Source organism: Haliotis asinina, chromosome 2 (genome assembly GCF_037392515.1).
Source record: "Haliotis asinina isolate JCU_RB_2024 chromosome 2, JCU_Hal_asi_v2, whole genome shotgun sequence".
Lineage (NCBI taxonomy): Eukaryota > Metazoa > Mollusca > Gastropoda > Lepetellida > Haliotidae > Haliotis > Haliotis asinina.
The window spans coordinates 46,872,468-46,944,556 of NC_090281.1; the positions used below are offsets into that span (position 1 = coordinate 46,872,468).

Below are 72,089 nucleotides of genomic sequence, written 5' to 3' on the forward strand. Positions count from 1 at the left end.
TAAATATATTTTGAATGTGAGACAATCAACTCCAGATTTTATTATATACATTGAATTAGGCAGATACCCCATCAGTATATCCGTTAAAGTTAGAATGATATCATCTGGGCCAAAATGTTATGTCGTAATGACAAATTAAAAAACATTTTTTATAATGTCATGTAAAATCTTTATTCTTCAAATGCTGATTTTAATTTTCCATTGTTATCAATTGTCAAGGGTATCATCCACAATACTGGATTGTATTATATTTGGCTCAGCCAATCTGTACCTAGCATTGTTTGACTTAAGAATAATGTACAGTTCACTCTAATTGATCAGTTTAAGCAGTTATGGTAGGGCTCTGTTGTCTACTCATCGAAGGGTAATTACAATGTAATGTATAGGCATTCTTTATTTATAGAACCTTATTTGTTACAATTACCTCATTACTACAGACGTTGGTTAACCAAAATTAGAACTTCAAACCGCAGGTTGCCCTATGAAACAGGACGTTGGTACGGCATTGAACCATGTAATAGAACCAGCCAGCTTTGAACATCACCTGTCTGTGATGAACTTCACTTTCTATTACACTGCCCGGCACTCAGTGTCCTCAGACATCATTTTCCCCCCAATATTTCAGTAAGTATCCTACTCTTGATAAATTTGTGTATCTAATGAAATGTTACCATTCACCACTTAACTCTAAAATTACCAAATTCATAAAAAAACTGGACTCCGCTCAATGTTTTAATATGCGTGTTGTGTCAAATTGCTGTATGTTCTCTTTGTAAAGACATGTGATATTTGAGAATAAAATTTCTGTTCTGCTCTGTTCTTTGGTGCTTCTACTAGCTATATGTCTGTTCACGAAAACTGAATTATCGGAAAGGCTTGAAGTTTACAACAAACGGAAAAACATCTCCCAGTAACCTTTGCGTGGCAAAGGTCATACAGTGGAAACAAATTTCCCCCGATCCTGAGCTGAACAACCCAGTGACATTGCCATGGACGGGTTTTCATACTTTCGCATGTTCAATGTAGGGAAAACATCCTATTTTTTGAAGCACTACCCGATCGCCCGAACCGGTCTGACTTTTCTTGGCCCGACTTTTAGGCCATCCCAGTTCATCGTAACCAACACTAACATCGTAACTAGATTTCTGCAGCAATACTATTTCAAAATAAGACATTAACAATTATCAATTTTACATCCGCGCATTGGATTACTTTCGTTGATGCTACGGAGATCCGGACATTTCAGCGCGGGAACCAGAGTCGTCTCCCCTAGGCGTGTAAATCCAGCGCTCGTGGGTTCGATTCTCAGAGTACTCTATTAATACATATCCGTTGATTTCTCGGGATGGTAAATATCACACCCTTATGTCTAAAAAGAACAAACAGCGCTAAACACATAGGTCAAGTTTTTTCTTGGGCGGTAACTCTTAAAGATCAGCAAAACACGTTTTATAACATTGTCACTGACTTAAAACTGCCGTAACAATCTTTACATTGCAATTCGATCTTAAAGGGGCACTGATGCGGAGCAATTTCCGTGGACTGGTGTAAACTTTTGTTATTGTTTTTCTCCCGTGAGTACCCGGATGATATCCCAGAATTCGTGACTGGTTCGTGACCTCTGCTGCGCAGTCCGTAAGCGCAATTGATAGTTTAATTATAGACAGATCAACTGAGGTGAAGTCATTTTTACTTCTTTCCAAATGTATTATGAAAACAAATGAAACACTTTGAAGGTTAATCATCTGCCCGTGGCAGAAATGGTAAAAAACTATTAGGACGGAAAACGTCTCTATATTTTGTCTCATAACCTTAGTTAGTTTATTGTCATACTTGTATGATTCTGAAAATTAATAAAAGAACGCACGATCTGCTTATACTCATAGTAAATTTCTAACATAACAGCAACATTTATACATTGTATAGAATGCCAATGTGGATCCTATTTCACACACATACGCGATCTAGTGTGTTTTTTCTGTCATACAGATTCTGCTGAATGCTACAACAAATAAATTAAAACAAAATGCAAAAAATGAATGTAAAACAGACAGATTTTATAGCAACGATGTCAGGCTACTACCTTGTTCAGGAATGTATCCATCAATATCCACGTAAAAGAAATCGTATTCCATTCATCTGCAGCTGGTAAATAATCCTGCTCTGTGTCGCGTGTCTTACAACTGTCTCATTTGCGAAAAAGTAACACATCGTTTCACGGTTTTCTTTAGTTGGTGAAAACCAGATAAACCTCTGATTGGTCCCCCAAGATAGCACACCTGGCAACTAATTGTATGATGTCCACTATTCTAAGTAATTTCGTTAACCAATAATGAGCAATCAATCAATCAACGCAAGGGTGGTTAATTCTTTGAAGGGAGGATGTTGTTTTTGCACTTACACTTTACGACAAGGTGTAGTCATCTTCACACACTGCCTTTTGACAAATCCGCTAGATGATAAAAGTAATTAATCAATCAGTGAGTTATCGGTTAATCCTTTGATCGATGTTTGTTTTTGTAACTTAGTTGATAAACCCTCTTGCATCACTTACATGCACATATTACATAACATACAATACATTTGCCATTACAGACCTTAATTTATAATGTTGAGTATTTACTCCAGACATGAGAAATGCCAAATGGGAACCTTTGTTGAGTAACCGAAGTTGTGTTACTACTAATTATACCTGTTATAAATTCATTAATTGACCATCCAGAGAATGATGACAAATAACATGTGTAGGTTTACACCATCAAACGCGAGTTACAGCAAGGAAGATGTAATCTCTGTGTCGCATGCAGCCTGAAAACACTATTGGGCCGAAACTGTTTTGAGGATACCAACGGAATTTCGTTACATAAGGAATACACACGGGCATTTGCTGTGTACTTGGGTAAATAGGTGAAATAAGGGTTTTTTACGTAAGAAAATTTTCAGATTTCTCTACCAAAGGCATATCAACTGTGTGTTTTTATTATCATAAATAATAAACCATTGTAGCTACCATAGCTACCAAAATTTTCGTAAGATATTTGCTATCACAGCTGAACCAACACTCAGAATTACCTAAATATAAAGCTTTGCAATCTTCCGTACTGAAACAAATGGCTACGAGCCTGTAGACATCATATTTTCATGTAACATGATTAAATATCAGGTTAAAAACACTGAAATAGGATCAAATTGGATCAGTAACTATACCATCCAAGCATCCGAAAAGAACTACACTGCTGGGATATTTGGTTACGATCAGACAAGGAATACCATGGATATTTTTAAACAAATGGCATATGATGGGCATCCGGCCTCCCGACTGTTTAGGTGAAGAAATTCTGCTAATATGGACAGGAGCCCAGTTCCTTTGTCCGTCACGGTCGAAGGAGCGGGCGCTGACCAATTTGCGGTTTGATTTCGTAATTAGACCGTCGGCGAGAAACATTATTCGCTCCGCATCAGTGCCCCTTTAACTGTCCCGAAAACAGATCATGAAGTGGTGAACGGGTTTGCCCGTGGAAAGTCCTAGTTTGCTTCCCAAGGGTACAGTATGTTACCGCATTTGGGTTGCGATTACGTGAAAACTTCATTCAGCTTGACAACCCGATCCCTCCGTCTCCTCTCAAAAGAAACGATTGACGAGGCCCTGCCCTAATTTGGTAAATGTGGTATTAACAGGATCATGAACAGTCTTCAACCCGAACCACCCAGATGAGCTACACCTGACTAGAAGTAGCTATAGGAAACCGAACCTCCTTATATCATCGTGTCCAGAACTTTCTCCAAATTAGCATATTTTTCATTCGTGTGTATGAACGTCTTTAAGACAACTATGACTAGGCCATTCTCTTTGTAACAGCTTGTATGGTATTCGTAAGGGGACTACTTGCATTAAATAACTATGGGTAATTTATGGCTTTGTGGGGGTCTTTATGAATGTTGAATATTCATGAATATCACAATTGTAACATGTTACAATAGTTACAGTAATACACATGCATATTTGATTCAGAAAGAAATTACAAAAATTGTACATGATTTGAGATGAGATTAAATTAAAGAACTATAAAGTTTTCAGAAGGAATAATGAGCGAGTGAGTTTGGTTTTATGCTATCTTCTTTCAAGAAAACAAACTCGGACAAAAAGGTAATGGTTTGACCACATTTTATTAAAATATAAACTTTCTCCTTGTACATCTGGTACACAGTCATCAACTATACACACACCTTAAGACCCATAAACTCATGTAGCAACAAGCTTAATGGCAATGGAAAAATGTTGAATAGTTAGTACTTACAGTAGTACTTATAATAATTTGAGGTAATGGGCATTTCTCCACTACTTCTACACAGAGATCATTAAACATATTTGACCTGGCCACTGAAAATGAATAAGTCAGTATGGTAAGATTCATTCATTTACAAGAACGAAACAAATATCTACCTGAATGCAATTTGTTAACAAATGATTACATACATCTGTGAAGCACCCTGGTCCCTTTCTCCTGCAGTCTACCTTGCAGACAGATACATGTGGATGCAGCAGATCCCCTGTCATGTAAGGGAAACAATTACACCTAAAGTCATGTGGGTCACTGTTGCTTGCAACTTCAGATAAACCTAAGCAGTGTATGCAAAGCAGGATATGAACTCACAATCATGATATCCTAGCAGTACAGTGATAACATCTCAGGAATACTCAGCCTGAGATTTTTTAAGCCAAGACACATAAAATGTTGATATTTACCAGTTCTTTTGACACTATACACTACAAAATGTAATCAAACTTACTGACCATGTAATCAAAAACTTAAACTCACCAATTTTATGACTATTTTGACTACTCACTGAGTGTAAAAAAATGTCTGGTAGGCATGACACATACCCTTCATTCTACGTGTTGCTTTACTTGTCGGTTTGTCATGGAAACATAAGCTGTAAATATGTTGCACAGGATGGACGTGCTACAAACATACTCATAAACAAAGACACCCAAAACACCTAAATATTCAAACATACACAAGACGAAAGACTTTAGGAGATCTCAGTGAGTGAGTTTAGTTTTACAAGGCTATTATCAGTATTCCTGCAATATCATGATGACGCGTGGGAAAATTTTCAACTGATGCAGGCCTTATCACACCAGTTCTAATCACTTTTTTCATTAAGAGACCTTGCATACAAAGTCAAAGGAAATATGGCCTGAAAGAAATAAACAAAACATAGAAAAATAGAAGAATTCACAAATTAGAAAGAACATCACTGACAATCCTGAAACATCATGGTTGTTACTATAAAACATAAACAGGAAAAAAACATGTTTTCCCGAGTGCCATCTACTTTCTCTCATAAAATACATAGCACAATCCTGGTAGAACAACGGATGCAACTCTATGCAAAGAACTGCAGCATAACTGTGCAGATCATGTAGGGGAAATCTAAAACTTTCCGCAAAGGCTTCAAACATATAACAAACATTCACCAAAGTAAAGGTCAAATTAACAAAACCTGTACCAGAGCAAGATATCTGAATTAAAGTTGGGAGCTGTCAAAACAACAACCTCCCTCCATGTCTGAAACAGACCACCATAACACTCGATGTTAACAAGAATGATGAAATAATATACAAGACATAAGAATGCAATCATGAATTCGTGAAAACATATAAGATAAATGGCAAATTAAAAAACAAGATATACACCAGAAATATGAGTCCTGAAAATATATATAGGGTAGACATTGTTTCAAAGATGTAACAAAAAAATTTCCTATTCCATATGAATAAGATAAAATCCTGCCATGTACAAAATCTAAAATTGATGATCTAAATGTTACACACTAAATACCATATCTGCCATATTTTCTTGAGTATACCTTACAGTACCATAGAAAGGCTACATAATTGCCATCAATTATTTACAAAACTTAAATGTTCTGCAGGGGAGAATCCAGGATTTTTGAGAAGAGGGTTAGGGGGGGTAATGCTCCTCAGGGAAATGTTTTCAGGGAGATGGGGTGCACACACACCCTCTGGTTCTGCCCTTGCTGCTGGATAGTCAGATCTTGGAATAAGCATTAACCCCGCAGATGCCACAACATCACTGATATTATACTGTCATGTAGTTTGTGAAACATATTAGGCAGTGACATTGTTCTTTATGTTTTTATGTGTTCAAAGAAACTGGTCAGAATGTCTGTGGACTTTAACATAAAGCATGACTGTTTTATTTGGATTTTGTATTTGGTGTATTAAAGCAGAATGAGAAAGACATTATAAGACAATTCTTTCACAAGTTGATACCCGTAAATACACGTGCATAGCAAGCCATTTTTTTCGGGTAAGTCTGATAGGCTGCAAAGCTTAAATATTTAAATACACGTAGTACTGAAAGCTTGACCAACATTTTGAGTAGTGTCTAAGCCCATGCTTTTCATAATGGTAGCTACACCCCTGAGTATATGTGGGGACTAGAAAGTGGGGAGAAGTAGAAAATTCTTGCAATCAGTTTATCACGGCTTAAGCTACTGAAGTTGATATTTCACCCTGTAAATCCAGGTTTTGTCAAGTATCAGCTGTTCCCTGCCATTATGTGGTTGCATAACCACAAGTAATTGCCATATAATCATAGATCCACACGGCTATCAAACCCTGCCGCTTCACCTTGAGACGACTTAGTCTGGTACACCTGTCTCAATCATCACAGACACCTTGGTCTGTCACCGAACAATTGTATAAAAAAGTGTCTTCTGAAACATAATTAAAATTTGTGATTATTTTTCTATAAAAGTAGCCATTGAACACTTTGTACTGCAAACACATTGTTTAGTTTGTGATGCTGCAAACTGCTGTACCTTCCGACACCTGCATCATAAAAGACCCACCCCTTGATTTTGAAATCCCAAGTTTGAAGGGTTGTCTTGTAGTCTTTGGTACAGACTCTGGCAGCTTCATCAAGTGAGTACCTGCATCTGTACTGAAATTATGTTTTGGAAGGGGAAAAAACTGAAATCAATACAGACTTGTTAGCGACTATTGAAGTAGTAGATCCTATGTGACACCTGTCACCAAGTCTATTGATGGTCATAAGTCTATTGACGTCATCAGTCTATTGATGTCAATCTCTCCATTGATGTTATCAGTCTTAGTACTACTTGTAAACGCTACCAGCCAGGCCTATCAAAGCTCTCAGTCTTCCTCTAAATGTGTAACCCTCTGTCCATGGAGTCTATTGATGTCCGCACACTTGGCAGGACTCAATGTCCTTGACAGCCAGGTTGAAGCTTGTCCACACTTTGGAGTTCTGGAAGCAGACTGTCCCACCTGCCCGCTTCTCCTGGCTGAGCTGAAAGCACAATTACAGGTTTCTAGTCAAGAGAGGCTTCTAGTCAAAGCTGACAGTTGACTGTACCCTGAATGGTATTGTGGTTCACAATATTAATCACTGGATTGTCTAAACCAGACTCGATGACTTACAGGCTAAGAGGCATATAGGCTCTTAAATTACAGTCATAGAGTTAGAATATTACTGACTGTGGTGATAAGCTTAAAACATACTGACCCACAAGAACACAACCAGGAAGGTCATATCATTAACCATCAATTTAATCTAGGAGGAAAATGCAATTCTTCTGGGTATTTAAGAGACGTTTACCACTTTTCTCAACTTGCGAACAAATGTGTGGGGCAGAAAAAAGTACAAAAGTAACAGTGAATATGCTAAGATTCAGTGCATAAAAAAATAGGATAGTATGACAGTGTCAAGGTTTCTGAAACACATTTAGAAGCAACATATATACATGTTGCCACGGTTACTCACATCTCTGTTGATGTCCCCAATGCAGATCCAGTTGGTGCCGTTGCGAGAAATGGCCCATTTTGAGTGGTCCTTTGTCCCCTTGAAAACTATACCCTCTGGCAAGACGATGGACTTCACGTTATACACCTGCAACAGAACATCAGGTGAAAGGACATAATATCACCATACTTGGATAGATGCACAGAGATTATTACAGTGTATGATATGACTAATGTGAAACCGGTGCAAAACTGTGTGTTGACCTTGCTCTCAAAATACACAAGTTTGCACAAGTTCCATATGAGTCGTGTGGCACACTTCTAAGTGTAATAATTTATTCATTACACATTTATTTTGTGTACATTTATGCAAAATATATTAAAGCAAGTGTGACTCCCCTGCTCTTCAATGCCATGTTCAATTGTTCATGATATCACGTTACAGACAATGAAATACAAAAACGATCGTTACCTGGCAAATGTGATACATGCACATATGATATATATGACACTGGTTATGTCTCACCATATGGATAATGAAGGACCCAGCCTTAAATCAATCAGGACCTATATTTTCGAAGTTGTCTTTGAGCCAAGACAGTTGTGTATGGCTCTGACGGTCATTTCAGTACTGGGTGAGCTTTCTAAAATCTAGGAAACCCTGGATTTTACATAATGAGTATGCTTCTTTTAACAATATTTCAGTATTAGTCCATCAATATCAGAATAGGGAAGGACACATATCTGGATAAGATTCACATGATGTTTTTCAAAGGATTCAAACCAGGGCCACTGATGTAATGAGGAAACCTTCTATCCACTGGGCTATCCCTGTATTATTGCAATATGTGTTCAGTAGTGAGTGAGCGAATTAGTTTTATGCTGCACTCAGCAATATTAAAGCTCTATGACAGAGATCTGTAAATAATTGAGTCTGGACCAGACTATCCAGTGATCAACAGAGTGAGTGGGCTTCACATGTGGGGAAACAGAGGCCAGATCTTTAGTGTAACATTTGATGTTTTAACCGTTAGGTGAGCTAAATCCCCCCCAAACAGAAATGATTCTGTGGACGTCCTAGGAAAGTATGTGGGTGGATTAAACACAGTGTTATATCATTACAAGATCTTATTAAAATCAGATCATTTACTTCAATGTGATGTGTCTGAGTTAGAAGATCTAACAGCATCCCTGTAACAGGGCCCCATTTCACAAAGCTATCATAGCGCTACGACTGCCGTACCCCTATACTGTAACTTAGACTACAGTCATAATGCTACGATAGCTATGAGAAATGGGGCCCACGTTGTTCCAGTAAACCCAAGTGAACTTCAACCTTAGAATCAATATGAAGGAAGTGCAAAATGTTTGAACCACCCAGATATCTGCTTTAAAATCGATTCTGCTTCATTTCTGGACCCCACACAGGTACAATGTGTGATGCCCGTTTCTGGTGTCCCCGCTGTGATATTGCTGGTGCAAAACTAAATTTACTCATTTACTCTGTACCACCTGAACTTCGCAAACATTTATTTACGCGAAAATCTGCCAATGAGTACATACATTTTTTTAAATGCCAAAGTGTTAATATTGGAGGACAATAAGCACATTTTCCATTTATCTGCATAACCTGTTTGTCTGATAACAGAGCTGAGTTTAAAGTGAGTTCAGTTTTATTCCACTTTAGCAATATTCCAGCAATATCATGGTGGAGGACACCAAAAAATGGACTTCACACCATGTGCAAACGTGGGGAATCAATTCCGGGCCTTGATGAGCGAACACTTTAACCACTAGACTACGTCATCGCTTGGAGTGGAGGCTGGGGACTGGCCACCTACCTTAAACTTGCCGGTACAGTTGGAAGGCATCCTACTGCCACTGTTCTGCCAAGTCTCCGTCATCAAGTCACTCTGCACACAAGGAGCCACAAAGTCCTTGTACAAGTCTGAGGTCAAGAATCATAAACAGTGAAATAGTATTTATACATGAGATTTTGACAAAGTCTCATGTTAGTTTTGATGTATTTTTTTGTGAAAAGGGTAACAGTGCAAGTGCTTGGTAACCTTCTGGTCTGCTTTTTCAAAAAGTCTCAGTTGATATTTGCCATCTGCAAAAGCACTAAGTATACAAACCTGTATTTATTCACATTGTTCAAGCAGACATGTCCAGACAAATAAGTATTAACCGATTATGATTTATGTATAGTTAAATATTAATAGAAAACGGACAACAAACAAAAGATTTCAGATCTTAGGACATCAACCCCTAGCGTGCAGTACACACCCCTGTGCACTTAAAAGAACCCATGAATCTGTTGGTAGATGACCAGATGGTTGTTGCACAAATATGTGCTTGAGCAGTTGAACTGGTGAACTGGATATCGGCGCTATCCTAGTATATATATGACAGACTGTCATCTACAAACACTACATAAATAGGATGGTTTCCAGAACACTGAAACTGAGAAAAAACACCATGGAAACAACCATTTCCACTTGGTAACCAGGCAGTTTCCAATAGTTTCATCTTGGTTTCCATGAAAACTGAAACTGAATTAAAGTCTTTGAAGATATAGTAATAAAGAATGTACAATCAAACGCTTACTAAGTCCTGAAAACAACTGATCAAGATCACAGCAAACTTTACACTGTTATGGGGTCTGACCTGCATGGAAGTTTGAGAACTTGGCGAAGCTGGTGAAATTTGTTCCTGACAGGGATGACAGGACGACCTTATTTGACCATGGAGCCTTCTCCAGCCGTGTGTTCTTGATGACTGACACCAGATCTGGATTATTCTGCAGGAAGGAGTCAGGGGTGAAGTGGTCGTACAGTCGGATGTAGTTGAAGAATAGCTGCTTGGCTGTGGTATTAAAGAACAATGTCAGTCAAACTACTAGACCCAATAAAAGGAAAACTCACCTCAACAGGACAGGGAGAATGTTTCTAGGCTTCCTTCAGTAATAACAAACATCATTACGATTGGTGACATAAACAATGAGCTTCATGTATTATCCATGTGTGTCAATCTGACTTGTACAAGGGCGACGAGGAAATGCTTTCAAAAACCACAAGCTAACCCTCCATGCAAAACACTTATGTGAGATTTAATAATACCACATTTACAGTCATGAAATGGTGACATAGTTTCAGTATATGTAATCAAATAAAAATATTGAAAAATACCGAAAAACCCCTAAAAACTAAACTGTACCTATTCATGCATGTACTCAACAATGCATTTTAATCATGAGTGAGTGAGAGTGAGCACTTAGTTACATGCTGCTTTTAGTAATACTCCAGCAATATTACAGCAGGAGATACCACAAATCGGCTTCACACATCATACCCATGAGAGGGACTGAACACAGACCTTCAGCGTGATAAGCGAACACTCTAACCACTAGGCTGCCCCATCACCCCACTTAATATGATGGTTCCTCTACAACAGTCCTCACCAATGGTGTTAAGCTGGGAGTAGCTGTAGGATACGCAGAGGAAGCTCTGTCCATAGATCAGGGCACTATGGGGCCATGTGTAGCTCTCGTTCTTGAAGCGTGGGAACTGAGGGGTGCTGTGGACCAACCAGTAGCCAGTCTTGTTGTCAAATGCTACTACACCTGGAAAGAAAACCACATCAATAGTCATATGTAAATGAGTGACTGAACAAAGTTAACTGTTGCTTGACAAGAACATAAGAATCAATACAGACACAACCCATTATATATAATAAAGAGGTTGTTACCTCAAAAGAATCTTGATTTCTTATCGCTCACTAACTTCCAAAATGCCAGTCAAACTGATGACCTAAGTTCATATGAGGAATCAAACCCAAACTAAAATTCACTCACTCACTCTGTAACACCAAAAATTCGTAAGGTTTTATTTACATGAGAAAAATGCCAATGAGGACGTAATGTTAATTGTCCTTTCTTCACAGACTCAGTGTTAGCAATGGTGGACAATAAGCACATTTTCCACTTGTCTACATAACTTGTTTGGCTGATTACAGAGTTGAAGTTAAAGTGAGTGAGTGAGTTTTATATCACCTTTAGCAATATTCCAGCAATATCAGGGTGGTGACACCAAAAATGGGCTTCTTACTGTACCCAATTCAACATGGATGAGCGAATGCTTTAACCACTGGGCTACCCCAGTCAAGATGACTCCCATATTTGGGACACTGGGCATATCCTTGCATCAGAGTACTACCTACCCTTCGTGTGTCCATGGTTGAGGGACTCCTGGTTGTGTGGGTCGTCATCATTATACATCAAGTACATAAAGTCATCCATCTACAATACAACAGTAAACCTATTTCAGTGACCTAATTCTATTTCTCCTGTTGGACTTTCTAGGATAATTTCTTAGAGGGACTCTCTAGAGAATATCCCCCTTGTCCCAAGGATATTCCATAAAAAGTCCCCTCATCTCAAGGATTTACTTCAGACTGTAAACCTTCACCCTATTGTTTTCAGAAGACACATTTTTTCATAACATCCCCCAAATCTGGTACAATCTTGCTTCCTTGGGCAGTTATCTAAATAATGTCCCTCTGACCCAGGCATTATCGTAATAACATCCCCGGGCATAATCTTAATAATGTCCCTCTGACCTGGGCATTATCTAAATAATGTCCCTCTGACCCAGGCAATATCTTAATAATGTCCCTCTGCACGGGTATGATCTTAATAATGTCCTCTGACCCAGGCAATATCTTAACAATGTCCCTCTGACCTAGGCTTCTCGTAACGTCCCCCTGCTCCGGAAATTTGAATTATTACTTGTTTTGAAGAGTGATATGACTTTGTCTTGCCATCACTGAATATGATCATAAAATGTGATATTCTTGACAGTTTGCAACATCTTGTGCCGACACCCAGTTTCGAACCCATAACCCTTTGCTTACTGGACAGGCGGTTTTATCCACAATGATACAAAGCATTGCTAAGAAGTATGAGATTATTTCTCAGCATGAACCATGTTTCTCGCAAGATGGGTAGTGCAGGCAGCGCACTTCAGGGCACAATTACCATGTGCTAAGCATGTGTAAGGCGAGAAGTCAGCTGGCCATCTCATACCAGTTGATTTCATCAGTGAATACCAACTACTGAAATAATATCTGAAGTACATATCTTCAGTTGGATTATTAGTTAGCTATAACATGACCCATGGGCATAACTGAAATGTCCTTCTTGTACCATGGACATGCCATAGAATGTCCTTCTTGTACCATTGACATGCCATAGAATGTCCTTCTTGTCACAGTGATATTCCATAGAATATCCCTCTCCTACTACAGATATTCCACAGAATGTCCTTTTTGTACCACGGATATTCCATAGAATGTCCTTCTGGTACCACAGATATTCCACAGAATGTCCTTCTTGTACAACAGATATTCCATAGAAGACTGTCTTGACCTCAATCCACTCTACATATACTACAATGGTAATTTCAGTACGTACAAATGTCTTCTTCATACTGCAGTGGATTTAACTTGCAGACTATGAACCTCTATACATTTTTTGGTTGTAATTTTCACAAGGCATATCTGTTCATCTTGTCTGTACCTATTGGAAAATGTGTATATTCTTGTCATTATGTGGAGACCCTATGCTGAAATGTAGATAAGCACATGGAAAGAAACCCTTCAAAATTTCCCACAAAAAAAGCCCAGGACCAGTGAGTGGAAAATGATGAGTGGTCCTGTCTGTAGTTCCAACATAACATGTACCCAACAGAGCTCCAGATAAGATTTAGCTCATGTGGGTCCTGTATGCACTGTACTTTTTGGGAGTGGGTATTATGAATGTTGGGTGGGTATTTCATTATCTGTTGCCCACTGCTTTGAAATATTTGGGTATTTCAGTGATTCTTTTTCTGAGCTAAGTAAATGAGTAAGATTTCTAAGCAGGAATGCACTGCCTTATGTCATACTTAATCACAACTCACTTAAATATAATGGAAATGATTACATAAAAAATCACTCATCCTATACTGACAGTACAACACTACACCTACACAGTACAATGCGACGGCAATCGATGTCTTTTTCAATATGCAAGTGATTATTATGAATTTATTCAGTACACATATGCTTCTAAACTTTTGTGTATGTAACATTTGCACTCAATGCTTAATTGGAAATTTTCTATGCATATTTTACTCAGACATGCAGTTTATCTGGATCTGGGCCTCTGCCAAACTTCCAGTCCAAAATTCACTGGTCACCAGAACTACTGCGAACTTACCATTTTGTGATCCTGATGAATTTTTATAAGCCAGGGACCTCAGGACCAGCCTAAATTTTGCACACTGGAGTATCATATCTTACATGGTGTGATTTCTCTATTTACAATTTGATATACCCCCAGTGTGTATACTACTCACTACATGTTAGAAATGACAGGTGCAGGTTACAAGTGACAGGTTGCACTTTGTGCAGACAACAATAAATCTTCAAATATCTTATAGCTGTCATTGTGTTTTAATTGGGAAGTGAGTGGCCGTTATAAGTGGTGAAAGTTATGTTTCTTTTACCATAATTTGATGCAGGCATCAACATTAGTTATGTAGAAGTAATCACAAAATTTTGATTTATCAATAAAAATAAGGCAAAACTTTAACAAAATCATTAATCATCATGGAGTCAGTTTATGTTAAATGTATAACTGATACTGAGGACTTGTTCTAAAAATTTCTAAACAAATGTTTTTGTTACTTTTTAGAACCAGTGACATTATTTTATGGTGCAACCAAACCTGTAAACCAGGTTGCACTTGGTGCAGGTAGTGAAAAAATAATGAAATTGCACTCTGTCTTAAATTGAGTCAATAGTCAGACAATGGGAAACACCACTTGTGATGGGAAGTAAAGTCTCACTGGCTTGGATTCATAGATGGCCTGCAGCGTGTTGTAGACAGCATGGTTGGTGTCATTCATCGAGACTTTGGACAGCTGCCATGATGGATTTAGCACATCCATGTAGAAATGGCCATACCCATCTCGCAGAATCGGGTTTGACTTGTTGGACCTCAGCTCTGGCAATTTGTAAACGATGAACCTGCAATACAATGTTCATATATATATATATCATGCATTATGGACAGAAACATTGAGAGATAATGACAAAAATATACCTGAACATATGCTGTCACAATCAACATAGGTTTTGCTTTCAGAGTAATATACCTGTCATGTACTGCGGAATAAATATCAGTGATGGGTTTGGTTTGTTGTTTAATGCTGCCTTCAGCAGTATTCTAGCTATATATGACAGCGGTCTGTATCATATAGTCCAGTGATCAACAGCTTGGGCACCAGTGATCAACACCTTGAGCACTGATCAACGCAATTAGGATACAATGACGTGTCAACCAAGTCAGCAAAGTCTGACCACCCAGTCCTGTTTGTTGCCTCTTATAAAGAGCATGAATGGCTGAAGATCAGTTCTAACACAGATCCTCATAGGAATGTCTTGGAAAGAAGATGAAATATCCTGCTTGTCTAGAAAAGTGTTCAATCACATGGACAGACTTGCAATGCATGGATTGTAAGACTAAGAAATCACATTTAAATGTGAATATTACAGAAACTGAACACACACATCAGCTAACACAAATTCTCATTAACTTAAACACCTTTTATTCAGTTTCCCAAAAGAAATACTGTATGTTCATTTGGTTTGGTCAAATGACAAATAACATCGTTAAGAACAAGCCTGTCAACCAATCTGCATGTGTTGGAATGTGTGGAGATGGTACCTAAAACTGTTTAATGCTGTCAACATGTCATCCATATCAGGGGAGACAATCCCAACTTAAGTTATCCTTGAAATGTGGGTTGCCTGTTGTGTTCTTTTAGTTTAGCAAATCAGTAATATGAGAGAAGGGGGTGCGGATGGTATACATGCACATATTAATAATATATGGTGACACATATTTCTGATGATGTGTCAAGCATACTTTGACGGCATATTCTAATTGACAAAGAACCTAGTCTGACACTGACACTACCTCCAGGTAGGAGTTACCACTGGTCGTGTACACGGGTTATAGCTAAAACGGCACCACAGCAGAACGGCACCAAAATCGTTTGGTGAAAAAGGCACCAAATTGGCGAAAACGGCTACTGATTAAAGGGCTAAAACGTCACCATATATCAAACTTTGTTATATTGACTTTATTATTATTTTGACTTTATTGTTTAATTGTTTGTAATGTTTAGATGTTTATTTATCAAGTTATCAAGCATTCTTTTGGGTTGTTTGGTGGTCCTGAAAAGGACCGTTGAGATAAGAGTTTTTTAAACCCAATGGATGGGCCCATGTATCGGGTACATGTCTGTGCTTTAAATACAGTTTGAAGGGTGCGATGTTTTTACTTTCCAATCATTGTCGGCAGAGTAGACGCATTTATTATCTAAACATACTACACGCAGCTTGGGTACGAGAAGCACTTTCCAATCATTGTCGACAGAGTAGACGCATTTATTATCTAAACATACTACACGCAGCTTGGGTACGAGAAGCACTTTCCAATCATTGTCGACAGAGTAGACGCATTTATTATCTAAACATGATGCAAGCAGCTTGGTGAGTGTTAGTGTTATATATTGATGGGCATACTTACCTGATATATTCCTGATATATTATTTATTTATATTTATATTTATATCAATCCAAAGTTCACAATCCAATAACATCTACTTACCTAATATATCTGTTTTTATTTCACAAAGTCTATTTAGGAAACACTAAATGTTTATCCAAAGTTCAGGGAAAAACCGTTGTTATAGAAATACATTTGACGTCTGATTAATTCGTATTTTTTACAGCAAAATAAGTAATGAAGGACATCTTCGTTATGGTAGCCGCAACTGCATTGGGCGTTATCAGAGATATGTCTATTTACTCTATCTGCGTTTAGGTCACTGATCCCGAGCTTGAGGCGACAATGTATTATTTGACAGAATCGATTTCCGTAGTATACATCATAGATGTGTGAGCTGGAGTGCTGGAGATTTCTTTTGAACTCTCCCAGCGAAGGAGAGTTTGCAAGTTTTACGCTCAGAGTGTTCCAAACTCTAACTGTATCTGGGAGAAAGGAGCGTGAATACAGTTGCGTCCTGCACATTAAAGTATTTAATCGCTTACTATTTCTAAGGTTGTAATTGCTATTTTCTGAGACATCGGGTGGGATAAGGTTACTTAAGTAGTCAGGAACCATGTTGTTATACATTTTGTAGAATAGTACCAATTTAGCGTTCTTTCTTCTTTCTTTAAGTGACTTTATATTAGTTTCATTGTATAATTTTTGGTGGCTCGTTCCTCGGACTGCGCCACATATTGTGCGTAGAGCGTCAAGGTGGAGATTTTCGAGACAAAGTGACTCTTCTAGAGTGCAGTTATCCCAGATATGACTACAATATTCGAAATTAGGTAAAATGAAAGATTTGTACATCAGCTCTAAAGTTTTCCGATTTAAACGATATTTGAAGCTTCTCAGGCAATTTATCATCGGACTTACTTTCTTAACAATTTCATTAATATAAGTACTCCACGAGCAATCGTCCTGAAATGTTAGTCCGAGATGCTAAAGGGTAATCTGCAGTCAACAGTCAGTGCCAATACAGAGTGTTGATGTTTGAATACTACACCATAATTTTAAATATACAGGCAGACAATGGTAAAATGACATACATCAGAAATTCGTCACTATCCCTGTAATGTTAACGCTGTTGTGGCACTATTCATTGGACGTGCTGGCACTTTCTATCAACGAATCCATCATGAAATTTACTCATCATGAAATTTACTCTGTATAAAGATTATAATACTACACATATCAATGTTCATCCTTTTTGAAATTGTATATGGTGACGTTTTCGCCATAACATTTGTAGCCGTTTTCGCCAAGGGAAGGTTCCGTTCTGTCCAAACGGTGACGTTTTCGTCAGGTGCCGTTTTGCTGTGGTGACGTTTTAGCCTGCACCCGTGTACACATTACGAGACGACGAGATCACTGTCATGAACTGACAATAACAATTGAAGGAAGAAATCATTAATTTGACATGACAAACTGTAAACATAAACTTTCTAGCAAGATCAAAGGAAACAAATAGCAATATTCATCACATAGGTAAATGTCCGGATGCTAAATCGCTCGAACATAAGTACTTAAAATAATTTAAAGTTACTTCCTGTAATCGGTGTTAACATCGGGTGCTCGCGGCTCGGCGATGATTATCCATGGCTCTTTTGTCATATTGACGGAATATAAACTCGATCTGGACTTACCAGTCCACTGGCTTTCCAGTTGAAGACATACATTGCACACCGAATGCACCTGAAACACAACACAAGAATACAAGAACAGCTAACATTTTAGTAAGAAACAGCAACTGTTCGTTTGCAATCACGAGTTCTCGTTTGTTGTGCTTGTTTTCTTATTCTTCATTCTGGATCCAGTTTCTATTTACTTGATCATGCGGATTTGAATCCGGTTTGACGGGCACCTGCAAGGGTGCTTCGTTAAATGTATGTTTGTAGAGGACATATTCTGACATGTACGAACATAAAGTTACAAAAGTAATCATGTATCCGAATATTAAGCATTATTTCTGATAGAAAACATGTTCTCATATGATTAATTTGTTTCGGCTAGTAATAGTTATCTTAGAGGAAGTTCCAGATAATGATTACCCATTGGGGAAAAAAAGATTTTTAAACTCTTTGCAGCGCCTTGGTTACTTTGAAAGGTTAAAATAAGCGTAGTATATCCCTGAGAGGAGCTTTCGGAGAACAAGCATGGCGGCCACGAGAAAGTTAGACTGTAAAGATTTACATGCATATTTGAAAACCTTACACACATCCATCCTCGACAGACTGTACAGCCACCCCGCAACTTGTCTGGCTGTCTTCAGGTACCAGCTAGGAATTTACTTTTCTTTCCACAGTAGATTTCAGTTATCAAATGGACATTGCTATAAAAATGCAACGTCTTGAAATTCAGGGTATATTTTCCAGTGTTTGTTAACAGTGTTTATCCTTGATATAAGTTGTAAATATATCTCCGATGCGTTCTGTTATACGTTGTAGTAGCTATTCTGTTAGTCTGTCACTCAGACCTGAAAACAAATCCAAGAAAGCCTACGCAAGTCTAGAATATTTTACAAGTCTAGATTTCCGCAACTTTTGAAAATGAAGAAATTCTCAGGGTTTAGATTGCATTATATTTTTTTTACTGTGAACGTTTTTCTGTAAAATATGTTTATTTCAGAGACTGGAAAGAGTTCCTTCTGATCCCCCATTTTCTTTCTTCCGTAGAGTAACAGAGGTAACACTAAATGGTTCAACTTTATTTATTGTACTTAACTATGATGCTTTTAGTTATTTTTGTGAGCCCTCTAGTAACTGTTGTGTTAGGTTTTGTTAATAATTCTGGTATATGTCAATATATAAGTATCATTTGGATAGGGGAACATGAGGAACTCTTACCCAGAGACTATGTAGTTGTTAGTTTATTATTCTGTCACAACTGCTTGGTAGACGTGAAAGTGTTTTAACCGACCTAACCTGTTTTACTCAGCTCTAATAAACCCTTAATATTGCTGAAAAGATATGACGTAAGAATGAAAGGATATTGATTATTTGAAGTATGGAGTGACCATAGTCGGTATATTAACAGTCATTTTTCACTACTTACAATTCTCAGTACACTGAAATAACAGTATCTGTTGCCCCCATGGTAAGGGTTAGCATGGTTAGTTATACTATAGGCGAATGTATTCCTGAGAGGTTCCTGGTAAGGATTATGGGCAATTTATTATATTTATGAGGAGGCCCCCAACACCATGAACACTATCCAAATGTCCGAAGGTTGCCTACTGTTTTTGTTTTATTCAGTAAGGATTAATCTCAAATTGTATTTTTTGTTATGATTATTTCCACAATGTGCACTATTTTAATGTTGAAAGCTCCAGTGGATATTGTACAAGTTGAACAAAATGCAACAACAATGTGAACATTTTGAAAATCTGACTGTGACATGTTTGCAGTGTTTTCAGTCTAAGTAAACTTATCCTCAGTACTTTTCGTTACACTCCACCACTGAGTCTAACAAAACCTTATGGGAGGTCGCGTCAGGTAACCTTTGAGATTGACCAATCAGAACACAGCTTACCAAATCGCGAAAGTGCACATTCGCACATCCCTTATGAACATTTTATCTGGAATAGGTTCGTACCCGAACTATTCTGAATGCTATTTAGCGTACGATCGCTTCCGGATGATGCACACAGCGTACGTACTGCCATGACAACGGTGAGTAAACAGTCGCTGAAAATAGTGTTTTTGACAATATTCAAGCATGTTAATTTGCAGAAATATTAGCTAATGGTAACCATGTCAACAGAAACCAAAAGCGTATTTACTACAGGTCAATTAACTGTGTTATATGCAGATTTTTGTTTGTTTGAGATCTGTGTCGGTGACCTGAATATTTTGGAAGTCCCTCCGATCCCTAAATAGTAGCCGTTGTCTGATTGGTTAAATCTATTTAACCGTCTGGCATTTGATTGGACCGTCATTGGTTGCTCAAAGGTTACCTGACGCGACCTTCTACTAGGTTTTGTTAAACTCAGTGGTGGAGTGTAATGAAATACACTGAGACGAAGTTTACTTAGACTGGCAGTGTTTAAGGTAGGAAGTATCTTTAGCAGTTAGTGTAGTGTATGATCCTATAATTAGTATCATTTTTAGAAATAAAAAATTTATATTTGTGAGTGAAAGTACAGCTTCACCAAGAATTATGAATAGTGTATCCACACCTGATTCTGGAAAATAAATACCTTTACAATATCACTATTCTCATGATATTAATCAGTGTATCAGCATTATTACTTGGGGTGGCATGGCCTGTTGGTTAAAAAATACTGATGCTAAAACTAAACTCACTCATTCATACTTTTGTGTTGTACAATATCACACTCTACATGACATTAATTAGTATGCCAACATTGTATCATTTGTGATATGAGAACATGCTTGAAATTAAGTAATTAATTATTGATTTTTTAATGCTTCTGATGAGAGTTGTCTCTGACATGGTTACAGACCAGGTCACAAAATCTGTCAGTGGTAACCATGGTAACTGCAAATAAATGCAAGATTAGAAAACTCATTTCAGCATGTTTTAACTTCATAGTGTTCACCTAAATAAGGGGCAATGTGGTAGCTTAGTGGTTAAAGCGATTGTTTGTCACACTGAAAATGCAGGTTTGATAACTCTCATGGGTCCGGTGTGTGAAGCCCATTTCTGGTGTCCCCCACCATGATATTGCTGGAATATTGCTGAGAGTGACATAAAACCATACCCACCCACCCGCCAAGATAAAAGAATGTTTTGCCCATTTAAATCTTGATTTTATTTCTAAGAATTTATGCTCCTTGTGAACACATTATTGCTAACTACAACATCTTCACTGACTGTTTTTTGTTTCCCTCAGAGAGTTGCCAGAGCTCGGACGCCACTATGTGATGAGAATTTTGTTTGTGGAACAGCCAGTTTCCCAGTCTGTTGTGGGTCAGTGGATCTCCAACAAGCACCAGGAGTAAGTTCTTCTCCAGCATTAGCATTAATTTCAGTTTGATAGGTTTTTCTATGTGAGTCTCGCCAGAGACTTGAGACAAAATGAGAAGATGAAGAGGATGATTTTGCGTTTCATTATCATATTGAAGGTGTTCACCTGTGGGACAAAAAAATATACTAATTGTGGCATAGTTCCATAAAAAGATCATAGTGGTTGTTACTTTCATGCTCAAACGTGGAATTACAAGGTAATTGTTACACTCAAACTCAAACATGGACTTTTGTAAAACAGTTAGAGGTCTATGATAATTGTTACTCTCATACTCAAACATGGACTTTTGTAAAACAGTTAGAGGCCTATGATAATTGTTACTCTCATACTCAAACATGGACTTACAACAAATGATGATTGTTAGTCTCTGGTGTTAAATGGATTTTCTTTGCAGTAACAATAATAATACCTTAAAAAGCCAAGATACTATACTGTACTACTAGATATTTGTATTAACTGCTTTTGTTATTTTCAGAGAGCATCGTAATGCAGTGAAGTCTTTGTCTGATCTGAGGGTGTGGCACGACCAGCCCCTCCCTGGGGGGATGCCAGGCTGGTTACTGAATCACACATTCCGAAAAAACATGAAGATTGCCTTGCTGGGAGGGTCAGTGTTTTCCTCTGTGATTAGCATGATCATGATCCTGTTTTTTGTTCTCGTCTTCTAAAATCCGGCCACCGTATTGATGGAACAGTGTGGCATGCTGTGTCATACAATAATCAACCAACTTCTTAAGTCTGTCATGACATCATTCTGCACTATTCCAGCCTATGGTGTTAGTCTGTAAATAATCAAGTCTGGGCCAGACAATCCATTGTTAAAAAGCATCACCATTGGTCTGTGGCAAAAGGATGATACAATATAAACCAAGTCAAGTAAACAGAGTCTTTACATCATTCCAGATCACTGTGGTCCTTTTGAAGCTCATGCCTCTTTTCCTTCCATCCCCAGAAATGATGGAAGAAGATGTGTTCCAGGACCTTGTACAATTTCAGAAACCCAAAAAGGGATTTGAACTCAGACAATGAGCAACACATGTCTTATGCTGCATTTCAAATGTTGACTAGTTCATAAATATATGCGTTTCCAAAGGGTTGTTATATGTGAGATTAAACTGTGTTCTTGAATGTCCAGTGGTGATGCCTGGACAGGCGGAGGGCCACTGCCACAGGACAAGCATGCCAAGGACATCTCATTTCTGGATAAATACGCCTTGGAGAGATGGGAGGTAGGTTTTCTAGAGACAGGAGATACAAATATATTCACAGAAGTAAATAGATAATGTTTAGCTGTGTAATATGTTAACTGTGCATATTTAGGACATCTGTCATGTCGTGTTGGTCATACAAGTACATTCACAAAAGTAAATAGATATGTTTAGCTGTGTAATATATTAACTGTGCATATTAACAGAATTAAGGACGTCGTGCTGGTCATACAAATATATTCACAGAAGTAAAATAGATAATGTTTAGCTGTGTCATATATTAACTGTGCATATTAAGAACGTCTGTCATGTCGTGCTGGTCATACAAATATAATCACAGAAGTAAATAGATAATGCTTAGCTGTGTAATCTATTAACTGTGCATATTAAGGACGTCTGTCATGCTTGTGGCAGGCAGTCTATATGAAGTTAAAATATTGATTTGTTTGATTCCAGTGTGTGTTGCACTTTATGGTGGGATCGTCGGAGGGGACAGATGGGGTCAGCAAAGATATCATCGATGTGCTGCTCCACAGTGGGCTCATGAAGGAGTGAGTGGACAACTATCTACCACATTGCTGGCACCTGCATGTTCTAACTGTTGTACCTATGTGTAGGATTATTTCGGAAAAATGTCAAGGAAAATACGCAGCGTTCCTTACCTGAGGGGAGGTAGGGTCGCTTTGTGGTTAAAGCATATGCTCGTCATGCCGAAGACTCAGGTCTGACTTGCCAAATCGGTAAAATGTGTGAAGCCCTTTTATTACTAAAAGTGGTGTAAAAATATATACCCAACATGTGCTTCTCACTATATATTAGGTCATGTCTTGTTTTCGAATACCCGCATTTGAGGCTTTTGTTTTGGAGGAACAGGTTTTACTTTTCACTGGGAAGACCTCTTCCCAGGTTTTACTTTTTGTTAGTAAGACCGCTTCCCAGGTTTTACTTTTCCTAACTTTATACGAACATCAACATTCAAATGATACGAATGTTTGAAATCAATTGAAAATTATTGTTCAAGATTAAACTCACAACAAGAATGTTTTCCCAAGAACTGCAAGTCTCAGATGCATAGGCTCTACCGCATGGACACCGGGCCGACGAAGGTGTCAGGGTTAAATTATCTATTTATAGATAATGTCATTAAAATGATTTTACACACGCTTCAGTTATTGTTATGTAGCTTCATTATAGGTCACATGCAACCAAAAAATCAAAATAATTAAAACACAATTATCACTTATTCATGACATAAAATATACATAACTGCTTGTGAAAAAACGAATAAACAAAAAATTCTAAGTGTACAACTGCGGTTCAAAAGTGCAATATTTTGTCCTTGGGCTTACTCTGCTTGAAACGAAGTCCTAACGAGACCGAACTTAGTCATAGCGGATGGATGTGCACTAAAGTGTAATGATGCCTCTGATTGGCTGGTTCATTTGCTGATACGCTGAGGGCTGATGATCTATTTGATGGGCATTTTAGGAGTATGGCAAGACACAAGAAAGCAAGATTCTTTATGAATGACAACTGCTTTTATTGTACTTGATGTGTCGTTTCAGTATGGCTTCATATATCATTGTCAAACAAAAGCATACACACTAGAAGTTGTTATCCATAAAGAATGTATATAGAGATGTGAAGTTTTGTAAATACGTGTTCTCTGTATTTGCGTTTGATCCAATCCAAAATCATCTCAGTAGAGATGGTGAACTACTGTGTGGCTGGAAACTGTCATTCGTCCAAATACAAAGCAGGACTTTAAACTGACAAGAGTTTGCACCAGTTTCTGTCAGATCCAGTCATCCGAGAAAAATGGATGTAGTTTATTTGCAACCCACAGACGTAAAAACATGTCATGAGTACAAGTATCACACCTGCCTAATTACATAATGTAGCAGAGACAAGACTCGGGTGCACGAGTCATAAATCAATTTGATTTGTTTATGGCATATAGCCTGATAGGTCAATGATTAAGTCTCTGTATTGCATGCTGTTCTTAGCAGATGGGCAGGGAGACATATAGGTGTCAATAAACCAGACAATGAGCTTTCCCTGTGACAGAGGCTGCTTGCCCCAATGAACAAGTTTATTTTTATGTAATGTGTAGATTGTTTACTTGTTTGTGTGCACAAACAAGATTAGGCTACTGCTCACAACCTTATACTCTGAGCATGTATACTGTTTCAAGCTCCGCGAACCTATGTGCATGTGTTATGGGTGAAGCGCAGCATAGCTGTTGAAAACACTTTTTCCCCCAGCGTTGGGGGAAATTGAGTGAATCATTTGAACTTGGGTTTTTTTTCAACTTTCTAGGTTGAATTGGCATTTTTGATGATTTGTAAGTGCATACCGAAAGGTATCAGAAGCTGCAAAATACGCACGTTCCATGTGGACTTTAAATGATCATCTACATTGTAATTATCCATCATTGACGGTGTATATGTTAGAGAAAACACTTCTCCTTGGTTTTGGTAGACAGTGTAAAACCATCGGGGTTGGGAAATCCCTACCCCTCTGGTTTTACAATGTCTACCCAAACCGAGGAGAAGTGTTTTCCTCTGTACCTAACATTCGCTTTCATTTGGAAGTTTTGATTCCAGTGAAATAGTTCCTGGCATTCAGTCACAGACTGTTCTGTTAGTAATGGTTAAGTGTCACGAATGAAAGATGTTAATCACATCATTTGGACATCCAGGGATTGGAAGTGGCTTTCAGATATTTTGTCATCCCTGTCTGCATTCAGCCCCCTCTTCCTGTTTCAGGGAGTCGTCCGAGCCGCTGCCATCCATTTCCCCGGCTGGGTTCCAGTTCCTGCTGCTTGATACTGGCTCCCAGGTGTGGTACTTCATGCTGCAGTACTTGGAGTCCGTGGAGGTTAGTGTTGCTGTGGTTACTGTACCAGGTGTGTAACTTCATGCTGCAGTTCCTGGAGTCAGTGGAGGTTAGTGTTGCTGTGGTTACAGTACCAGGTGTGGTACTTCATGTTGCAGTTCCTGGAGTCAGTGGAGGTTAGTGTTGCTGTGGTTACAGTACCAGGTGTGGTACTTCATGTTGCAGTTCCTGGAGTCCGTGGAGGTTATTTTTGTCATGGTTACTGTACCAGGTGTGGTACTTCATGCTACAGTAGACCCGTGAAGGTCCCGGGGTAGAATAGGCCTTCAGCAACCCATGCTTGCCATAAAAGGCGACTCAGCTTGTCGTAAGAGGCAACTAACGGGATCGGGTGGTCAGGCTCGCTGACTTGGTTGACATGTGTCATCAGTTCCCAATTGCGTAGATCGATGCTCATGTTGTTGATCACTGGATTGTCTGGTCCAGACTCGATTATTTACAGACCGCCGCCATATAGCTGTAATATTGCTGAGTGCGGCGTAAAACTAAACTAACTCACTCACTCACTCATGCTTCAGTACCTGGAGTCTGTGGAGGTCAGTATTGCCATGGTTACTGTACCAGATGTGGTACTTCATGCTGCAGTACTTGGAGTCCGTGGAGGTTAGTGTTGCTGTGGTTACTGTACCAGGTGTGGTACTTCATGCTGCAGTTTCTGGAGTCCGTGGAGGTTAGTGTTGCTGTGGTTACTGTACCAGGTGTGGTATTTCATGCTGCAGTTCCTGGAGTCCGTGGAGTTTAGTTTTGTCATGGTTACTGTACCAGGAGTGGTACTTCATGCTGCAGTACCTGCAGTCCGTGTAGGTTAGTATTGCCATGGTTACTGTACTAGGTGTGGTACTTCATGCTGCAGTTCCTGGAGTCCGTGTAGGTTAGTATTGCCATGGTTACTGTACCAGGTGTGGTACTTCATGCTGCAGTTTCTGGAATCCGTGGAGGTTAGTTTTGCCATGGTTACTGTACCAGGAGTGGTACTTCATGCTGCAGTTCCTGGAGTCCATGTAGGTTAGTGTTGCTGTGGTTACTGTACCAGGTGTGGTACTTCATGCTGCAGTTCCTGGAGTCCGTGGAGGTTAGTGTTGCTGTGGTCACTGTACCAGATGTGGTACTTCATGCTGCAGTTCCTGGAGTCTGTGGAGGTTAGTTTTGCCATGGTTACTGTACCAGGAGTGGTACTTCATGCTGCAGTTCCTGGAGTCCGTGTAGGTTAGTGTTGCTGTGGTTACTGTACCAGGTGTGGTACTTCATGCTGCAGTACCTGGAGTCCGTGTAGGTTAGTGTTGCTGTGGTTACTGTACCAGATGTGGTACTTCATGCTGCAGTTCCTGGAGTCTGTGGAGGTTAGTTTTGCCATGGTTACTGTACCAGGAGTGGTACTTCATGCTGCAGTTCCTGGAGTCCGTGTAGGTTAGTGTTGCTGTGGTTACTGTACCAGGTGTGGTACTTCATGCTGCAGTACCTGGAGTCCGTGTAGGTTAGTGTTGCTGTGGTTACTGTACCAGATGTGGTACTTCATGCTGCAGTTCCTGGAGTCTGTGGAGGTTAGTTTTGCCATGGTTACTGTACCAGGAGTGGTACTTCATGCTGCAGTTCCTGGAGTCCGTGTAGGTTAGTGTTGCTGTGGTTACTGTACCAGGTGTGGTACTTCATGCTGCAGTTCCTGGAGTCCGTGGAGGTTAGTGTTGCTGTGGTCACTGTACCAGGTGTGGTACTTCATGCTGCAGTACCTGCAGTCCGTGGAGGTCAGTATTGCCATGGTTACTGTACCAGGTGTGTAACTTCATGCTGCAGTACCTTTAGTTCATGGAGGTTAGTGTTGCTGTGGTTACAGTACCAGGTGTGGTACTTCAATTGCCAGTATCTCGAGTCTGTGGAGATAAGAAATGCTGTGGTTACTGTCCCAAGTATGGCCGTTCATGCTGCAGGACCTCATGTCCGAGGAAGTATGTGTTGCCATGGTTACTATCCCAGGCGTGTTTCTTCATGTGGCAGTACTTGAGTCTGTGGAGGTACGTGTTGCTTTGGTTACTGTCCCAGGTGTGGTACTTCATGCTGCAGTACCTTGAGTCTGTAGAGATACATGTTGCCATGGATACTATACCAAGTGTGCTACTTAATGCTACAGTACCTTGAGTCTGTGGAGGTATGTGTTGCTATGGATACTGTACCATGGTGTGGTAATTTCTGCTGAAATATGGTTAATATTTTGATTTCATTTCTTGGATCTGTTTTCTGTTTCAGTCTCGAGGAATGGATCTTGTAGAGTGTTTATCATTTTTGTTCCAGTTAAGTTTCTCCACACTAGGAAAGGTAAGTAAAGTATAAATAATTTTTCTGATTAAACTCACCTAGCAATTTGTTAACCATGTGTCTTTCTGTATTGTAAATACCATGTCTCACATTAGTTTTACTAGGCACATTTTCATTTATTTCACTGTAGTTAAATAAAAATCAATGGAAATACACTTATGTACATATGTAGATCCTTTACGTCACACAGATATTAAAGGTCTGCCTCACAGTTTGCTGGTGGCCTACTAATGCCTTGATTGACAGTATAGTGCCATATCAAGTAAACCATCCGTACATTTGCAACTTTTCTTGTCAGTAGGAGAAGTGGCATAGCCTAGAGGTTATGCAGCTGCTCATCACACTGAAGTCCCGGGTTCAGTTCCCCACAAGGGTACACTATGTCAAGCCCATTTTTGGTGTCTTCCATCTTGATATTGTTGGAATAATGTTAAAAGAGGCATAAAACTATACTCAATCTTGTTATCACTCAGATAGGCTTGAAGTCAGTAGTGTTGTGAAATAGATATGTTGTGCCATGACGCAGGACTACTGTACAGAGGGCATGAGTGAATCTCAGCTGAAATTCCTGCAGCACCTCCGAGAGTTTGGACTGGTTTACCAGCGTAAGGTGAGCAGGTCCATATGTACATTTAATCAAATCACAGCACCTCTTTTTTAATTTTATGTTATCATTTAGCATTGCAGCAGAATACTGTTACCTTCATATGCCAAACATGCCCTGTTGTCTTGTTGGAGTGGTTCCTGTGATTTTGTTGCGTTGGAATCCTGTTTTTTCTTACACAAGGGCTCCTGTGATTTTAATTTTGTTTGTCACAGATCCTGTCATTTTATTTTTGTGGGGATATTTTTGTTGTAAAGAGACAGTTGACTAAAGGATGATGTTCTTACAGTGACTCACTCATGTATTGTCTGTCATTCCCAGATTGCATCGGTTTTGCTCATGTTATCAACCATTGATTTCCATAACTAGACCTTGGTATGGTTCATACTTCCATGACTGCTGGAATACTGCAGACTGACCATTCATTTGTTGTTTTACAGAGAAAATCTCAAAGATATTACCCCACCCGCCTGGCCATCAACATAGCATCAGGACTAACTACTTTCAACACTGACAGCCATTCATCTGGCTACCTGGTAGTAGAGACGAACTACAGAGTGTATGCTTATACAGGTACATATATACTGCAGGATCATGGTTCCTAGGCTTGTACAGGTACATACATATTGCAGGATCATGGTTCCTAGGCTTGTACAGGTACAAACATATTGCAAGATCATGGTGTCAAGCTTGGTCAATGTTGATTATGTCTCTAGGATTATACAGGTACATACATACTGCAGGATCATGGATCCTAGGCATTCAGGTAGATACATACTGCAGGATCATGGTTCCTAGGCTTATACAGGTAGATACATACTGAAGGATCATGGTTCCTAGGCTTATACAGGTACATATATACTGCAGGATCATGGTTCCTAGGCTTCTACAGGTAGATACATACTTCAGGATCATGGTTCCTAGACTTGTACAGGTACATACATACTGCAGGATCATGGATCCTAGGCATTCAGGTAGATACATACTGCAGGATCATGGTTCCTAGGCTTATACAGGTAGATACATACCGAAGAATCATGGTTCCTAGGCTTATACAGGTACATATATACTGCAGGATCATGGTTCCTAGGCTTATACAAGTAGATACATACTTCAGGATCATGGATCCTAGGCTTATACAGGTACATATACACTGCAGGATCATGGTTCCTAGGCTTATACAGGTACATACATACTGCTTGTACTGGTACTTACATATTGCAGGATCATGATTCCTAGGCTTATACAGGTACATATATACTGCAGGATCATGGTTCCTAGGATTATACAGGTACATATATACTGCAGGATCATGGTTCCTAGGCTTGTACAGGTACATATACACTGCAGGATCATGGTTCCTAGGCTTGTAGAGGTACATACACACTGCAGGATCATGGTTCCTAGGCTTGTACAGGTACATACTGCAGGATCATGGATCCTAGGCTTGTACATATACATACATACTGCAGGATCATGGTTCCTAGACTTGTACAGGTACATACATACTGCAGGATCATGGATCCTAGGCTTGTACATGTACATACATACTGCAGGATCATGGATCCTAGGCTTGTACATGTACATACATACTGCAGGATCATGGATCCTAGGCTTATACAGGTAGATACATGCTGCAGGATCATGGTTCCTAGGCTTATACAGGTACATATATACTGCAGGATCATGGTTCCTAGGTTTATACAGGTACATATATACTGCAGGATCATGGTTCCTAGGATTATACAGGTACATATATACTGCAGGATCATGGTTCCAAGGCTTATACAGGTACATATATACTGCCGGATCATGGTTCCTAGGATTATACAGGTAGATACATACTGCAGGATCATGGTTCCTAGGCTTGTACAGGTACTTACATATTGCAGGATCATGGTGTCAAGCTTGGTCAATGTTGATTATGTCTCTAGGCTTATACAGGTACATACATACTGCAGGATCAAGGTGTCAGATGTGGTCAGCTTAGATTACGTTTCTAGGTTTGTTATCATTGTACCCATTCTTGTAATACACCCCAAGGTCGTGAACTTTCAAAACCTTACATCAACAGAACACCAAACTAATGTTTTACCCTCCCATCAGTGCAGCTGCCCAACTGTCAAACCGCTCTTTCACTCACGACATTCTAGTCTTCATGCTTTTATCATTCCAGACTCTCCTCTACAGACTGCATTGTTGGCATTATTCTGTCAAATGTTATACAGGTAGGTTCTGTCAAATGTTATACAGGTAGGTTCTGCCAAATGTCATACAACTTAGTTGTTTTAAGTGTCATATAGACAGCTACATTCTAATGGCATACAAGTAAGTTCCATCAACTGTCTTACAGGTAAGTTCCATCAAATGTCATACAGACAGCTAGCTGCACTTTAATGTCATACAGGTAAGTTCCATCAATTGTCATATGAGTAAGTTTCATCAAATGTCATACAGACATGTTCACTTTAATGTCATAAATGTCATACAGACTGGTACACTCTAATGTTGTACAGGTTAGTCAACGTCAAATGATGCAATGTTTTTCAAGGATGTTTATGTTTAAGGACTCTAGATGTCACCCTTTCTGTTGACAGATTCCCCAATATGGCTGTAGCCAACTTGTCCCGAGATAGCGTCAGAGCAGCTCTGATGAGGGGAATAACTGCTGAGCAGGTAAATGCTTCACATGTGAAGCCTTCAGTCTCTCTAATACCTGACACTGTTATGTAATTGAGTGAAAAGTCGTGTCTGGAATATCGGTCACATTAAATATTTAAGATTTACAACTGCCATGCTCCTTTAAATATGGTGTGATTACCAACCAAAAGAGAGATATCCTTAAAATAGTTGCTATGTCATGTGCAGTCTGCTGTGTCAGGAAAATCTCACTACCATCACTACTTTCATTTTGGTAGCAGACTACAAAGAGAGTTGATCATCTGGTCACAAATCCTCTCTTTTGCATTTATTTCTAATTTTCAGCAAACTACTTGTTTTTTATAATGCGAACCAAAATACCTTTCAAGGATTTGACTCTGTAAATAGTTAAAAACTTCGGTATCATGCATAAAACCCTCCCTGATCCTCAAGCAAGGCAGTGGGCCAGTCTAGTGGTAAAACTGTTTGCCGTCAAGCTGAAAACCCACATGGGTAGAATGTGTGAGGCCCATTTCTAGTGTCTCCTGCCATGATATTGCTGGAACAAAATTAAACTCACTCTTCCTCAAGCCATCTCATCAGTTTGACATTCTGTGAGTGCCATATGACAAGCCAGTGTGATACAGGTGCAGTGAGGCTTTCTCTGGTCTAAAGCAACATTCACTCTATCTCACAGTCTGGTAGTAACAGTACTGCATGTATTTGTTTTCACAGATAATCAACTTCCTACGCAGCCATGCCCATCCGGAGATGATGAAGACAGTAAGTAAAACCACAGCCTTAGTTGTCAAAGGAAATTGACTGAGAGATCCCATGTTTTAAACTGAAATTCCAGGAAATGATAATACCATTGTTGTTTGCATTGAAATGATTAACAATCAGCGCCTTTTCAGAGGACCAAGCCACAAGTATTTCCCCCCGACAGTGTTATTACAGGATTGTTTATCCAACAGACCCCCTTGATCATCTTGTGTTGCTGTACAGTTGTCTCCCCTGCGATGACCATATGTTATAGGAATGTTTCCCCCCACAGACCCCTGTGATCCCCCTAACTGTGTGCGACCAGGTTCGACTCTGGGAGCTGGAGAGAGACCGCTTCAAGTTTTCAGATGGCGTCATGTACAACCAATTCCTGTCTCAGAATGACTTTGAGCTTCTCAGAGACTATGCACAAGTGAGTTATCTCCCAGTGGTTAACTGACTTAAATATTTGTGCTTTACTTGGCTCAGCGCCTTCTGAGAAGTGTATGTGCCTGTATATGCCAGATTTGCTGTAAACACTTTCTCTTTATATATTTGATTTAGTATTCACAATTTAGAGATAAAAAGAAATGGAAGATGACCATTTTTGACAGGACTAAACCACATAACACTGATGATTATATGCAGAAGGCTTACTGACCCTCACAATCAAATGTTTTTGAATTTCTCAGAATTTGACTTTTGGGAACACACAAACCAGGAAGCAGTATAAGGTTTTGAAGCACTGATTATCTATCAGAATTGTTGTTGTACAAAAAAGTCATTTTGAATTTCCTGCCGATGTATAATACAAGCTGAGTGCAATAAAGCCTGTTTGATTCATCTCAATGAGCAGGGGATAGCAAAGTGGTTCTAGTGTTCAACTCCTCACTCTTAATTGCGTCAGTAATCTAAGAGATGAATATTATCTTTCCATATCCCTAGTCATGCTTATTTGTGTGTCTTTGCTTCTGTTCGAAGTTCCAGTGGAAACTTGAAATCCCTTGAAGTTCCCTTCTTCAAAAGAGGAGGTAAAATCATATTCACCCATGAGTACCCTCCCTTTCCTCCATATTTTTGTGCCAATATTGGTCACCTGATCAGCCATATTTGTTACTCTCTCCTTCATCGCCCAATAGGAAGGTTGTGTGGGTGACTTGGACTCTCTATACAACACTTTTCTCTTGTTTATTTCATTTTTTAATCCAAATATTGCTGTATATGGTTTTCGGTCTGTAGTTTTAATTGCATGATGTGAAAATTTTGTGTAGAAATTACGTATATTATACATGTTTGCAGCTTGTAATCATGATTAGTACTTTGTTTACTTGTTGATGAAAACTTGTTTAAGTTGTACATAGCATCCGATCCATACCGATTATGTCCATGTTGCACGACAGTCTACTTCTGATGTCCGCTGTGATCTTTGTTGACATTTACCATTTGAAGAATTTAGTCAATATTTATTTGCTGTTTAGACATGCAAGGGAGAAGGTAAGACAGTATCCATCAGTCATGTAGGGCAAGGAGAATGATTGCGCTAAGGACCGTGCATTGATGGCTAGAGCTGATTTTTGTATGCAGCACCAGCTACTGCTACTGCAACTGCTATGCAACATAAATTAACAGATGATTACCTTTGGTGCAGACATCTTCGACGAAGGATGGCAGCCCTGCCAATACAGCACACCTGCAGTGTATGTCAGAAGAGGCATCAGTATTCTCTGATGAATACTCACCTTCATGAAGATCTACACGTTCAGCGCAGGATTTTGATGGAGGACTATTCATGGAACAGTTCATACAATGCGTGATGTCCAGGAGCGAGGCTTCTCGGAAGAGAGAGCTGCCACAAAGATACCTGCAGCTAATGCTTACGTGCATGAAGACACATCTTATTGTAAAACTCAGTTGAATGTTGAAGAAGACATGCATGAATGTTTACCTTCTCATAGATCACCCCATCGATAACCTCAGATTCACAAATATCGGCTCAACAGTAATTCTCCCAGGAGGAGAATCTAACAACTTTCAGTGACATACTTGAAAGGGTTCTCCATGCAGGAAGTCTCCATGTCATCAACGACAACGTTGTGTATCATCTTCACCTTCTGATCTGGATACATGCACACTTGTGCACAGGGGCACTTAACTGCAGGATGATTTCTCAATGAGGGGATCAATCTTCATGCAGATGTAGGAAGCCTCCGCTGAATATGCGCAAGGATTATCGATTTGAAGATTTGTGCAGAAAAGATCGTGCACGAAGGGAGATGCATATAGAAGATGAACGGAACTACCTGCACAGGATTCGTGCAAGGAATCACATATGGAGGTTGCACAAAGGGATGTTAAATATGATTATACACCTCCACACAGGGAGTCACACAGGCAAACTCATCATCAGGATTCAGATAGCTTTGGGGATGAAGAAACAGACGTTATATTTTCTGATGTGGAAGTAACTTCGTGGATAGGTGATGGATTGATTGAGAATCTTCGTTGAAGGAATCTAATGAAACTTTCACCTACAGGATGATCAATGAAGGTTTTGATACACTTAAAGTGCCTCCTATAGATCCTATTTCTAGGATGCCAGACAGTCACAGTGCTGCTTTCAGTAAAGCCACGAGATATCAAAGTCAACATATACCACCGATCAATTCAAAAAGATTCCTGTACATCATATGGAACCATTCATGAAGCCTTTGCACATTGATGAAGACTATAAACTCAACAAGAAACCTCGGGTTGAATCTTACAAAGTGTATGACAAGAAGCTAGTTCAACTAGACACCACTACTCGTCGTACCTTTTATGGTCTAAAAAAGACTGAGTTTAATGAAGCATAAATATATAGATTCAAGAATTCATGTTTAGAAGAGGACAGGATGATTTTGTCAGCTCTCAGAGAGGAGACCAACAATTGGAGCACCTTGCATCGACATCAGCAGGATTAACTACCTGCAGTAGAGGCCGCACCCTTAGGAGTGGCAGACAGTCACAGATAGTCATGTTGTTGAAGATCAGGTTCAGAACAACTGGAGCTTTCCACTCCCCGTCGTTCCCGTACAACCATCTACCATGGGTGGAAGACTACAGAGTTACTGGGAAAACTGGTGAATATTACAAGACAACTTTGTATTCCAGACACTTCACGAGAGGATACAAGATGCATCTAAAGACTACTTACTTACCGCCACTTACCAGTACACGAAGATGTTCAGTTATGCGGTAGATCAAGCCCAGAAGGTGGAAGAAGCCATTATGTCTCTCCTAAACAATAACGCAGTTGAAGAAATAAAATTGGACTTTGTCTCACACCAGGGTTTTATTCCCCAATCTTCCTCATTCCAAAGAAGAACTCCAAGGAAAAGTTCAGGCATATTTGCAACATGAGCAGATTCAGTCGAGATTATCTTCTCAAACCGCAACTTTTCAAAACAATTCACCTCCAACAACTCTGGGCACCTCGTGTGTCCACACGATTACATACCCAACATAGATCTGCAGGAGAAGTATCTGCATGTTCCTAAACACCCACTGTCAAGGAAATACCTAAGATTCCTATTCAAGGGTCGTTATTTTCAATGGAATGTCCTTCCATTTGGAATTTCATCGGCTCCTTGGTTGTTTACACGAATAAGAAAGCCTATAGCATCGAGGGCTATGCAATGCCTTTTATGTGGACGACGGGATTTAAGTGCATGAAGAAGTCAGTACACTCAGACTGCAAATCGGCTTCACAATCTAATTGAGTTATGATGGTTAGACAACCTACAAAAATCAAAACTAGCACCAAAACAGGATCCACAGTTTCTGGAGATATGGTTTATCGCAATCATATTGTGATTCTGAATGACCCCTGGGGCAAGAGTCAAGCCGGAACACTGCAACACTCATCTTTATGAAGGATGGGATGTTCACTTGCCAACAAAGTGACAGCAGGGATATGGTCCAATTGAGATTCAATTGTACATCAACCAGTTGGAAATGAAGGCAGTAATCAATGTATTACAACACTGGCTGGAAGCGTTACGATACATGAGACAATGTGTTTGCACATTACTATCTCAGAGACATTGGCAAGGAGGATGTCTCAAGCCTCTTCTTGTTGCAACAACAGGTAATGGTTTCCCAAAGGCACCCTTATCGCATGACTTGATACCTTCACAAACAAGGTGATTGGGTGAGAGTGCATACGCACATTGAGACAGACTAGCGTGAGTGACTATAAACCCTGCACGCACGCAAGCACGCACGCAGGCAGGCAGGCAGGCAGGCACGCACGCAGGCAGGCACAAACGCAGGCACGCACGCACGCACGTGGTGCCTGACCACAGGTGGACGTAGATATACAGCAAATATACATGAGTCAGGATAAAGAAAAATATGTAATTTTCTGAATGAAATTGCTGTTTATACTTATCCTGACTTATGAAGTCAATCCTCCCAAACTCCCCTTCATGCCACTTGGATTTACTTGCAAATCCTTGAGTTTGAGCTATGAAAATTATGGAGAGAGAGACAAATGTGGCTGATCATCTGACCAATACTAGCGCCAAAATATAGAGGATAGGGATTTTGCATCCTCTTTGGAAGAAGGGAACTTCAAGGGATTTCAAGTTTCCACAGGAACTTTGAATAGACGATGGAAACGAGCATAAAAGCTTGAGTCAAGATAGGTATGGAGTATCAATTTTATTCAGAAAATTACATTTTCCAGGATCTGAACGTTCTGGTCTGGGATAATCCAAGTAAACGAGTTATGATCGTCTCAAGAGCAGGCCATGACGATGTCAAACGATTCTGGAAGAGGCAGAAGCAATCTTGACCCTTCTCCTGTCAAGACAGTGTTGACATCGCCTTGGAAACAGGGAACATTGAAAGATGGCAGCAGAGCTGACAGTCCCATGATGAATCAGCAAGGGTTAGAAGAAGTCACCAATGCAAGAGGTGATGTTACTAAAGATAAAACTAAATTGGTCTTTCTCCCATATGATCTGCTGTAGAAAGTGGAGCTAAATTCTGATCCTCTGGTGACTTTGGCCGCTGTGGCAAGCTTGTGATTAGTAAGTGAGCCACATGACCTCCATTGGAAAAAGTACAGTACTCTACTCTGTTCAGATGTGTGTTGTTTTGTTTGTTGAATGCAATGAGTGCATTCAGTAATGTGTACATTGTGTAAATATATTCGTTGTACATATTGTAAGAAAGGATAAACTATGAACTTGTGCTGCTTGCTTTTTATTTATATTCCTTAATTTGACAGCACATTGCTCATCAGAGCCAGATTAACCATTGCCTTCCCACTCCGTTGTATCCCAATTGTGTAGAGATATGCTCATACTGTTGACCACATTAGTCACCTCTCATAAGAAGCATGGGTTACTAAAATTCTAACCAGGACCACCAAAGACAGTACCTACGTTTAATGCTGATATGCGTGCACACTGGCATAAGCACTTTAGCTTGAATCGGGCACAAGACCATAATTTTGCGTTTATTTACTTTGTTCATTTTTCATTTTTACATTTGTGAAAGCATAAGACAGCAGAAACAAAAGCTATCTTTCTAGTAATTCCCAAAGATCATTTGAAATATACTGCAAAGATTCCAAGTTGTGGTTTGTAACTATCAAATGTAAAGCCACTAGTTGGGCAATTCGAGCAGGAAAAAATTAAGGATGTACCATTTTAGCATGGCACATTGAAGATAATAGAATGTGTTTCAGTCAATCGCAATCCTACATTTATGTATAGAGTGTAGTGCGTATGTACACAATGCCAGTCTTATCTCACAAAACTTTCTGTATTTTTAATATTATTCCCTGCCACGAATTGCAAGGGGGGATATAGATGTGAACACCGTTCGTCTGTCCTTCCTGTTCATCCGCCCCGTCGTCCATTCGAGGCGGAGTTTCCCACTTAGACCATGGAGTGGAAACATGCTGTAAGCAGAGTTAAACAAATGCTCTAGCCAACCACTCACCACCGCTCCCATTCCCAAACACAGTGCTATTTACAAATGAATCGATATGATAACTGTATAATCAGATCGCACTATTTAGTTATTATATCGCCCTAGGAAGGACACTTATTCGCATAATTCGTATGTAATGAGACGTCGTGTAGTATTCTCTATTGAATTTACACTATGTTTCCTATATGATATAATGACCATAATGATCCAATATCATATAACAATCAAAACTAAGATCGTATTTTTTTTATTAGCAAGTTTTGCTCAAAATTGAGTTCAGGTGGAATTAGCAGTAAGTTTCTGAAAATGAACTCGATTTTTCGCAGTCCATGTATCAGATGTCTTTAGCCAGTCCCTTTCATCAAGCCCAAGGGTACAGTCATTTTCTGTGTGATAAACCACAACAGAGGGGTCTTGCTTCTTGAATGGCATGGGTCTGGAGATCCTGAGACAACTGAAAACAGACCTTGATAAAACTCTCGCCCCTGCTGATAAAAGTAGAGGCACCGTCATAATGGACACATCACCTTTTCACAACCTCACTTACAACATCCTGAGTCACAACATTCTGAGTGACAACATCTACAAGCAGCTGAAAAAGAATCCAACCGCTTTACTGCAGAGGGAGCACCGAGTCCTGCGGAAACCTCATTTATTGTACAAACAAGACATCCCCAGTCTACTGTATCAACAACTCATGAGTATAATCTCTCTATTTGCTTTTCATGTATATCACTTGCTTGATAATGCCATCAGAATCTATGTCGAAACGAAACGTCGCCTTTACAGAATTAAATAAGTTGTGTGTCCATAAAAATTGTCATCTTTCTTCATCAACCCAACTTCTAAAATGACCATGAAAGAAATTCTCAGCTGCTTGTTATATTTCCAGATGCATATTTCTGATTTTTTCCTCAAAACTTTATAAAGAGGAAACTATGCCCGAAAAATGCAAATGAACTGTCGCTGTCATTTGAGAACCGCAGATGTTTCCCTCTTGGCTTTCAGTGTACATGTCTGCCCCTTAATATTCTCCTTAATCACTGTACATGCTTTGATGTGTGTTTCATGTATATGTTTTCCTATCATTGTTACCCACTAAGGTCTGGGTGAGAAAATTGACTTTCAATAACCTATGCTTGTTGTAAGTGGCGACTAACAGGATTGGACGGTTAGGCTTGCTGACTTGGTTGACACATATCATTGATTCCCAGTTGCGCAGATAGGTCTGGTCCAGACACGATTATTTACAGACCGCTGCCATATAGCCGGAATATTGCTGAGTGCGGCATAAAGCTAAACTCACTCACTCTGATCATTGTCTTTCATAAGTAGCTTCCAATCAGTTCTGTCGTGTATATCGGATCCTTTTCGTAGTATAAATGGCACCCGTCGCGAGCCACCACCTCTTGGTGGGTGCTGGATAACGCCAAGAGCTCGCCACCCCGTTGTGGACGACACCGTAGCATGTTCGGTCTACCAACCCGAGTGCCATGGGTTGGGGCCCTGTGTTGGTAGAGGAAGGGATCCTGGTGACTGAGGAAAATAAGAGCCTGTTCCGTGTTCCTCATCCTCAACACACCACTTTGGCCCTGACGTCACCTAGATGGATGGCTGAATGGGCCCGGTTGAACCAATCGGCTGGTCATGCTAAGCCCTGTACATGTAAGTTTTGCTGTACAAATTTGAGACATTGTTTACAAATTTTGTCAGTTGTACTGGCTTCACGATGATATATTTGTATTTTATTGTGAAACTCCAATTTCGTAACTTGTCTAGAGTCCTATGTCCAGAAGGCGGTGGCTCATGGGCCAATCTGGTGGAATTATTGACAGTTGTCCTGGCTTCATGGTGATATATTTGCATTTTGATTGTGAAACTCCAATTCCGTAACTTGTCTGGAGTTCTATGTCCAGAGGGCAGTGGCTCATGGGCCAATCTGGTGGAATTATTGACCTTTTTTGATTTTTCTGCTGGAGTATATCATCTGTTTATCGTTGGTGTTGCAAGACGGAGATCCGCTTCTGTTTAGCATTGTCCTTGTGATACTCCGTGGTGGGTGGGGTGCACGGATGATGAACGACTATACACTTACCATGGACTACGAAACACCCTCTATGAAAACAAAACGTCCTCATGACGCTGATGACGAACAACGACCCTCCACAGCAGTTGATTACTGGCCATGCTTCCTGATCATTGAGACTTTGGATAAGACTGCCTTGAAACTGAATCCTTTCGCGATTTCAAAAGGAGTTTAGGGAATAGCAGGAGAAGTCAGGAATGTTCAGTGGTTGCGTTCAGGATCACTGTTAATCGAATGCAACAGGAAACAGCAAGCAATGAACCTGCTATCGACAAATATGTTTGTTATTATTTCCATTAAGATCTCTGCTCATAGAACCTTGAATACTAGCAAAGGGATTGTAAGAGACATGACAGACAGAGATTTATATCGTATCTGAGATGAAAGACCAAGGAGTGGTATAAGTCAGGAGCTTTACAACCCGTGAAAATAATGAAACAGTTCAAACAAACACTTATCACTTCTCGTTTTCAGCGCCAAACCCTCCTAAATCAGTCAAGGCAGGTTACTGCAGTGTGAACGTTGATGTGTACATCCCTAGTCTTCTGCGGTGCTTTAAATGTCAAAAGTACGGATGTGGAGAAAATAATTGTACATTGTTACTTGTGCTCACTTTGATGAGAATACACATGTAACAGAAGACTGTTACAATAGTCACTGCCACGGTAGTCACTCATCCTTTTCTAAAGACTGTCCTGTGTGGAAAAAAACAGACGGAAATAAACAGGGTTAAATATGCCAGAAATGTCAGCTTTGCTGAAGCAAAAGAGCTTGTTCAGAACGCACCGAAACCTGTGCCTCTTTTGCCAGCACATCAACGGAAACAACCCATAAGGAAAGTCTGTCAGTCACAATTAAAATTACCTGCTCACTCTCCTGCCAAATCGACTTGACATGGGTAAACTCAGACACTCCCACACGCCTGGTCAGTCCACTCAGACAGAGAAGTCACTTTCACAGCAGAACATCTTGCAGGAATAATCTTCTCTTCCACAAACTTGTTCTCAACCTGACAGAAATGAGAAACAACCTGGAAAGTCCCAAACCAAATCACGGATACACACTTCAAAACCAAATCGAGAATCTAAAGGGTCAGGTAAGATAATAATATCTAACAAATTTAAATCACTAGAGGATATGGTTGTTTCTGATAGCATCTATCCAAGGTTTACATAGTTTATAGAAAGTGTAGGGCAGATCCCCAATCAGCCCTAATTGTAGAGGATTACGATCCAATTGTAATGAGTTACAGCTTTTAGTCCAAGATTTTACACCATCGGCTTTCTGTCTGCAGGAAACCTATTTGAAGCAGACAGGTACTCCGGGTGACAGAGCCACTGGGGGATTTTCAATCCTCGTTAAGCAGGATGTTATACATAATCCTGTAACACTCGCAACTAATCTCCAAGCCTTTGCCGTGAGACTTACTCTTCATGTTACCTTTACACTATGCTCTTTGTATATTCCGCCTTCTTCAACACCCCAACAGTCAGATCTGCAAGCTCTCTATGACCAACTTCCCAAATCTTGTATTATAATGGGTGATCTCGATGACCATGACCCAATATGGGGTGGTTGAAACACTAACTCAAAAGATCAAACACAGGAAGATTTTCCAATAATGATTTGTGTATTTACAATGATGATTCCAGCATTTACCTGCACCCTGCAACTGGCACCTACTCTTCTCTAGATTTGTCTCTTTCAGATTCTAGTCTACTTAATGAATTTGAATGGTCGGTCCACAGTGACCTCTGTGGAAGTGACCACCTTCCAACTATCTTATCAGAAATTAAGCCATCTGACTCTCCATCATATACGGGGTGGACATTTTCCAACGCAGCCTGGTCTTTATTTCAAGCTTTATGCACATCTAAACCAAGACCCTAAGTTTTCAGTGATATAGCTGATCTCATTCAGTGTTTTTTTCTGACGCTTTAAATGAAATTGCTGATGAGTGTATACCAGTGAGTGTAAACCACATGCTGTATCAATTTTCTTTCATCTTGAGAAAGCTTATGATGCGACCTGGAAGCATGGCATTTTAAGGGTCTACCTGATTCTGGTTTGAGAGGCCGTTTGAAGCTTTTTACATCAGAGTGTTTTAAAGACAGGCAATTTCAAGTCCGTGTGGGTTCAACCCTGTCTGATTTTACAATCAGGATCAGGGTGTTCCCCAGGGCAGTATTTGGTCGGTGACCTTATTTAGTATTAAGATCAATAGTTTATCCCATGTTTTAAATGATTCAATTGATGACACTTTTTGTGTATGATTTTAATATGTCCTTTCGTGGTAAAAATATGCACACCATCGAACGGCAACTCATTTGTGTTTAAATAAAATAAATAAATGGTGTCTTGAAAATAGTTTTAAATTCTTAAAAATCGAAAACTAATTGTGTACACTTTTGTAGGAAATATAAGTCGCATACAGACACTGAACTATATGTAAATGACACTCCCATCAAAGTTGTAAAGGAAGCCAAGTTCTTGGGTCTAGTTTTCGAGTCCCATTTAACCTTTTTACCGCATATTAAATCGCTTAAAGCCAAATGCCTGAAAGCACATGTTGAAAGTTGTTTCCAACTCAAAGTGGCGAGGCGATCAAGCTACACTCCCACACCTATATCGGTCCCTGGCCCTTTCAAAACTTGATTATGGCTCCATCGTATATGGTGGAGCCTGCAAAAGTAACCTTAGTGAGTGAGTTAATATTTAACGTCACATTGCAATATCTCAGCCATATCGTGACGAGTACATTTAACTTTAACAATGAAAAGGACTATATGTATATTGTAAAACCTGTCGACGAAGGACAGTAAAACAACTAGAATATCACAATTTGAATTAAAACTAGCATGGAAAGTTAAAACTAATATCACTATTCGGACGTTGTAAAGGAAGCCAAGTTCTTGGGTCTAGTTTTCGAGTCCCATTTAACCTTTTTACCGCATATTAAATCGCTTAAAGCCAAATGCCTGAAAGCACATGTTGAAAGTTGTTTCCAACTCAAAGTGGCGAGGCGATCAAGCTACACTCCCACACCTATATCGGTCCCTGGCCCTTTCAAAACTTGATTATGGCTCCATCGTATATGGTGGAGCCTGCAAAAGTAACCTTCGTGAGTGAGTTAATATTTAACGTCACATTGCAATATCTCAGCCATATCGTGACGAGTACATTTAACAATGAAAAGGACTATATGTATATTGTAAAACCTGTCGACGAAGGACAGTAAAACAACTAGAATATCACAATTTGAATTAAAACTAGCATGGAAAGTTAAAACTAATATCACTATTCGGACAAAACAATATATAAACAGGCTATAGATTGCCAACACCTGAAGGTAGATCACCATACTACTAGGGACCATGGGAACTTACAGTACCTTTGCTTCCTGCATGGACCCTACCTGGATTTACACCATCCCTGCAGATATTGGCAATTCAGTCACATCTAGTCACAGATTACAAATACACATATACTACGATTAAAAACAGTGGGAAGTCTAAATGTACATGAAATGTTTTGGGACTTACTTACACTCTCAGGAGGACAATAATTTTACGGCACTTCAACCCCCTTTGAGGGTACAGCCACTAACAATTCAGGTTACTAATCTAACCTAACATTAATTAAAATGCAACTATCTGCAGAACATATTATTCAAAATTCAACAAAAAAATCAATTTCTCTAAAAAAAACCCCCAATAATTAAATGAGAACTAACGCTGGTAAAAATGATCCCTAATTGTTTTAACTGTAAAGTACTTATCCCTTGTGATGGAGAATTCAACACAGTCAAGCAGGATATGCTTGACCGTGACTCTCTCATCACAGAGGATACGAAATGGAAGATCCTCACCTTTTAATGGTATGCAAGAGTATATCTAGCATGGCCGATACGGCGTCGTCGTAAAATAACCTCATCAAATCTGGACTGACAGCCCAAGTAGGTGTAACCAATATACGGTTTTATTTCATGTAATTTATTTATACCTACTTGGGTGTCCCACTTCTTCTGCATAAGATCTTATGGTAGTTTTATAATCGGTGTAAGGAATAAGAAGTGGTGTCACAGATTTGTTGAGTGCTGCCTTAACAGGAAGATCGGCCATTGCGTTACCAGAAATGCCTACATGGCTGAGTAACCAACGGAAGACGATGTCGCATTGGCCAGTAGCAAGACTGTTATACAATTCAATAATTTCAATTAAAAGTGGACGTTTACAAGAAATATTTCTAACAGCCTGAAGACAAGAAAGAGAGTCTTAATAGATTATATACTGTTTATGTATAGGGTGTCTTTGAGTATATTTAAGAGCCGTTAATATGGCATTAGCTTCAGCTGTAAAAATAGAACTGTTCTCTGGTAATCTAGAAGATATTGTTCTGGATCCGATGACAGTGGCACAAGCCACTGCGCCACCGTCATTGGATCCATCTGTAAATAAGGATTTATAATTGCTGTATTTATGTTTTAGTTGATTGTATTCTTGTTTATATTGTAATTCATATGTTTCTAATTTTTAAAATGTGGTCAGTGTTAGGTGTACTTGGGGCCTAACCAAGGAGGACGAGAAAGAAGACGGAAAGGGGTTTTTGTTGACAGGATATTAGTGTGTCATTAATTCATGTTTTTGTAAATAATTAATCGTTACATCTTAACCTGTAGTACTAGCTAACCGGTTTCATGTCACTGTACATACTACTGTCATTCACCTAATGAAGGGAGAAGTAGCCCAGTGTATTAAAGAAGTAAATCTATGTCATACGTTGTTATAGTCCGTTTAGCTCAAACGGATACGGATAAATTGCAATCTACCTTGAAAACTAATAAACACACAGTAATCAATGAAACTTTGACCATAATCAAAACATCACACCAACTCCTTGAGTTTGTTGCAGAATTTTTGTCCTAATGATGAAAAAAGCTGTTCAACAATCTATCATTACAATATTGGTACACTTCGCATTTTGTTACCAGAAAGGTACAACCAGGTGTGCGAGAAAGGATGGAGACTGCACAGCACAGGTTAATGAATAAATAACTTTGTCCACTCTTGTGCACATGCTTCTCGAACAACTGGAACTCTCTTTCTCTGCACTCCTCCCTCGACACAAATATTGAACCGTGTCAATGTTTTGATAATAGTTTGTTGAATAACGTTTTTGGTTTTTTCTGACACAAATTCCATCTAAAGTATTGCAAGTCAATATTAATATCATGATTAGCACTGATGACGTCTCAGGAGCATGACAAACACATTTCTATTTGACTTTTACCTCACACGTCGGGTAACGGGGTACATGAGACGAGGCAGTTGTCTTGATGGCGGATTGTTGACAGTATCTGATATGCTATGTCGGAAAACATTTCTATACAGGTAAGCTATATATAGAGTGTGGTCATGAGATGTTTTGGAAACGGCGATTTAGATTCATCGATCATATTACCTGCAGTGAGCTGTAAAGCCTGTCTTACAGCACCTGTTTGTCGTTTACAAAAATTCGACGATGTTGTGTTCAAACAGTCGTCTGCAGATTGCTTTATCAGCAGCTGTTTACGTCATGAGTGTAGTTTCTATATGCGACTCGATAGAATCAAAGGAATGTGGCCTTCAGATGACAGAGACACTGAAGCACAGATCTGTAGTTTTCAGAAACGTTGACATGAAGTGGTGCCAGCTTGTCTGTGTCGAGGACTGCTTTGTTTTTGCCTCATGTCGGTTACGTGATGAGACTGAGAAGACGAGGGAATACGTTATTCCCAATGATCATGTCATTGTAAGATATATTTTTGTCATATGAATGAGTATAGATGCCAGTTGGTAGGATTTAGTGTTCGTAGATATGTGTTAGTGTGTGTAGGTGTGTGTCAGTCTGTATAGATGTGTGTCTGTGTGTAGATATGTGTCAGCGTGTGTAGATGTGTCAGTCCAGAGACGTTTGCCAGTGTGTGTAGATATGCGTCATTGTGTACTGACATGTGTCATTTTATAGATATGTCAGTGTGTGTCGTGTAGATGTGTGGCTGTGTTTGAAAAAAATGTCAGCGTGTGTAGATATCTGTCAGCGTGTGTAGGTGTGTGACAGAATATAGATATGTGTCAGTGTGTGTAGATTTGTGTCAGTGAGCGTCGATGCGTGTCTGTTTTTGAATGTACGTCAGTATGTGTAGATGTGTGTTAGTGTATTTAGACGTGTATCAGTGTGTTTAGATGGGCGTCACTGTTTGTAAGGGTGTCAGTGTATAGACATGTATCACTGTGCCTACATATGAGCGTTTGCAGATGCGTCAGTGTGTGTAGATATGTGTCAGTGTGTGTAGGTGTTTGTCAGTGAGTGTAGATATGTGTCAGTATGTGTACATGTCAGTGTGTGTGGATATATGTTATTGTGTGTAGACGTGTGTCAGTGTGTGTAGATATGTGTCAGTGTGTTTGGATGTGTGTCGTTTTGTCCTACTGAGTGTATGTATATATAATTAGCTCACTGTGTATACGTGTTAGTGTGTGTAAATATGGGCCCGTGTGTGTAGATGTGTGTCAGTGTGTGTATATATGTCAGTGTTGGGATGTGTGTCACTTTGTGTAGATGTATGTCAGTGCGTGTATAGACATTTTATTGCATGAATAGGTCTGTATTCGTGATTTGTATGTCTATGTAGAGATCCGTGTAAATCTCTGATTAAAATTCACTGAGTGAATGTGCCTCAGTGTGTGTAGACGTGTGTCAGTGTGTGTTGATGTGTGTCAGTGTATATAGATCTTTGTCAATGTGTGTAGACATGCGTCATTGTAAATGTGTCCGTGTATAGACATGTATCACTGTGCGTAAATATGAGCGCTTTTTAGATATGTGTCAGTGTGTGTACATGTGTCATCGATTTGTCTCGATGTTTCACTGACGAACTGATAATGGGGACATTTTTCATGATGCTTCTCCTTCGCTCTTTAAATGTTTCGTAATGTTTAGGGGATGTCAGAGGAGAGCAACCCATATGACTTGGTTTTGGAATTATTTGCGATTTGATCACGTGTTTTGTCGGCCCCAAAATGCAAGGACTATATCGATATATGGTATTCCCAGAAATTAATGAGAACGTTGTTTTGGCAAATACATGATACATGTATATAAATTACAGAATATTTACTTAAATAAACAACATTGTGATATGATTTTCTTACAGGCTAGGTGTCTTTTCAGTACTTAGTGGGATCTTATTGTCAAACACAATTCAATTCCGTTTGTTGGGAAGTGTATGGAAAGACCACCACTTTCTTCATATCCTCATCATTTTGAAATCCTATTTGGTTTGTTCTGTCCTTCATTAGTCCCCACATATTCTCAGCAGGGTTAGGATCAAGGCTGCATCTGGGCAGGTTTAAAACGTGAGCATTTTCGTCTGACAACCACCCTTTTGTGTAGTCTGCAGTGTGTTTTAGGTCGTTATCATAATGGGAAATCCCAGTAATCTTCATACAGTATCCGGTGACCAATCAAGATGTCAACAAGTCGTTCCTTTGTCAAATTTTAGTCAACAAAGGAAGTCGTCTGCTACACCAGTGGAGATAACTCTTGGTGTAGTAAGGTTCATTCTTACGTCTACAAGTGTTGTCTCCAATATCCGGTACCTTACTACATAATTTAGCAACTATTTTATCATTCTATTATCGGTATTAGTAAACAGAGGTTTTCCTTATAATTTGGGGGGAAAAGGGTAACTGATTCACATGTCATTGAGCAGCATGTCCAAAATGCCTTAAAGTTTGGTCTTAAATTAGATTCCAGTTAGGACATTTTTTCACTTTCGTTCAGTTGAGTTACTTGTAATATATATTGACCTTTAAACCTGATAATATTGCAAGTCAGGTTGATACATGGATACAGCACCGTTCAGATCAAGCTTTTTTAAAGTCAGGGATAAATGAAATTATTCTTAAACTCCCTATATTGTCCCGTCATATTTTTGGAAATTTCTTATCTGTGTTCCGTGTATGGTAATTTTAAACCACCCACCTGGAGGCGTACAATAGGTTATGTTTTGTCTGCTAATGTCCAGTCAACGGTATTGACACACATGCATCAGGCCCATGACACACCTCAAAATGAATGTTGAAAAAGATCGACCTTAATGTTGTATATTTATGGAAGACAGATATCTTTGTTTCGTTCTACAGGTGACCTCTGGAATCTGTGGATCCACGGTGTGCAATGACACGTCTCAATGTGTGGTGGAAGGATGTGAAATGGTCTGTCTGGAAGGTATGTGGTTTTAGCATAAACGTGTACGGTGTTTCTCCCAACGTGTGGGGGAAGAATATGTCTGTTTGGAAGGGTTTTTTTCAATTTGTTAGCATAAACATGTATGCTGTTTCTTCCAAAGCTGGGAGGAAGGGTGTTGAGTGGTCTGTCTGAAATAATTTGAGTATTTAGGGGAAAAGTGTATCGTGTTTCTGACAGTGTGTTGGGGAAAGGATGTGAACATATCAGTCTGGAAGGCGAGGAGTGTTACTGTAGAGAAAAGAACGAGTATAGACTGATAGTGTTGATAGTGAATGAATATAGTATGTGTGTAATGAAAAAGGGGTGTACATAGACTGTCTGTGTTGTGATTGAGAGAGTATGGACTGTTTTTACTGATAAGGGTTTCCGCCATTATTAGATGCCCTAATATGTCACAATTATACCTTTCTAGTCGCTGTTTAAAATGTGTACAGAGATGAACACTGTTTTACAGCACCACCACTGTGTGATCTCCACAACGCCTCAAAGATCGGGGACTTCTCAAGGGTGAACGCCATCTTGTCGCAGAGACGGGCCAACATTGACTGTCAAGAGTGGATTGGTAGAACCCCCGTGATGTTGGCGGCTCTTAAAGGACGTAGAGAAGTGGTTGAGTCACTTATGACAAAAGGAGCCAGTGTGAAACTGATTGATAGATTCGGTATGAACATCCTTCATTCAGCGTGTCTGGGAGGAGATAGAGATGTGATGAAGTATATCCTCTCACTGGACATGACCTACATCGATGTTAGAGCACAGTGTAAACGAACACCTATGATGCTGGCAGCAGAGAACGGACATAAAGAAGTCGTAGAGTTACTTGTGAATGAAGGAGCTGACATGTCACTTGTGGATAAACAACGTAACAACATACTGCATTGTGCCTGTAGGGGAGGGCGTCTGGAGGTGGTGATGTATATAGTGTCACAGAACAAGGTGGACATAAACAGCAGAGGATGGAAGAAGAAGACACCACTGATGTTGGCAGCAGCAAACGGGGCAAAGGACGTGGTGAAGTTTCTCGTTGAGCATGGGGCTGATTTGTCACTCACATATGCCGGTGGCAGCAACACACTGCACTTGGCCAGCTGGGGAGGACATCTGGAGGTTGTGAAGTATATCGTGTCACAGAACAAGGTGGACATCAACAGTAGAGGATGGCAGAAGAAGACACCACTGATGGTGGCAGCAGCAAACGGGGCAAAGGACGTGGTGAAGTTTCTCGTGGAGCATGGGGCTGATTTGTTACTCGTACATGGCAGCGGTATCAACACCCTTCACATGGCATGTAGGGGAGGGCATCTGGAGGTGGTGAAGTATATTGTCTCCCAAAACAAGGTGGACATCAACAGTAGGGGGTGGAAAAAGAAGACACCTGTGATGGTTGCAGCCGAAATGGGGAAAAAGGATGTGGTGGAGTTTCTCGTGGAGCATGGGGCTGATTTGTCACTCTTACGTGGCAGTGGTAGCAACATCCTTCACATGGCATGTAAGGAAGGGCATCTGGAAGTGGTGAAGTATATTGTCTCACAGAACAAGGTGGACATCAACAGTAGAGGATGGAAGAGGAACACACCAGTGATGTTGGCAGCAAGTAATGGACATAAGAAAGTGGTGGAGTTTCTCGTTAGTAAAGGAGCAGATCTGTAACTAGTGGCTTAAAGAGATGCCAGCTTCCTTCATGGCCTGTCGAGAAGGCAATGTGGACACGATGAATGTATTCTGCAACAGGGGAATGTGGATATCGAGGCCTGGAACAAAACTCTGCTAAAAAAGTGACATACCAGGGACAAGGCGTCGTTTTGGCTCAATGTGCCCATATTTAATAGACACTGAAGTGTTGAATACACTCCAAAGATATATTTGAGAGTATTTACTAATTACAAATCTAATCATGTACCCTTTTCCAGGTTGTTAGATATAATCATTTGTACATTCTGGTTGATGTGGTAATCGATTCTTGGCATGGTGTCAAGCTATTTTCCGAAACAGCTTAATGATACCTGCTTAATGAAACCGCATAATGCCAGTATAGCTCATGTAACTTACGTTACGCTTCTACTCACCATTGTTTAGTCTAATGCTATATTTGTCCAGGATATACTGAACCTCCTTTTACAGTGCTTCAATGTTGATTGGATTCGCCCGGTAGGATGTTGTTTACTGACACAGCGTCCCCTACGTCTTCATCATGACACATAAAATGTGTTTCTCAGATAATCTTGAAACAAGTGGGTGAATGAATGAATGAATTCTGAAACATATTCTTTCGCTTAGACACCAAGTGACCTAACTTGACACTTTGTCTGAACAGGGAGACTATACAGAGGGAGAGGAAACTCCTCGAAAAGCCCCTGAACACATGCCTCACCTCGTCACGTGAAGAGTGTAGCCGATATAGCGACAGATTAGTATTTGGTTTATTTCCAACACCTGATTAAATTCGACGAGTGTTGTGGCAACTGAAGTTCTACATGTAGAAGATAAGTTAACTATTTTGTCACTTCAGTTTAGGTCAAATAATTGTTATTTGTGTCAGTATTAGGGCAGTAGATTTGTTAGTGAGTTTAGTTTTATGCCGCACTCAGCACTCAGCAATATTCCAGCTATATGGCGGCGGTCTGTAAATAATCGAGGCTGGACCAGACAATCCAGTGACCAACAACATGAGCATCGATCTGCGCAATGGGGAACCGATGACATGTGTCAACCAAGTCAGCGAGCCTGACTACCCGATCCCGTTTGGCGCCTCCTACGACAAGCATAGTCGCCTTTTATGGCAAGCATGGGTTGCTGAAGGCCTATTCCACCCGGGGACCTTCACGGGTCGGCAGTAGATTTGTAGTAAAGTTTCGATATGTACTATTCACTGGTTTCCATTCTCGATTCACCGCGAAGATGAACTAATTTGTGTCGATAAAAAGCTCTCTCACACGTTCGTTGAAGTTTTAGCAGGGAAACATACCATTTGTTGAATGGTATTTGCAAGTAATAGTCAAAATTTCATAATCTAAAAAAAATGTCAGGGTGTGTTTGAAATGTGTGAAAAATGTGACCTATCGCTCATTTGATCTGATCCGCCATGAAATCTTACACGGCGTTGTTCGAGTGCTTCTAATTATTATTCTAAAACTTCTTTCACTACACCTTGAATATTTTTGAGAGGAATATACCATTAGGTGAAAGGTGTTTGCAAGTTATACTGATAGTTTTATCATTTTTGAAAAATTGTGAGGGCGTATCCGATGTGAGTGAAAAATCAAATGACATGACACATCGCCGATCTGATCTGATCTGATGTCCCACTGCTGCTGCTGATGCTTGAGGATTATAGTTCTATAACTTCTTTCGTTCTTGTTGACCTGATTATTTGACAAACCTGAACAGTTGGACTTGTTTACAAGACTTTGTGATATTTGTAAACTTTCTGTTTTTTTGAGGGGTGTCTGACAGTGTCAGTTAATATTTTGTTAATGTTCATGCCATTCCCCACATGCAATCAGATTTCTGAAATAATTGTTAATGTAAACAAAAATGTCTCAAATATATTTTTAAAATGACAGTTAGTGTTAACGCATGTGGTCTAGCGTTCTTTAACATTTTTTGAGAGGGATGGCCGTGGTGCATCATTTATTCATTCACTCACATATGTACCTCTTTCTTTTATTCTTTTCTTAGATCATTATATTAATAACAATAATAAAAATAATGATGTACGCCACTTCGCGGTGGGGCCGATAGGGGAATTTTATTCCCTGAACCAAACGTACATCACCAAGTTAGGGCTGACCCCCCGAAGCTGGTTTCACACTGGGTTACCGACAGACAAGGAGTAAACCATCTTTCAACTCCGCAGCCCAGTCAGCCTTCCTCCGGTAGTGACACCAACCACACTGGAGATGGGAATTGCCCCAGGGGAAGGCACAGAACCCGACCAAGAATATCTTGGTCACAACATCTAAAATCCACACTACTTGAGTGTGCGATGGCGAGTTGATGGCCTGAAAATCCACGCATCGATGGCAAGTCGCTGAAGCTGCATTGGGACAATGCCATGCCCATGTATGCTTACCTGATGGAGCAAAATCTCCGAGATCAACTCCGGCGGCTAAAACACCTCATGCCCCGTGAGCCAGTTCAACCCACAACTGGTGCCCGTCAGGAACCTTTGCAAGATCCACATGCTCAAGTGGCAGCCGACCCAAAACTTCTTATGGACGTCCGCGTCAAACTCTTTCCTCTTCATGAGAAAGAGCCAATTGGCCCCGAAATTTTGGACCCTCACTCTTCCTCTTCTTCTGTTGCAGACCTTACCGAAAATCCTGTTTATATTTTGTTTACTTCTATTTATGAGGAAATTTGTGATTTACCTTTAGAGAAACGGAGGCCAATTAAACAACTAAACATGTCTTTGCCCAAAAATGAAATTGACTTACTTAATGAAATTATCTCTTTAAAACTTCCTGCGGACTGTTCATTACATGAAGTAAGCTGTTGTGTCTATGCTGCCGCTCGAACCTTGGAGGAGATTCACATAGTTTCCAAAGAGAAGTCTTCTAATACTAAAAACAATAAACCAAGAAAAATCCGATTTCAAGTAAAATTAACAGAAACTAGAAAATATATTTCCTGGATAGAGCTGTGCCTGAAATTAAGGTCATCAGGGAATCCCATGTCTAAACGTCAAAAGGTAATTTGGAGAAAATTAAAATTACAGTACAAAACAACAAAAGAAAAGGTACTTCTCCAAATTGTCGATTCCCTTAAGGCAAAATATAAATTTGGACTGAAAGAAAGAAAAATGGGAAAAGAGAAACAAATTTATCAAACAAAATAAACTATTTAGAAGTAATGAAAGCAATTTTACAGGCAACTCAAGACAAATGGTGTTAATGAACATGATAAACGGCCTCACATGGATGCCAATGAAAGGTTCTGGAAACAGTTGTGGTCTATACCCGGCAACTGTAACCTGGAGGCACCATGGGTCAGTGATTATGACCATGCAATGCATGAGAAAGTAACTAGGTCGTTTGTCTGTTACATCTCACCAGATTGCCTGGAAAGTGTCATTAAAAAGTCCAAATCTAATACAGCTCCAGGGCCTGATGGCATTCAAAACCGGTACTGGAAACTGTTCCCTTGTGTCCAAACACCATTACTTCACTGTTTTAACTCTCTTGTGGACACAGGTGATGTTCCTCCATGGTTCAGCAAAGGTCGCACAATACTCCTTCCCTAAAAGGAGACTTGACTGATCCCAAAAACTTCCGCCCTATCACATGTCTAAATACCCAATACAAACTATTCACAGCTTGTTTAAGAAACCTCGTGTCATCTTACTGCTCGTCCAATGAGATAATTTACAGAGAGCAGAAGGGGGCGAGAAAGGGATGTTGGGGGTGCAAGGATCAACTTCTTGTACAGAAAATGATTTTGGAAGAGGCTAAGACATACCACCGCAACCTCTCCATGTGCTGGATAGACTACAAAAAGGCATATGACTCTGTCCCTCACGAATGGATTCTGAAGTCTCTTCAGTGTATTGACCTCCCTGGGCGACAACTTGATTTACTCAAGTCTTTAATGAGTTGCTGGTCGACTCAACTTAAGATGTACTCGCAAGGAGAGGTGCAGACTTCGGAATCTATTCCAATCAGAAGGGGAATTTTCCAGGGGGACTCTTTCAGTCCTTTGCTTTTTTTTGTCTGTCTCTAAATCCTTTGAGTTTTCTGCTCAACAGGGAGGAAGGGTACCATCCCGGACCTCCTCAGCACAGATCCCCAACACCTCTTACTCATCTCCTTTATATGGATGACATCGAGCGCCTTGCCAAAGGAGAGACCAGTTTGAAAGAACAGGTTCTGCTTGTCGAGTCATTCTCTAATGATATTGGCATGACATTTGGACTCGACAAATGTAATACTCTTCATCTGAAACGTGGCAAGGTAACTAATGATGGATCGGTCAAGTTACAAGTTGGAGGAGTTATTGAGCATCTTGTGGAAGATCAGGCCTACACCTATCTTGGAATGCAAGTTCGAGACAAGCCAACAATGCCCAGATTCAAGATAAACTTCGAGCCGAGTATAAATCTCGTTTAAAGAAAATCTGGAGTTCAGAGCTAAATGCTCGAAACAAAGTCAAAGCCACCAATACTTTTGCTGTGCCAGTCCTCTCCTATTCCTTTGGAGTAGTTGATTGGACAAAACAAGACATCCAGAGTCTTGACCGCCTGACCAGAAGGATCGTGTCTGATAACAGAACACACCACCCTCGTTCCTCTCGTAATCGTTTATATATGCCAATCAATTCAGGAGGTCGGGGTTTGATTAATGTGGAAGCTCTTCATGACAGAATTTTATTGTGTATTTTTGCACTTATTTATTTGTCAGATGATCCTCTGGTGATGCACGTCAAGATTCATGATGAAAGCAAGGAATTCCACAGCTACTTTAAGCGTGCCAAGGTTGTTGGACACAATTTGAAATTTGAAGTTGATTTTGTTGATGGCGATGTGCTGCTGGACGGTACAGTGATGGGAGTAAACCACTTGACGTCTTTCACCAAGTCTGCTCAGAGTCGGTCCTTTGTGGAGAAGCTGTCTGAGAAGCCACTGCTTCGTGTGTATATGCAGTGTGTGGAACAGAACAGCAATCCAACCGACTCTTTCGCCTGTATAAAGTCGGCTGGTCTCAAATGTGAAACTGAGGGCTTCCTTTTTGCTGCTCAGGACCAGTCACTTCCTACTCGCAATCGTCAGAATTAAGAATCCTCAGATTCTTAAAGAAAATATCAATATGAAATGTCGTCTTTGCAATGAATTTACAGAAACTGTCCAACACCTTGTCATTGGATGCCCTTCCTTGGCACAAACAGCATATCTTAAAAGACATGATGGCATGGCTGGCTTCTTTTATTATCGTCTCCGCCATGCCTGTGGCTTTGACCCCGAGGTCCATCCATGGTACGACCCTGAACATGTCCAGGGCGTCCTGGAAAATGATAGCTACAAACTTCTCTGCAATAGGCCAATATACAGCCTGAGACGAATTCCAGCCAAACAAACCTGATCTTGTCCTTTTTGATAAAACCAATGAAATTATTTATATCATGGAATTTTCTGTCCCTTTTGACAGCAACGTGATTGGCAAGTTTCAGGAAAAGCATGGTAAATATGCGGACATCGCCTTTGAAATGTCTCACTTGCATCCCAAGTACACAGTCGTCAGGCTCCCCATTGTTCTCGGTGCCCTTGGTATGGTACCTCCTGATCTCTTGGCGCAGATCAGGAGAGTGCCCGGGTTCTCCACCGGGAGCACAGCCCTTCTGACAATCTGGGTAATGCAGAGGGCTGCAGTGTTGGGGAGCCTCCATATTCTCCGGAAAGTTCTTGGTGGGCTTCCTGGGAGAAGTCCCATTCGCTGTCTGGGCTGCGTGTAGAGGGGGCAAGGGCCCTGAGCTGATGATGAGCTTGACCAGCCTGACTGTGCCAGGATCACTCAAACCCTCTCTGCTGCATTTCTATCTTAATCTGTAAATAATAATATAATATAATAATAATAATCCAACACCACTATTATATATACAAAATAAGATGTATTCATTCTATGAGTCATGTTAGTTGTAACCATTCACTACTAATTCTAGTATGTTGTCATAGCATTCCTGTTAGCTACTGGTATCATGTTATAGGATCTGATGGATCATCTTTGATGCTTTTATTTCTAAATGTCGGTTGTATAATGCCCACTATCCACTTATCAATAAACACCTGGCTGTAGGACAAGATTAAAAGCTTTCCATGCATGGAGTCAAGTCTACGTTTTGAAGACGTAATATATTTCTAATACACATCATCAGAGCCACAGGCTTTGTCATTTTTAAGATTGTCTATTGCTTTTGATATCTCTTCTGTGTAATGGGTGCATTGAATCTTTTTCGTTGATGTCGTCGACAGCTTCCTCATCTACAGCCTCGTTAGGGCCGTCGTTAATCTCCTTGAAATAAGCCAAACCCAGAGTAATTTGTTTATCTTTTTCCTTTTTTTCACAATAACGAATTTATGACTTCCCAAAATTCTTGTGGCCGTTTTGACGTTTGTTTATGATTTATCAACGTTTCATTTGATTTTTTTGGGTAAAATTTCAACTTGTATCTTGTGCGTGGTAAGGGTGCTTCGTATCTTGTGCGTGGTAAGGGTGCTTCGTATCTTGTGCGTGGTAAGGGTGCTTCGTATCTTGTGCGTGGTAAGGGTGCTTCGTATCTTGTGCGTGGTAAGGGTGCTTCGTATCTTGTGCGTGGTAAGGGTGCTTCGTATCTTGTGCGTGGTAAGGGTGCTTCTTATCTTGTGCGTGGTAAGGGTGCTTCGTATCTTGTGCGTGGTAAGGGTGCTTCGTATCTTGTGCGTGGTAAGGGTGCTTCTTATGTTGAACCATAACACGTCTTTAGAGTCATTGTCCAGAATGTCGACGTGTGGAGAGACACTGCTAGACCTCCGGTGTTACAAGGATTCTTTTGCACTTTTCTATTATTCATACACGCATTATATTCAGAAATCATGACTTTGTGTGCTGGCGATTAGGTGCCTGACTCTGAGGGTGCGGGTTCGAATCCCGGATGGGACTCAACCGAAAAAAGTACTAGAATTTGTACTTTACTAAGAAAGTGAAATCCCAAATATGACATATGTTGCCTTCGAGTAATCTTGAAGATACTGCACTAGCAAGTGTGTCACCATCGTTGGAAGTCCATCCCTTAAGATAGATTTGTGAGTATCATTAGTGTTTCCTGATATATTCTACTGTCGTTTTGTTTGTGTTAGATCCACCTGTGGTCTTAGAAATATCCATAATGAACATAAGAAAATCTGATATTGGGCTAATTTGTCAACATCCATTTTAGCAACAGTAATATCAGATTGTAGGTTTAGTCGAAGTAGTTCAAGAACACATTTATTTTTTTCCTGGTTAATGTTATTCATAGAGAGGATTAAACATATAGCCATGTGCAGGATTGGATGTAGTAGATCGTAATTTAGAAATATACTCTAAAGATAATTTAAGACAGCGTAGTTTTGGGGACGGCTCATCAGACTCAAGACAGAGATCCATTCTTGATGACGAACAGATTCTAGTTTTTATCTAAACTGTGTGTACAAGCCCCACCATAAATGACGATGCCATATTCAAGTACAGATCGGATCAGGGCACTGTGCAGCTGGAGGAGGTTTTTCTTACCCCCTCTCTATTTCGAGTTTGTCGCGACATTTAAAATATCAAGTGCCTTCAAGCATTTATCCTTAAAACATTTGATGTGAAGCCTAAAGGCCAAGTGTTTGTCGAGCGTAGCTTCTTTTATAACTTTAATGGGGTGTCCATCTAAAAATACATCCGGGACCTCGTAAGTAGTATGTTTTTTGCGACAAAAATGAATCAGTTAGTTTTAGATTTTGAAAAAAAAGTGACGCCATTTTCTGATTACCTTTTCTCAGTTATGTTCAAACACATCAGCAGTTGCCTTTCGGTAGTATGTATGTTTGGTGCCTACATTTGACATTTGTATAAAATTTACATTGCAGGTATGGGCAACGGATTAAGACACCGTTTTAAGAATGTCTGTTATCTATAGAAATTTTCTTTGTACTTCTGGAAACACTGACCATCACTACATTGTGTTACAATGTAAATATCACCTGCATAAAACTCTGTCAAAATGTTTGGTTTGGTATGTTTTAGAAGTATATGATTTTTAATTGACAATGATGGCTCTTGACTTATGAAAAGTTAAATTCGTTGGAAAATACTATTCGTGTATTGTTTAGAAAACAGAACACTGAGTTAGTATCAGGTATTGATGATGTTTGTTTTGTTATAACGCTTTAACTGTGAAATGGTATTGGAAAGATGAAAATTTATAAACCACTAGTTATCTGTCATAGGATGTCACTTATTAAAAATCTTATGCATTTCACTGAAAAAATATAAGTAGCATATACCCTTAAAAAAGTAAGAGATGTTGCATTTACAAAACTAATAAAATGCATATGATGAAGCCAAGGGGAAAAACAGATGATAAGAGAAAATTGAAGGAAAATGTGATAATTTATTCCATTCCTGTTTTATCTATGTGGATATATGTTACTTTTTCTCATGTGCACTGGCATTGGCTGTGGTATATTTGTAAACTGGAATATCCCCCTACTTTCGTGAAATTGAATGTGCACGTGCATACCACGACATCTCTACCACTGAAACGGAACACTACTCGCTATATGAACCAAGTCACCAAGACCCCACGTTGCTCCACATTTTGGATGCAATGGCTTGCACTCAACCCGGATTTAAGTCCAGTAGGACACCGTTTGGACGATATTCAAAGAAGACTGAATGCCCTCAGTCACATATATACTTGAAAATAGAAACTTGTGTGATCGATGTGTAAATTTCATATACCTCTTCATGATTTCAGGATTAGCCAACAATATAACAAGAAAGTCAGTGATAAATCCGACACAGAATCTGTTTGTTGGCACTGTGATATGAATGTTGTGGAAAACCAATACCGTGTTTTCTTTATCTGTGATAGATATGTTCTGCTCCGTAAGGAATACTTCCTGTCCATCAAAAAATATTGCAACGCTAGATTAACATTGCAACAAATATTCAACACACCTGATGTAAATGTATTACGTCTAACATCTATATAGCTGTTAAAAATACTTAGCTTAAAATCTCCTTAATACAAATTTGGTCATGTGACTTTGACTGTACACCTTACAATACAATTGTACTATGGGCCATGTGGCCTAAAATGCTGAATAAATTTGATGATCCTCAGCCGGCTAGTTCATTCCATTCATCAGTACCAATGAGTGATTGAGTGAGTTAATATTTCACGTCACATCGGCAATATTTCAGCTATATCGTGACGAGAGCGATTAGTTACAAACTACATATTAATTAATGGCACGTTATAAAATTCTGTCAACGAAGGCCAGTAAAACCAACTAGAATATCACAGAGAATATATAACTAGTAATTAGATTAAAACAGTTCAACTATAAAGGACAATACAGCATAAAAACAGTGTATAGATCGCCAGCAACTGAAGGTAGATCACCATACTAGAGACCGAGGGGACGTTCAGTACCTTTACTACCTGCATGGACCACAGATGGATTTACACCATCCTCTCAGCCATTGGCGATTATACTGAAATTTAACCATTATTAAAAACAACAAATATACTACGATTAAACGTTTGGTCGTACTAAATTTACATAGAATGTTTTGGACTTACGTACCCTCTCAGGAGGACACAGCCACTAACAATCTCAGTTATTAGTCTAGACTACCAATAATAAAATATTTAATTATTTACAATTCTGATAGCAAATCTAATTCTTTTAAAAAAGCAATAATAAAATGAGAGCTGGTAATAGTAAAAAGATGCTGCATAGTTGGTGAATTAAAATACTGATCCCCTGTGATGGGTATGATGGATATGTTTGCCTGCGATTCTTTCATCACAAGAGATACAAAACAGAGGATCCTCACCTATAAGCAAATACTTATGTGGATATCTTGTGTGGCCAATACGTCATCGTCTGGACTGAGAACCCAAGTAGGTGTAACCAATATACGGTTTATTTCATGTAATTATTTACACCTACCTGGGTGTCCATCCTTCTTCTGCATCAGATCGCGGATGTAAGTTCTAATGCTAGCTTTGTAATCAGAGTATGGAATAAGTGGTGATTTTTTGAGTGCTGCCTTGGCAGCAAAATCGGCCATCATGTTACCAGAAATGCCTACGTGGCTTGGTAACTAACAAAAAACGATGTCGTACTGGCCAGTAGCAAGATCATTATAGAGTTCAATGATTTCTATTAAAAGTGGATGATTAAGTGATAAAGTTTTAATCGCCTGAAGACAAGAAAGAGAGTCTGAATAGATTATGTATTGTTTATGTTTAAGATATTTTTTCAGCATATCTAAGAGCCATTGATATGACGTTGGCTTCAGGAGTGAAAATAGAGCTATTATCCAGCAATCTAGAAAATATTGTTCTGGATCCAATGACAGTGGCACAAGCCACTGCGCCACCGTCCTTCGACTCATCTGTAAATATGGATTTATAATTGCTATATTTATGTTTTAATTGATTATAATCTTGTTTATATTGTAATTCATTCGTTTCTGATATTTTAAATACAGTTAACGTTAAGTCAACTTGTGGCCTAACCAACTGCCAAGGAGAAGAAAGAAGACGGGAAGGAGCTATAGTATCCAGGTCAATGCCGGCAGCAGTAATAAAAGGCTTAATTCTCAGCCGAAGAGGCGGAACAAGAGATGATTTCTTGTTATACAAATCCTCATGAGGAAACTTAAAGACACAGTGAAATGCAAGATTAGACTCGTTAGAATATAACTTGGTAATATATTGTAATGTATTGTAATTTTATACGGCGTTGGGTAGGAGATGGTTCGTCTGCCTCAACGTAGAGACTGTCAATAGGTGAAGTTTTGAAGGATCCAAGACAAAGTCGTAGACTTGGTGATGAATCTAATAGTTTTAGGTTGCTTTTGCAGGCCCTACCATATACTATGGAGCCATAATCAAGCTTTGACCGGATGAGAGATCTGTATAAATAAAAGGAGTGTAGTTTGATCCCCTCCCCACTTTGAATTGGACACAACTTTTAATAGATCTAATGCCTTCAGGCATTTAGTCGTCAGATACTTAATATGTGGTGGCACCCGTAGCCGTTCTATCAATCGGCTGGTCAGGCCAGGCCCTGTGCATAGCATACTTTTTGCACACATATATATTTATGGCTATTGGTCCTTTCGATATTTAGCAAACAAATTTGATACATTTAATTGCCTAGGGTCCTATGCCAGAAGGCGGTGGCTCATGGGCCAATCTGGATATATAGACCTCTGAATTCCGTGCTCTTTGGAACTGTGTCACAGGCAGAGCCAGCTTGACACATTTTCGTTAAGGTATCTTGGCTTTCCAAGTGTGTATTTCCTGGAGTATAACAACCCTGTAGCCCTGGTACTGCAATCTGGTTTCCACTGTATTACCGTCCTTGTTGACCCTCAATGGCGGGTGGGGGGCAGGGTTGCCGAATTATATTTATCTACCATGACTACTAACACTCCATTTGGTTCTGTCAAAACATCAAAACGCATCAAAAACATCTTCCTCTGATGAAGAGATATCTTCATTTGCCAAGGATTCCTGGCCAAGGGTTTTAGTGATGTGCTGATAGGAGTCCTTTAAACATCAACCCTTTTGCCATCTCCAAGGGTATTCAAGGTATCTGCGGAGAGGTTAAAAATGTCACACCCCTCAGGAATGGTTCTCTCTTGATTGACTGATTGCTGCCTCCGTACACATTCTATCTGCTAGGACTGAAACATTTTGTGAAGAAACAGGTTGTTGTCTCGGAACAAGACCAAATACCAGCATAACGTATTCAGCCACTGTTTCTTCTCCTACATCAACTTCTGTTGTTAAAAGCACTTCTTCAGTTTCTTGTCAGACTGTGATATCTTGGGTCAGTGAAGCTCAGATAACGTTGGATGGCACAACTCAGACGTCACAAACATGTCAGCGCCCCTCAGCATCCCAGAGTGAAGAGCCACAGACAGAAAAACTACCTGTGACCGTATCATCTCCAGCTATTCATGGTGTTGCTCAACTAACGAGTAAAGAAACGAAAAAGAAGACTAGGTCTCTTCAACATATAGAAGAGGTAGTGTCGGTTCAAAACCGCCTGCGATGGAGATCACTCCTTCACACACAGGGCGTAGGAGTAGTGCTTCCGCGCACTCACTTTCTACTGTTGAACCTCCATAAATAATTTTATGAACATAATACAATGGAATTGCAGGGGTCTTAAGAACAATTTTAATGATCTTCCATTACTATCACAGGATTTCAAACCATTAACCTTTTCTTTACAAGAGAAATATCTAAAAAATGAGGATAAACTGGCTATACGTCAGTACAACTCATATCACTCGTTTGCACCTCCTGGAAACAAAGCTACAGGTGGCTCATCCATTTTGGTGAGACAGGGTGTCATTCATAGCCCTGTGCCCCTAAAATGCAACCTGCAAGCCGTCGCAGTTCGTCTTTCTTTACACATAACTTTCACTCTTTGCTCTTTGTACATATCCCCATCTTCTCCCATACAACAGTCCGATCTTCAGAATCTGTTTGACCAGCTTCCGAGACCATGTATCATCATGGGGGATCTAAATGGGCATAATCCTCAATGGGGAAGTAATACTGTCAATCCTAGAAGACATTATTGCAGATAATAATTCATGCATATTTAACGATGGACCAGTCACATATTTGCATCCTGGTACAGGTACGTATTTGTGACCAAAATATTTATACTGAATTTGAATGGTCGGTCCATGACGATCTTTGTGGAAGTGACCCTTTCCACACAGTTCTCTCTGCTATAAATCCACCGGCCACCAGGTGGAATTTTGCGAAGGCAAATTGGAATTTATTTAAGACACTTTGTACTGACGAATTAAAATCTGATTACTTTGTTAATGCTATTGACCCTATTCAGTTGTTCTCTGATAACCTGAACCAAATAGCTGATGAAACTATTCCCAAGTCCTCTGTGACACCACACATTCGTAAACCATGGTTTACTGACGATTGCAAACAGGCCAGGAAGTGTAGGAAGAAGGCAGAGAAATACTTTCGCTGGCATCTTACCGTTTACAATTTAAATACTGTACAAATAAATAGTGCCAAGGCTAGACGTACGTTTAAGCAAAATAGGCGACAGTCTTGGAAGAACTTACGCCTATGACGAAGGTCTGGAACATGATACAGAAAATTAAGGGTAAAGGTTCCAAATCTAGTGTTCATCATGTGAAAGATGGCTGCAATATAATAACCAATAATTCTGACATGGCAAATAAGTTGGACGAAACTTTAGCTGTCCATTCTTCATCATCTAATTATAATCCTCAATTTCAAAAATATAAAAATCAGCAAGAATGATACAGAAAATTAAGGGTAAAGGTTCCAAATCTAGTGTTCATCATCTGAAAGATGGCTGCAATATAATAACCAATAAATCTGACATGGCAAATAAGTTGGACGAAACTTTAGCTGCCCATTCGTCATCATCTAATTATAATCCTCAATTTCAAAAGTATAAAAATCAGCAAGAAATATTGAAACTTAATTCTGACAACGGTGAAGATTATAATGAAGTATTTTCACTACATGAGCTTGATGCTGCTTTAGCACAAGCTCATGATACAGCAACAGGAGCTGATAATATCCAATATCAGCTTTTAAAACATTTACCCAACTTATGTCTTGAAACACTTTTAAATATTTTTGAAAATATTTGGACAACTGGACAGTTTCCTCCGTCATGGCGTAATGCCATTGTTGTTCCCATATTTTAGCCTGGCCGGGATCATACTGATCCATCAAACTATAGGCCTACTTCATTGACGAGTTGCGTTTGTAAAACCATGGAACGCATGGTCAACAATCAACTGGTGTGGTTTCTAGAAACGAATAATCTTATCATGAACTTTCAGTGTGGTTTTCGAAAAAACAGAAGTACCACTGACCATTTGGTTCGTTTGGAATCATTCGTTAAAAATTCCATTGTAAATAAACAACATGCTGTATCAATCGTTTTTGACCTGGAAAAAGCTTACGATACAACATGGAAACATGGTATTTTACAAGAATAGATTCCACAAGGCAGTATTTTGTCTGTGAGTGGGTGTGAGTGGGTGTGAGTGAGTTAATATTTAACGTCACATCGGCAATATTGCAGCCATATCGTGACGATAACATACACGACAAAAAAGAATACATATGGATATTATGAAGACCCTGTCTACGAAGGACAGTAGAACCACTAGACTATCACAGTTAGTATTAAAACTAGCGTGGAAACTTAAAAAATGATAGTATCACTATTTGGACAGTACAATATGAAAACAGGCCATAGATCGCAAACAACAGGGTATTTTGTCTGTTACATTATTTAGTATAAAGATAAATTGCTTATCAAAAGTTTTAAACAATTCAGTAGATGTATCGTTATATGTGGATGATTTTAATATATCCTGTCGTGGGAAAAATATGCATAGCATTGAACGACAACTGCAACTGTGTTTAAACAAGATAAATAAACGGTGTCTTGAAAACGGTTTTAAGTTTTCTAAATCCAAAACTAATTGCATACATTTCTGCCGTAAATACAAACCACATAAAGACCCTGAACTATCTCTTGAGGCACGCCCATCAAGGTTGTCAAGGAGGCTAAATTCTTGGGTGTAATTTTCTATTCTCACTTAACGTTTCTTCCCCATATAAAATCCCTTCAAACTAAATGCTTGAAGGCACTTGACTTGTTGAAAGTGGTGTCAAATTCTAAATGGGGAGGGGATCAAGCTACCCTCCTTCATCTATATCGATCACTAATCCGTTCCAAACTTGATTATGGCTCCATCGTATATGGGGGTGCCTGCAACAGTAACCTAAAAGTATTAGATTCTATCCACCACCAAGGGTGAAGACTCTGTCTTGGATCGTTTAGAACCTCTCCCATCGATAGTCTCTATGTTGAGGCCGATGAGCCATCCCTTACCCAACGACGTATAAAATTATCCTTACAGTATATGACAATACTATATTCTAATGAATCAAATCCTACGCTTAACAGTGTTTTTAATCATCTTCATGAGGATCTATACAATAAAAAGTCTTCTCCTGTTCCGCCTTTGGGTGTGAGAGTGAAATCTTTCATATCTGCTGCTGGCATTGAGCTACAAACTATAGCTCCTTCACGTCTGCTTTCTTCTCCTCCTTAGCAGTTGGTTAGACCAGTGGATTTAACACTGGCAAAATTTTAAAAATCAGAAACAAATGACTTACAATATAAACAGGAATATGATCAATTAAAAAGTAAATATAGCAATTACAAATCCTTATTTACAGATGGGTCCAAGGACGGCGGCGTAGCAGCTTGTGCCACTGTCATTGGATCCAGAACAATAACTTCTAGAATACCAGGTAACAGCTCTATTTTTACAGCTGACGCTAACGCCATATTAACAGCTCTTAAATATATTCAAAGACACCCGAAATGTAAACAGTATGTAATCTATTCAGATTCCCTTTCTTGCCTTCAGGCTTTCAAAAGTATTTCTTGCAAACATCCACTTTTGATTGAAATCACTGAATTGTATAATGATCTTGCTACTGGCCAGTATGACATCGTCTTTTGTTGGTTACCCACCCATGTCGGAATTTCAGGTAACAAGATGGCCGATTTTGCTGCCAAGGCAGCACTCAATAAATTTGTGACACCACTTCTTATTCCACACTCAGATTATAAAACTATGAATTATAAATTACATGCAATAAAACCCTATGTTGGTTATTCCTACTTTGGTTGTCAGTCCAGATTTGAGGAGGTCATCTTACGACGATGTCACATTGACCACACAATGTATATTCATGAATACCTATTGAAAGGTGAGGATCCGAGGATCCTCCGTTCTGCATCCCTTGTGAAGGGAAAGAATTACAGTCAAGCATATTTTGCTTGACTGTGTTGAATATTCCATCACAAGGGATAACTATTTTAAATCACGAACTATGAAGGATCTTTTTAGTAACGTAAATTCTAATTTAATTATTGCATATTTAAAAGAATTAGATTTGTTAAGTGATTTGTAAATAGATATATGTTTTATGATTGGAAGTTTGAATTAATAACTAAGATCTTTAGTGGCTGTATCTTCGAGGGGGTTTAAAGTACCGTAAAATTATTGTCCCCTTGAGAGGATACGTAAGTCCCAAAACATTTCAAGTATATTTGAACTTACCAGGATTTTTAGACGTAGTATTCCTGTCTTTTAAATTATGGCTAGCATTTCTTACAATCGCCAACAGCTGAAGGGATGGTGTAAATTCAACTAGGGTCCATGTAGGTAGCAAAGGTACTGTAAGTCCCCATGGTCCCTAATGTGGTGATCTACCTTCGGTTGTTGGCGATCTACCTTCGGTTGTTGGCGATCTATTGCCTGTTTTTATATTGCTTCGTCTCAATAGTGATATTAGTTTTTACGTTCCACGCTAGTTTTATTTCAAATTGTGATAATCTAGTTGTTTTGACTGTCCTTCGTTGACAGGTTTTTATAATATACATATAGTCCTGTTGATTGTTGAATGTTCACGTCACGATATGGCTGCAATATTGCCAAGGCGACGTTAAATAGTAACTCACTCACTCACTTAATATGTGGTAAGGTCAAATGTTTGTCGAAAATCAGCTCCAGAAACTTGGCTTCCTTTACAACGTTAATTGGAGAGCCATCCAAGAACAGTTCGGGATCTTTATTTGAGGCTTATATTTCCGACAAAAATGTATACATTTGGTCTTTATCTGTGAAAATTTAAAGCCTTTCTCAAGAGACCATTTATGAATTTTATGTAAATACATCTGTAATTGCCTTTCGATGATATGCATATTTTTACCACGACATGAAACGTTAAATTCATTCACAAAACAATGGCCCATGTATTGAGTCATTTAATACTTTCGAGAGACTACTGATTGTTATGCTAAACAAGGTAACAAACATGGAAATTTTAACGAATGATTCTAGGCGAACCAAATGATCAATAGTGCTTCTATTTTTCCGAAAACCACACCGAATGTTAGAAATAAGATGACTGGATACCATACTAATCTATTATTAACAATGCTTTCATGGTTTTATAAACACAGCTTGTTAAAGAAATTGGTCTATAGTTAGATGGATCTGTATTGTCTTGGCCAGGCTTAGGTATTGGTACAACAATGGCGTGGCGCCACGAAGGAGGAAAGTGTCCTTTAGTCCAAATATGATACAAAATGTTCAAAAGTGTCTCAAGATAGGCATTGGGTAAATGTTTCAGGAGCTGGTAGTGGATATTATCTGCGCGAGGTGCCGTATCATGAGCTTGCGCCAAGGCAGTATTCAGCTCATGTAGTGAAAATACTTCATTATAGTCGTCACCATTTTCGGAATAAAAGTTGACTTTTCTTGATGAGTTTTATATCTTTGAAACTTAGGAAGATAATGTGATGAAGAAGAGGGAGTAGCTTAAGTTTCACCCAACTTGTTGGCAATGTCAATTTTATCTATTAACATATCATGTCCATCTTTAAGATGATGAACACTAGAATTCCTACCTTTGCCCTTGATTCTCTGTATCATGTTCCACACCTTCGTCACTGGAGTACATGAATTAATTTTTGACACAAATGTCTTCCAAGACTGGCGTTTACTTTGCTTAAAAGTACGCCGAGCCTTGGCATTATTTATTTTTAAATTGTGAACCGTAGGATGTCGTCGAAAGTACTTCTCTGCCTTTTTCCTACTCTTCCTTGCCTGTTTACAATCATCAGAAAACCATGGTTTAACGCAATGAGGTTTAGCAGAGGATTTGGGAACAGTTTCATCAGCGATTTCATTCAGTGTATCCGAGAACAACTGAACAGGATCAGGAGCATTTACAAAAATGTCAGATTTCAATTTTTCTGTACATAGTGTTTGAAATAAAGGCCAGTTAGCCTTCTCAAAAATTCCACATTGTTGCAGGTTGGTCATCATTCGGATTTAAAGTTGAGAGAATTGTCGGAAAGTGGTCACTACCACATCATGGACCGACCATTCGAACTCGTTATAAATATTTGGATATGGGAGTGATGAAAAAAAAGTCAAGTTCAGAATACGTTTCAGTTCCAGGATGTAAATATGTGGCTGATCCATCATTTAATAGGCATAGATTATTGTCAGAAATAAAGTCTTCAAGGATTTTGCCTTTATTGTTAATATTAGTACTTTCCCATAAAGGGTTATGACCGTTAAGATCACCTATACTTATAGAGGGTTTGGGAAGTTGGTCAAATAGATTTTGAAGATCGGACTGCTGAAGATCTGAAGAAGGGGAAATATACAAAAAGCAAAGCGTAAAGGTTATCTGAAGAGTAAGACGAACGGCAACAGCCTGAAGACTGGTTTTAAGAGGAACCGGACTATGAATAACACCCTGCATCACGAGTATAGAAGCACCATCAGTGGCTTTGCCATCTGGAGGGGAGAATGCATGAAAAGAATTGTACCGACGCAATTCAAATTGATCTGCACTTTTCAAGTATGTCTCATGTAGACTAAAAGCTGATGATGTAAAATCTTGTGATAATAACTGTAAGTCGTTAAAATTGTCCCTGACGCCTGTGCAATTCCATTGTATTAATTTCATAGAATTGCTTAAGGTGCTTCAACTGGAGATCGTGAGCGCGTGGCAGCGCTACTCCAACACACTATTTGTGACGGAGTTATCTCCATGTTAAGCAGTTTGAAAAGATTTTGAACCGCCACAGGTGTTAAATGTGAAGATTCTTCTACATACTGAAGGGCTCTGGTCTTTCTTCTCAACTTTTTCTTTTCTTTATTTGTGAGTTTATCAACGCTCTTGGTATCTGGAGTTAAATTAACATCAGATATTTGTCCTGGCTGGTTGTTCTCAGTTTGTAAGGCTGATGATCGCTGACAATCTTGTGATGAGTGCGTCGCATCATCTAAGGTTATGTGAGAGTCCTTCATCCAAGATATTTCTGTCTGACAAGATGTTGAAACGAAGGTAGCTTTTTTGACAGAAGAGGGAACAGGAGAAGACACTGTAGCAGAATAGGTAGGAACTGTTGCTGACTTTGACTGAGCCTGAATCAGTTTCTTTGCTTCGAAGCATGAGATATTATTATTGCATTTCAGCTTTTAAGATTTTGTTCTCATACTCAAATTTTGGACACGTTTTCGATGATGCCATATGCTCACCACTGCAGTTGGCACACTTTATGTCATTAGTACATTCAGTGCCTTCATGGTTTCCACCGCAGCGTGCGCATACTCATTTAGCTGTGCAAGATCTTGCACCATGTCCAAACTTTTGACATTTGTAACACCGGAGTGGATTTGATACATATACCTCCACTCCAATGTTACAATACCCAGCCTTTATGAATTTTGGTAGAGTTGTCAGACCAAACGATGTTGGCTGAGAGAAGGCTCATCAGCTTCAACATAAAGACTGTTGATAGGATAGGTTCTAAAACAACCAAGACAAAGTCTGATGGACAGAATCAAGTATGTTTAGGTTGCTTTGACAGGCTCCACCATAATCAAGTTTTGATCGCGCGAGTGATCTATATAAGTGAAGGAGGGTAGTCTGATCCCCTCCCCACTTTGAATTAGAAACAACAATTAGTAAATGGAGAGCCTTCAAGCATTTGGCTCTTAGGGATTTAATATGGGGCAAAAAGGTCAAATGTGAATCAAAACTAAATCCCAAGAACTTAGCCTCCTTGACAACTTTGATAGGGGTGCCACTTAGAAATAGCTCTTGGCCTTTACGGGGGTGAATAACAATGATATGCATTAAAATGACGAGGGTCAAATGTATCTGTTTGTTTTAAATATGTCTCTTGGAGAGATAACGCTGAAGGTGTAAAGTCTTGGATTATTAGCTGTAACTCAAAGGTCTTTTGGGGGGATTTATTGGGGATCTACCCCTTGCCTTTCTAGAGGGCGACAAGCTATGTGACCTGTGGGGGATATTTTCGGACACATCCATGTCCTCCAACGATCCAAATTTGTTAAACAGCTGGATTTTGTTTGTTGAATCTTTCGAGACTCTGCCACTTTGACATTTTTGTGATGAAGATACATTTCTTGATTGCACCGGGTGTTTTGCAATGTCTTTCACAATTGTTTGAGAATCAGATTTAGATTGTGAGTGGGATTTAGATGCCTTAGATAGATGCATCCTGAATACGGGATGCGTCTGGAAGTACTTCCGCAGTCTGAGTGGATATTTCAAGTGACAGAATCTGAGGTGAATCAGTATATATCCATGTCCATTTGGTTTGACAGCTCATAGACATTTTGGTTATTTTGGCTGTATCAGACGTTGATCGAGATACGGAAGCATAAGTTTAAGATTTTTGCACTTGTTTTTTGGCTTCAGCAAAACTAATGTCTTGTGTAAATTTTATTTTGTTGATTTCAATTTGCTGTTTCCACATGGGACACTCTTTTGAGAAGGATGAGTGATTTCCTTCACAATTAGTACATTTTTTGAAAGTGCTGTTGCAGTCTTCCGTCGTGTGAGTCTTTTTCGCTACAGTGAGCACATGTAACAGATGATTTATTGACACCATGGCCGTATCTTTGGCATTTAAAGCATCTATAGGATTAGGAATGTAAGTATCCACATTGATGTTACAGTAGCCAGCCTTTATTGATTTTGAAGCAATTGGACACGAAACGGAAAACAGGTATGTGTTTGTCTCAAGGGTTTCATTATTTCTACGAGTTTTGGATCGCTTAACAAAAGTGACTCCTTGATCCTTCATCTCTGACTCGATATCAAATTCTGTCATATCAGCAAACAAGTGATCACGGTCTTGCACTATTCCTTTACTGGTGTTGAAAGTTCTGTGTGCTGAGACCAACACAGGAATGGTCACAAACGAGTCAATCGCCATCAGGTTCGTGGCTTGCTGCTGCTTACTACATTCAACAAGTAAAGCCCCTGAACGCAAGCGTCTGATGTTTTTGACTTCACCCGCAATTCCTTGTATTCCCTTGGATACCGCAAAAGGATTCAATTTCAATGGTGTCTTATCCAGCTTCTCAGTTACGATAAAGCGTGGCCAGTAGTCAAATGCTTTAGTAGATCTGTGTTCAGTATCATCAAGATCAATGTCAAGTGGACGTTTTGTCTTTCTGGTAGGGGTTTGGTATTCCATGGTTAGTATTTATTGGTTCATCATCCGAGCTCCCCACCCACCACGGAGTATCACAAGGACAATGCTAAAAACAAGCTTGAAGCACCAAGGATACCCGGATGATATACTCCAGCAGAAAAATTAAAGTTTAATCATTCCACCAGATTGGCCCATGAGCCACCGCCTTCTTGGCATAGGACTCTAGGCAAAAACATGAAAGTGTATATTTGAAATTATGAGGGTACAAAAATTTGCCAAGACTTACAGGGATAAAATTTTCAAATTTTTACATTACAAAATGTAACACTCAGGGCTTGGCGTGACCAGCCGATTGGTTGAACCGGGCCCATTCAACCACCCGTCTTGGTGAAGTAAGGGTCGAAGGGGTGTGTTGAGCAAAGGGAACGCGGTCACAGGAACCCAGTGCTCTCAACCCCAGACTCCCGTCCTCCACCGACACAGGGCCGCAACCCACGGCCAACGGGTTGGTGGACCAAATATCCCCCCAGGTCCACAACGGGGGTGTTGGCGAGCTGTTGGCGTTACCCAGCACCCACCACGAGGAGGTGGCTCGCCACGGGTGCCGACTAGAATGGATGATCTGCCAGTGGCCCTATCACCCGGAGGTGAAAAACAATGATATGCATTAAAATGACGAAATTCAAATGTATCTGTTTGTTTTAAATATGTCTCTTGGAGACATCGCTGAAGGTGTAAAATCTTGGACTAATAGCTGTAATTCATGTAAATTAGTCCTCAATCCTCTGCAGTTCCACTGTACAATATTATTGGAATAAACTATCTTTTGGGGGGATTTATTGGGGATCTACCCCGGACTCTTTTGGAGGGCGACAAGCTATGTGCCCTAGAATGGACGTTTTCAGAAACGTCCATGTCTTCAAGAGACTCGTATTTATTGAACAATTGAATTTTGTTCTGTGACCCTTTGGGAGCTCTGCCACTTTGTTGTTTAGAAGTATCAGGCTTTGGTTTCGGTTTACTTTTCAC

At 39.6% G+C, this 72,089-nt stretch overlaps 3 protein-coding genes across 3 annotated transcripts; 2 read left to right on the forward strand and 1 right to left on the reverse strand.

The window, feature by feature from the left end:
• Window positions 1–4,148: 4,148 nt before the first annotated feature.
• LOC137273818 (plancitoxin-1-like) lies at window positions 4,149–18,230 on the reverse strand. Its single transcript, XM_067806681.1, has 8 exons — window positions 18,098–18,230; window positions 14,683–14,863; window positions 12,014–12,092; window positions 11,256–11,417; window positions 10,463–10,660; window positions 9,637–9,743; window positions 7,818–7,943; window positions 4,149–7,343 (listed from the first exon to the last, which is right to left on the reverse strand). The coding sequence occupies exons 1-8, from the start codon at window positions 18,181–18,183 to the stop codon at window positions 7,227–7,229; spliced, it is 1,056 nt and encodes a 351-aa protein (XP_067662782.1). The 5' UTR covers window positions 18,184–18,230; the 3' UTR covers window positions 4,149–7,226.
• Window positions 18,231–18,589: 359 nt separating this feature from the next.
• Window positions 18,590–37,098, forward strand: LOC137272591 (general transcription factor IIH subunit 4-like). The gene is made up of 14 exons (XM_067804982.1): window positions 18,590–18,723; window positions 21,307–21,411; window positions 21,917–22,048; window positions 22,577–22,670; window positions 23,106–23,200; window positions 25,418–25,529; window positions 27,789–27,857; window positions 28,384–28,467; window positions 28,902–29,034; window positions 30,638–30,689; window positions 31,059–31,137; window positions 31,837–31,884; window positions 32,156–32,296; window positions 36,590–37,098. Exons 1-14 carry the CDS (start codon window positions 18,608–18,610, stop codon window positions 36,695–36,697), a joined length of 1,368 nt encoding a protein of 455 aa, XP_067661083.1. The 5' UTR covers window positions 18,590–18,607; the 3' UTR covers window positions 36,698–37,098.
• Window positions 37,099–38,275: 1,177 nt separating this feature from the next.
• Window positions 38,276–49,873, forward strand: LOC137271844 (ankyrin repeat domain-containing protein 50-like). The gene is made up of 4 exons (XM_067804236.1): window positions 38,276–38,502; window positions 40,907–41,027; window positions 48,118–48,202; window positions 48,678–49,873. The coding sequence occupies exons 1-4, from the start codon at window positions 38,276–38,278 to the stop codon at window positions 49,871–49,873; spliced, it is 1,629 nt and encodes a 542-aa protein (XP_067660337.1).
• Window positions 49,874–72,089: the final 22,216 nt, after the last annotated feature.

What these genes read in the sequence shown, in the direction of transcription:
- LOC137273818 (XM_067806681.1), bottom strand. Translation starts at nt 18,183, where the DNA reads ATGTTAGCTGTTCTTGTATTCTTGTGTTGTGTTTCAGGTGCATTCGGT. An exon ending in ACTGGAAAGCCAGTGGACTG is followed by an intron (nt 14,864 to 18,097) that starts GTAAGTCCAGAT and finishes ATTGTATTGCAG; the next exon opens with GTTCATCGTTTACAAATTGC. An exon ending in ACTGTACCGGCAAGTTTAAG is followed by an intron (nt 7,944 to 9,636) that starts GTAGGTGGCCAG and finishes GTTCTGTTGCAG; the next exon opens with GTGTATAACGTGAAGTCCAT.
- LOC137272591 (XM_067804982.1), top strand. Translation starts at nt 18,608, where the DNA reads ATGGCGGCCACGAGAAAGTTAGACTGTAAAGATTTACATGCATATTTG. An exon ending in ATCTCCAACAAGCACCAGGA is followed by an intron (nt 21,412 to 21,916) that starts GTAAGTTCTTCT and finishes TGTTATTTTCAG; the next exon opens with AGAGCATCGTAATGCAGTGA. An exon ending in AAGATTGCCTTGCTGGGAGG is followed by an intron (nt 22,049 to 22,576) that starts GTCAGTGTTTTC and finishes TTGAATGTCCAG; the next exon opens with TGGTGATGCCTGGACAGGCG.
- LOC137271844 (XM_067804236.1), top strand. Translation starts at nt 38,276, where the DNA reads ATGGGTCTGGAGATCCTGAGACAACTGAAAACAGACCTTGATAAAACT. An exon ending in TCGAGAATCTAAAGGGTCAG is followed by an intron (nt 41,028 to 48,117) that starts GTAAGATAATAA and finishes TTCGTTCTACAG; the next exon opens with GTGACCTCTGGAATCTGTGG. An exon ending in TGAAATGGTCTGTCTGGAAG is followed by an intron (nt 48,203 to 48,677) that starts GTATGTGGTTTT and finishes ACTGTTTTACAG; the next exon opens with CACCACCACTGTGTGATCTC.